This window comes from Nansenia antarctica (assembly GCF_963989245.1).
Source record: "Nansenia antarctica genome assembly, chromosome: 4".
NCBI classification, from domain to species: domain Eukaryota; kingdom Metazoa; phylum Chordata; class Actinopteri; order Argentiniformes; family Microstomatidae; genus Nansenia; species Nansenia antarctica.
In genome coordinates, this window is record NC_137689.1 from 71,264,716 (window position 1) to 71,335,879 (window position 71,164).

Below are 71,164 nucleotides of genomic sequence, written 5' to 3' on the forward strand. Positions count from 1 at the left end.
GGGTGGAGTGGGTAGACAAGGTTTCAAAGTGAGTTGGTATATAGGATTTTCAGTCAGTCAATCAATATAATATATACACATATACAATATAATCAAATGAGTGTGAATTTCCGACTTTGACATTGCTCGTTAATGCAGACATCAGACATGTAGTGTTGGTTCCAAGACATCTGACCAGATATGTTCTTGTGATATAGGGATAAACAGTGTTGTGTAAGTGCAGTTAGCCCCTATTGAAGTAGTTTACTTATGTGTTATTATGTGGTTTGAAAAATAGGTTACTTTGCTCTATGGGGATTGTTACAAATGTAAGGCAGGGCAAGGTAAGACACGTTTATTTGTATAGCACATTTCATATAACAGGGGCAATTCAAAATGCTTCACATACATACATTCTTAAAAATACAGCAATATAGTAAGAAAATGAAAAATGACAATGAATAAAAAGCAAATATAAGATTTAAGTAAATAGATAAAACATCCAATAAGACAATTAGTTCATGGATAAAATACAATTGATAGAAGTGTTTGTGTTTTAATCATAAACTGCTGCAAAACATGACGGTTTTTTTTTTTTTACCTTAGATTTAAATATGTTTAGGGTTTGTAGTAGCAGCTCTTCAATGGTTAAAACCTACCCCGGAAGTACATCTGGAGATGTTTCTGGAGATGTTTTTGTGGAGGAACATTTGTACATTTGCCGCTTGTCTCTGAAGCACATCTGCCATGGAGGTTCCAGGGCCAGACAGCGACTGGAGAAGCCCCGCGTTCAGACAGAAAGTTGTCGCACAAATGTGAGACTTTGTATTATTATTATTATACTTTGTGGTATCGATGACTTAAGACTGCTCTCTTTTACAACAGCGATGACTTTGTCTAGCTAACGGGTTAGCATGGGAAACATGCTGGAGGCGGGTCGGTTTAATTGCTGGAGTGAAATAATAAAAAAAAAAAAACGCAAGTCACGGGATGTTGTGAAACACTTGGAAACACAAACGGTGTCCTGTTCATACATGTATTACGGGAACTAATTGGGGGAGTTTTAGATCAATGAAAACATTGATGAAAGTGACATTCACACACCTGCTACAACGTTTACATGCTTAATATCGCAGGGCACGTTATTGAACGTTTCTTTCCAGAGCTTAGTCAGGCCCCTGGAGGCCGTATTATTAATATTTATATATTACGTATTATAACCGTATTCATTATATTAATGGCCTTATTGTAACAACTGGAAGCTTAATAACACACAACGCTGTCTACTTGGAACTCTGTCTGTTTTTAGTTGAGTAACTGGCGTAGCTATCTAGCCCTTGTCTTACTGGGTCGTTTTAAGAGCTAAGAGCTAAGCTAGCCAGGGTTCTGGCCGACAGGGGGCAGTATTGACATTTAGTGTTTTTGTTATTATAAACAGATCCAGATTGTTGCTGAGAACTATACTATGTTTACATATTCTTCTGACACATGATTCTGACACGTATGCATGTTTATTATGATACTGCATTTCAGTTAGGCTATTTAATTTAAGAGTCTCTTGTTTTGCTTTTCAGTGAGGATGCGATGAGGAAGGCAGGGACTGCACACCAGAAGTCCAGCAATGACATGGAGAACCATGTTTATGTGAAGGCCAAATCTAGAGTGAGTGAACGTTTCCTCAAACTCCCCCCCCCCCCCGCTCTGATCACACATGGTTTTATAAATGTGGGGTTTTCCAAAGTTTCCCATTGCATGAAGTAGCCTAGCACTCCATAACTGTACATATCATATGTACCTGTCTTACTGTACTTGTCACTTCATAACTGTACATATCCTATGTACATATCTTACTGTATGGATCACTCCATAACTGTACATATCATATGTACCTGTCTTACTGTACTTATCTTACTGTATGGATCACTTCATAACTGTACATATATCCTATGTACCTGTCTTACTGTACGTATCACTCCATAACTGTACATATCCTATGTACTGATCAATCCATAATTAAGCAATATCACACGAGAGGGAGTGTGTTATACTGAATATCAGCACGGTTGTGATTCTGTGATTTCGGTCGTAGGTACGAGGCCGCAGGCCGAGTACCGAAGATAATCACAGCCGTGCTGATATTCAGTATAACAGCACGACCTCGAGTGTGATATTGCTTTTATACAACAGTTCTACAGCGCAATTTATTAGTTAACAGTAATAAGTGACAACAGATTATGATTTGTTTGTTTATTTAATCATTTATTTTGGCTCCGTCAACAAAAAATAGTTCCGCAACTGGACTGTTGCCTAGTAACCTGAACACAAACATCTGCAGGCTAGCTTCTTTGATATTAACGGTTATTTCGGAGTGATACCTATAGTTAAAAGTCCCAGTGCTGTTATACTGTATATCAGCACTCATGGAATGCCTCTTGTCCAATCAAATTACTTGGTCGGAACTAACTGTTGTATAACTGTACATATCATATGTAGGTCTACCTATCTTATTGTACTTATCACTCCATCACTGCACATAGCCTATTTTGTCTATATCATCATGTTTTGCACTATATCACTATTTGCACTTCTGGTTAGATGCAAAACTGCATTTCGTTGTCTGGTACTTGTACTCTGCAATGACAATAAAGTTGAATCTAATCTAATCTAATAAAGTCAAGTGTCAACGTTGCAGACACATTGAACAATGGCTGAAATCCCAGACAGACACTACTCATAGACCGTACGAGTAGCATTGTTTATAATCAGAAATACATTAGCAGTATGAAAGTGACCTCTCCTCTCACCTGTGAGCTGATGGCTTTCTTGTCTGTCCATCAACAGGAAGAGTATTTATCACTGGTTGCCAGGCTGATCATTCATTTTAGGGATATTCGTAAGTATCCTCCTTGTCCTAACAGTAACATGGCATATTATATTGTATATTATATAATATTATATAAAATGTTGACATTTTTGAGTTAGTAATTCATAAAATACAAAGGTTCCATCTCACAAAACGTAATGGAATGTAAAAACTTTGACGCTCAATATCTCTGAACTACCCTAAACGGAGATAGAACCTTATAATTCTAAGCTCACGATATTCATAATGTTCCTGTCCAACTATTCCTACAAAATGTAGAAAATAATAATAATCAGTAATGGACGTCTCCTATGTTCTGTTTTGCAGATAAGAAGGCGCAAGGAGGTCAAGGTGAGTTGTTGTTTTGTTGATGTTGTTGTTGTTGTTGTTGTTGATTTCACTGTTGTTCTCCGTAACCAGAACATTGAGAACGTGTTGTTCAGATTACATTTACATTTGACATTTTTGGCATTTAGCGACTTACAACAAATACATTTGACTAAGTAAGTGTATCATCTATCCACCAGTCATAGCAGGAAAAAGTAATCTCTGCTCAGACCTGGGGCCATTGGCAGTCATTGTGCTAGAAGATTTCTTTATTTTAGTTTTTAAGATGATCTTTCTATTAGTACTTATTACATGCACATTCAATTGTGTAATTGTGTTTGTTTGTTTGTTTGTTGTTTACCTTCTGCCAGATCCCATGAACGCACTGTCTAACCTGACAGGGGTCCCAGGGGGCATCGGGATGGGACCCCGCCCGACAGGTGCACCCATGGGTGGCATCGGGGCCATGGGGCAGATGCAGATGGGTCAGCAGCACCCCATGGCTGGAGTCGGTGGAAACCCTCAGGCCCGTGAGTTTGTTTTTCTGGAAGTCGATGCAGCAATTTCACGGGGGGGAATTTAAACTTGAGGATATTTCAACTTGAGGAGTGGGTTTTCCATCTCAACTCGGTTACACAAACACCCACCCACCTTGTCTTTGATGTACTCTTAATAAGATAGATAGACAGACAGACAGATAGATAGATAGGTACTTTATTGATCCCAGAGGGGAAATTAAGGCTTTAAGCGTTAGATTCTAGGGCTCCCCCCCTCCAAGTACCATCCCGTCCACACGTCCGCAGCTGTCGGATGTGCTACTGTTCTGTGCTCACCTCCACTCTTGTGTTGTAGGAGGGTCTTTGCAAATGCAACAGATCGCCCAGCAACAGGCGCAGCAGCAGGCGCAGCAGCAAGCGCAACAGCAACAGTCCATTCAGTTCCAGCAGTTCCAGGCACAGCAACAACAACAACAACAACAGCAACAAACAGCCATGCAGCAACAGCAACAACAGCAGCAACAACAACAACAACAACAACAAACAGCCATGCAGCAACAGCAACAACAACAACAACAGCAACAGCAGCAGCAGCAGCAGAATGCCATGCAGCAGCAGACACAAGCCATCCAACAGCAGTTTCAGGTCCAACAGCAGCTGAAACTGCAGCAGCAGCTACAGCAGCAACACCATCAGAACCAGCAGCTTCAGCAACAACACCAAAGCCAACAGCAGCAGCAACAACAACAGCAGGCCCAGAACCAGCAACAACAGAACCAGGTATTGGATCAGACCTGGGGAGGATGCTAAAATGTTACCATGATGGTACATTTGTGTACCTCATAATCTGATGAGAAACAAATACAGGAAATAATAATTTTTAAAAAGTATACAAGTGTACAGACAGCATCACATAGATATTTACAACCCCCCCCCCCTCTCTTCATACAGTGGGGGAAATAAGTAATCAGTAACTGTCATTCCACTTTATTGCACCTTTTTCTATGGATTGAAGTGTTACAATTTATTAACGGTGTAGTTTTATCGTCTGGTCTGAATTTCATGATGTGAACAACAGCTGCAGTGGAAATATGTTGAATGAAGTGAAGATATTATCAAAGCGTTACGTGCCTCCTGTCGATCACCCGTCGCATCGCGTACCGCTTTAATAACATCTTCACTCCACGATCGTCTAGTCTGGTCTGGCGCCTGCCTGTGCTGTCCGTCGTTCTTCCCGCACACCGATAAAACATATCCAGGATATCCAGCAGCGTCGTCGGGCTCGCGCAAACAAACCCGGCGAATCTTTCACTTGCTCCAGGCAAGCGGGCAAGCGTTAATGTCGAACCCTGAATACTTATCTCCCCCCCCGCGGTCTCTCTCTGTGCTGTCTCCTCAGATGCACCCGTCACGGCTCACCCAGCAGCAGCAGATAGTGCAGCTTCAGCTCCAGCAGCAGCACGTGCAGGCCCAGGCCCAGGCCCAAGCCCAGGCCCAGGCCCAGGCCCAGTCCATCCAGCACATGACCCTGCAGCAGCAGCAGCAAGTCCAGCAGGCCCCAGGGCCCCAGGGCCCGGCCCAGCTGCCCCCCCACGCCCAGCAGCAGCAGCAGGCGCAGCAGGCGCAGCAGCAGCAGCAGGGGGGCATGGTGTCGCAGCCCCAGGGCATGGTGCCCCTCAGCCAGCAGCAGCAGGCGCAGCAGCAGCAGCAGCTCAAGATCCAGATGCAGGTAGGAGCAGCGCTGTGTGTGTGTGTGTGTGTGTGTGTGTGTGTGTGTGTGTGTGTGCGCGTGTGTGTGTGTGTGTGTGTGTGTGTGCGCGTGCGTGTGTGTGTGTGTGTGTTTTTGTGTTTAGGTTAGTTTAGACTGGCTGTCCCCCACCCAATGCTGTTAGTTACCCGTGTGCCATTTATTTCTGGATATCCTGATATCCAGGAACACCATGTTTACACACCCCTCTGCTTCGCTTGCTTGCTTCCCTACGTGTGTGTCTGTGCATGTGTGTGGTTGTGTCTGTGTCTGCGCGCGTGTGTGTGTCTGTGTGTGTATCTGCGTGTGCGCGTGTGTGCGTGTGTGTCTGTGTGTGTGTCTGCCTGCATATGTGTGTGTGTGTGTGTGTGTGTGTGTGTGTGTGTGGCCACGCCAGGCTAGAGCATTGCAGCAGCAGCAGCAGCAAGCCCAGCAGGCCCAGCAGCAGCAGGCAGCAGCCGCAGCGGCGCAGCAACAGCAAGCCCAGCAGGCAGCAGCGCAGCAGCAGGCCCAGCAGGCAGCCGCAGCGCAGGCCCAGCTAGCTGGGTCAGTACCGGGCCAGGTAAGAGAACCCACAGCCCTGCCGTGTGTGTGGGGAACCGGACCCAGACCGGACCAGACCAGACAGCCAACGGTCAGGACTTGGCTCTGGCCACACTAGGCCCGGAGTGTGAAGGCATGCTTGCAGAATGGCGGGTTGACTCTGGGTTGATGGTGCTGGGTTGATCGGTCCGTTCGTTCGTTCCGGACTCGCAAGCGCCGTGTTTTGTTGGCAGCTGCTGACTTGCGGATGGAAGGAGGGATGGTTTAGAAAGACAACTTCTCTTCCCTTCTCTTCTCTTCCCTCCTCTTCCCTTCCCTTCTCTTCTCTCCTCTCCTCTTCTCTCCTCTCCTCTCCTCTCCTCTCCTCTCCTCTCCTCTCCTCTCCTCTCCTCATCTTCTCTTCCCTTCCCTCCTCCTCTCTGTTACTGTACCTTGAGCTTTCTCTGTACCCAGGTAGCAGTGCTTGTTAGCATTGCATAGAGAAATGCAGTAGACCCTCGCTGTTTGCCGGGCTCATACAGTGACGTCATCCCGCTGGACCCAGGGAAGCTGTCGCGTAAATGAATGCAGTTTTCATACGCGGTGCTTTAACGCAAGCTTCAGATTTTTCTCCTACTGTTCTGTTTGGCGTGGGTGTGTCGGCTTGGTGTCACTCTTTGTCTCTGTCGCTCAAACAAGGGATGGAGAGTTTGGATGCGTTTGTTTTTCACCTTAACACTCCCGGACCCTCTTGTCTCTCCACCAAACTAGTTCACCGAGTCCACCTCCTCACTGTTACCTCCTCACCCTATCACTGTTACCCCCCCCCCAGTTGGAACTCCTTGGAAGCTGTATCACAGAGGATGTCTCTACCTCAGAGCTTCTACTATAGAGTGTCTTGCCCCCCCCCACCCCCGCCATGCATGTGTGTTCAGGCAGCCGATATTTTTTGCAAACGCATGCCTGCTATGTTCTTGACACGCATACCAGTATCCCTCCCTAGATACACCAGTATCCCTCCCTCCCTAGATGTGGCTGGCATCATTCTCCAGACACACCTCCTTTGTGCCAAACTGTATATTTGAGGTATACTACCTACTACCTATTAATGACCAGACAACTATGTTTCCAGTAAGAAGTTATGGCTTGTCAAAAGCAGCAGAAGAGCACCACCCACCCATAACTTCAGCTAGATGCACAAACAAACCACTACCCATAACTGCACAAACAAGGTTTTCCAGCACACAGCTTTTGTGTTTGATGCTACAGTGCTGTGTGTTGGTCCGCTGTACTTCACACAACATGTACTCACAACTGGGACAGGTTGTAACAACATGGACTCACCTCTGGGGAGGATGTAACAACACGTACTCACCACAGGGGGGCAGGTTGCTTAGGATTCAAAGCTTCCCCCAGACAGCCTGATTCAAAGCTGAAGTCTGATCGCCCCAATACTACCTCTGATCAATACTACCTCTGATCAATACTACCTCTGATCAATACTACCTCAGAGATCAGTTGAAGTAGTTGAATCACCGGCCAGCTTCGAGGGTTCCATCACGATCATGTTGTCGCATTCATCCCTGCATGGTGCAGCCAGTGACCTGAGGAGGAGGAGGAGAGAGCATGCACCCACTGTCTGCAGCAGGCCTCATCACTGTTGTCATGGCAACCATAAGCTCACATGCTGCCACGCTCTAAACCCGACGATAGGGTCACATGCTTGGCAACGCTGGCCCCGGCTGTGTGTGTGTGTGTGTCTCTCACACCGGTGCTAAACATGCGATTGTGTGTGTCTGACTGTGTGTGTGTGTGTGTGTGTGTGTGATGGTGTGTGTGTCTGATGGTGTGTGTGTCTGACGTGTGTGTGTGTCTGACGTGTGTGTGTGTCTGACTGTGTGTGTGTGTGTGTGTCTCTCACACCGGTGATAAACATGCGATTGTGTGTGTCTGACTGTGTGTGTGTGTCTGACGGTGTGTGTGTGTGTCTGACACTGTGTGTGTCTGACTGTGTGTGTCTGACGCTGTATATGCGTGTCTGACCGTATGTGTGTCTGACTGCGTGTGTGTTTCTGACCGCGTGTGTGTGTCGTCAGATCGTGTGTGTGTGTGTGTGTGTGTGTGTCAGACCGTGTGTGTTTGTGTACCTTTTTTTTCTTGTTGTTGCTGTGCGTGCTGCACTGCATGCGCCTCCCATCGCCGCTGCTGCTGCTGCATTTGTTGTTTTGCCCGTGACATGTGTGTTGTCCCCTCTGTCCTCCTCCAAGATGATGATGCGCCCCGGGATGCAAATGCCACCGCGGCTGCCCCGCGCCGCCCCGAACCCCGCCCCGAACCCCGCCCTACCTCCAAACCCCGCTGCCATGGGAGGACAGCAGATGCCACAGGTACTTACCCCAGGGTAGATGGACTACTCACCTGACCGCCCCCCCCCCCTAACCCTGACCCTAACTCCCCCCCCCCCCCATGGGCTATGGTGATAACCGCCTGACCCCCCCCCTGACCTTAACCCTAACCCCGACCCCCTATGGTGATGATAACCACCTGTCCTATGGTTCTTGCCTCCTTATATCAATCAATCAAACTTTATTTATTTATATATATATTACATAGCACAACTCATGCATTGAATGCAACTCCCAAGTGCTGAACAGGAAAACGGTAGTAAATAAAATACAATACAATACAATACAATAAAACAATTTAGGAGATAAGAAATAAGATAAGATGAATACAACACAATACCCCAACCCCACCCCCTCTGGATCTCCTCCCCACTCTACCCCCCCCACACACACCCTCCCTCTAGTGTAATTAGATGGTAGCTCCAGCGTTACTTTATGCTGAGAGCAGGTTGACGTGGAGTCAAAGAATGCCAGCTGAGCCTTGGACATCTAGGCTGCTGTGTTTGGTGTCCAAGGAAGGAGGATGTTGATGTTGAACTGTGTTGCTTAAGTGTGATCAGGTCACCTGGTCAGTAGCCAGCCAGTTGTGTAATATGGTAAGTATCAAAACAAAAGAGTTGTATTGTATTTCCTTCCTGTTTCCCCCCCAGTAGGTTGTCATTCACACCCTGGATGGCGTAGAGGCGGGAGGAGGATATTGTGATGTCATAAAGCAGGGTGTCATATTACGCTCCTCAGGCCAGGTGACACAGCTCCCAACCCTCTCCTGTGATTGGCTCGTCTGGTGTAAAACCCTTCGGTTCTCTGTCGCCCCCCCTCCCCCCCAGGTCCAACAGCACCCCATGATGTCATCGCCCTCTCCGGTCCAGGTCCAGACGCCCCAGTCCATGCCCCCCCCTCCCCAGCCCCAGCCCTCGCCACAGCCCCCCAACTCCTCCCAGCCCAACTCCGTCAGGTAGGGACACAAGACAAAAGGACACAAGTGGCTCTTTTTTGCGTCTAGGTTGTATCTGATCTTTTTGCTTATCAAACTAGGTAAATACCACATAAAAGACTTGGCACTCTAGGTGAATTCTTTGGAAGTTAAGTGAGTTACAGGGTTCCCACAAGTCCTTGAAATCCTTTAAAGTTTGTGAATTTGAGAAAAATAAATCAAGGTCTTAAATGTTTTTGAAAATAGACATGGGTCATTGAAAGTGCTTGAATTCCCCTCTCTCTCTGTCTAAAAAGAAATAAGATATATTCATTTTTTTTTTACTTCAACTAGTTCTGTCTCAAACTATGTCGTGTTGGGTCTTTGAATTTAAGTCAACTGAGTCTTGAATTTGATGTTTCAGAAGGTGTGGGAACCCTGGAGTTAGTTAAAGTGTGTGTGTGTGTGTGTGTGTGTGTGTGTGTGTGTGTGTAATTGTTCGGTGTGGTTTCAGCTCTGGTCCCACGCCCTCGCCGGGGAGCTTCCAGCCCAGCCCGTCCCCCCAGCCCTCCCAGAGCCCGGCCACGGCACGCACCCCCCAGAACTACGGCGTCCCCTCCCCCGGACCCCTCAACACCCCAGGTACTGGCTGCCCTCCTCTGATTGGACGCTGAGAGCTGCGTGTGTCCCATCACGTCTCTGCTTACTGTGTGTGTGTCCTATCACGTCTCTGCTTACTGTGTGTGTGTCCTATCACGTCTCTGCTTACTGTCTGTGTGGTGTTTCACGGTCCATAGGCTCTGAGTTCTGATCAGGTGTGAAACCCACTTAGCTTCACATTCCTCTGCGTGCCCTGTCTCTCTGCAGGGTTAGTGAGTGAGTGAGTGAGTGTGTGTGTGTGTGTGTGTGTGTGTGCGTGCGTGCGTGCGTACGTACACGTGCGTGCGCCAGGTCAGTGACTGCGTGCCCTGTCTCTCTGCAGGGTGAGTGTGTGTGCGTGCGTGCGTGCGCGTGCATACACGCGCGTGCGCCAGGTCAGTGACGGCGTGCCCTGTCTCCCTGCAGGTAACCCCAGCTCGGTGATGAGTCCGGCGGGGGCGTCCCAGCTGGAGGACCAGCAGTACATGGAGAAGCTGAAGCAGCTGTCCAAGTACATCGAGCCGCTCCGCAGGATGATCAACAAGATAGACAAGAACGAAGGTCCGTGTCTCAGGGCTCCCGCGCTGGTCTTAAAAAGGCGTAAAGTCTTAAATCCAGCAATCCAATTTTCAAGGCCTAAAAAGGCCCCGAATGTCTGTTATTAGGTCCGAAAATGAGGTGCTGCTAGGTCTTAAAACGGAGATCCTGCAAGGAAATCAGTCCGATCACATCTACATTTACGTGGAAATGAATCAAGCTGGAACCCCAGAAATGCCAATTCGCTCCCTTTTTTTGTCTGTATGGCAGTGAAGTCCCTAATTTCATCACCTCGAGGATGACAAAAAGCTACCATATGGTGTCGCGAATCGGTCTAAAATTCTATTCAAAGAGGTCTAAAAAAAGGTCTAAAAAGGTCTTCCATTTGACTTGTTGAAACCTGTAGGAACCCTGGTATGTGTTGACGTGTTGTTGTACTGACGGTGTTTCACACATCGACCAGGCTGTGGCGGGCCGCCATAGTCTAATCATTTCTCCCACCGTAGTCTTAATTTGTCTTACCGTAGTCTCATAACGAACCAAAAGTATTTTTAGCGCGTTTTACAGCGCTGCTCGCGCTGTTGGGGGAAATGTTCGTTTGAGCAGGTTCGCGGAAATTACATTTCAAAATTATTTTTAATACGCGGTTCCACCCCGCCGCAGTCTCAGAACATTTCTGTGGGGAAACACTGATGTCTGCGCCTCTCACCACCTCCCCTTACTGACCCACTCTGCCATTTCCTTTCTCTTTCCTCTCACTAAAGACACTTCCTGTGTTTCCACAGATAGGAAGAAAGACCTGAGTAAGATGAAGAGTCTGCTCAACATCCTCACAGACCCCAACACCAGGTAAAGTCAAAACCAGACACACAGCGCTCTTCTGCTAAAGAGCGCTGTGTGACGACGTGTTTTTCCCCAAAAAATATCGCCTGTATTCCTGACGTTCGTGTTGATCGGGGCGGACGCACTTTTTACGGTCACACCAAATTACCAAAACGGGTCACGTGGTTTTAGTGTTGCGCAGCGCTCTTTAGTGAAAGCAAATTGTGTGTGTGTGCATGCGTTTGTTTCTCCAAGTGTGTTCAGGTGTCCGTGTAGTCCTTAGCAACGGTAGTTCAATTCCCTCTGGTCTCCTGGGCGTGTAGGTGTCCCCTCAGGACGTTACAGAAGTGTGAGATCGCCCTGGAGAAGCTGAAGAACGACATGGCCGTGGTAAGATGACCTCCCAGGCTCCTACAGGGCTGGAATAAGAATCATAAGAATAATAATAATAATAATAATAATAGTAGTAATAATAATAGTAATAATAGTAGTAATAATAATAAATAATTATGTTCACTTCTCAATGTTTTTCTAGTGGCAAATGTATGTAGATCACCCATTGAAAGTAATTTAAGTGAAATCTGTGTGTGTGTGTGTGTGTCTGTGTGTGTGTCTGTCTGTCTGTCTGTCTGTGTGTCTGTGTGTGTGTCCCAGCCGACCCCCCCGCCCCCCCCCGTGCCCTGCACCAAGCAGCAGTACCTGTGCCAGCCTCTGCTGGACGCGGTCATGGCCAACATCCGCTCGCCCGTCTTCAACCACTCCCTCTACCGCACCTTCGCCCCCGCCATGACTGCCATCCACGGGCCGCCCATCACGTACGTGCTGCCTCACACCACCACCATACCATACCTCACCACGCTACACCTCACCACCACCACCACACCACCACCACCACCTCACCACCACCACACCTCAGCCCACTACCACCACCACCTCACCACACCACACCACCACCACCACCTCACCACACCACACCTTACCACCACCTCACCACACCACACCTTACCACCACCTCACCTCACCACACCACACCTTACCACACCACACCTTACCACCACCACCACACCACACCTTACCACACCACACCTTACCACCACCACACCACACCACACCACCACAGCACCACCTCACCATACCACCACTGTTATGTATGTAGACAATAACATCGCTAATTCCCGATCAAGAATGGAGGCAGAGACGGCGAAACACTTTGATTATCCGTAGTAGCTTTACTGAACACATCGCAGGTATACAGGCATCAACACTTCCGCATTTACCTATCCGCTTTTTATCACTCCAACTACGGTGGTCCACATAGCTCAAAATTACACTTCAATACATAACATATTTCCTCCCCCCTTAAATGATAATGTCCACATTAGCATCATACACATTAAATGTCAACTAGGGAGAGATGGTAGACAGGGTTAGCACCAGGCGCTCAGGAGGTTTCCTGTCTCTTGGGGGATAGCGCCTCAGCACCGGAGAAGGGCTGGGTTCCAGCTCGGTCACAGGGCATTCGATCACCGAGGGGTCTGGAGGTGCTGGCTCTACTGCAGGCGGCGAAGGTGTGGCCGCTGCAGGTACCGGCATGCTCAGGTGTGGTGTCAGCTCGTCCGTGAACGTGAATCCTGATGCCCCGGATGTGGGGCTGGTCACTCCTAGCTCTCTAGGCAACAACTGGTCCACGTGCCTACGCCATGTCTGATTGTCTTTGGTGTGAACATGATAGGAAACAGGTCCAGTCTTCCGGAGGACCGTGGCAGGGGTCCATTTCTCCTTAGTAGTGTAGTTGCGTGCGAGGACAGAGTCTCCAACATCAAACTGTCTGTCTTTAGACCGCTTAGCTCGCTGATTTACTTGTTCCTGCTGTTTCTCATGGACTGATGTTTCCGTTGAGGTAGGTCGCAGCAGATCAAGACGTGTCCGAAGCTGCCTCTTCATTAGAAGGTAAGCTGGCGAGGTCCCAGTCGTTGCATGAGGGGTATTACGATACTTGAATAGAAAAGTATCAAGGCGTTGCTTCAAGGGAGCCTCACTCTTGGATGCTTTGAGGGCATGTTTTACAGTTTGCACCATTCTCTCCGCCAATCCGTTGCTGGATGGATGGTATGGATTTGAAAGGATGTGCTTAATTCCATTGTTCTGTAGGAAGTCCTCCATCTCTGTTGATACAAAAGATGGCCCATTATCAGTGACGATCTGCTCAGGGAGTCCAAATCGACCAAACATCTCCCTCAATATCTGAATGGTCTTCCCCGAGGTGATGGTGGACATGACAGCCACCTCAGGCCACTTTGAGTGTGCGTCCACGGCCACCAGCAGCATAGCTCCATCAACTGGTCCTGCAAAATCCAGATGAACTCGTTGCCAGGGACACGCTGGCCAGTCCCAAGGATGCAGCGGAGCCAGGCTTGGTGTGTTTCTGATGACTTGACATGATGGGCATGATCTGGCTTTAGATTCAATGTCATAGTCTAGCCCAGGCCACCAGAAGTAACTGCGTGCAAGCTCTTTCATCCTGACGATGCCACAATGGCCTGAGTGTAGCTCTCTCAGGACTGGTTCTCTCAGCTTTGTCGGGATTATGACCCGCATGCCCCAGAGCAAGCATCCAGCCGTCACCGTCAACTCCTTCCCCCGCGAAAGGTAAGGCTGAAGATCCGGTGGTGCGTCAGGAACCTGTGACAGATCCCCTCTCATGACGCGGTCAAACACCCTGGAGAGGATGGGGTCCCCCTTTGTTTCCTTCCTGACACGGTGAGCAGTCACCGGGGCACTCTCCACCATGTCAAAGTAGAAAATGGTTTGCTCCTTGCTCTTAGGGTGATCAGGAAGTGGAAGGCGTGACAAAGCATCCGCATTGGCGTGTGCCCCTGACCTCCGGTACTTAATTTCATAGTTGTGAGCACTGAGGAGCAGTGCCCAGCGCTGCATGCGGCTTGCTGCCAGGGTCGGTATCCCTGCATACGGACCCAAGATGGATGTCAAAGGACGATGGTCGGTCAGCAGGGTGAACCTCCTTCCGAACAGGTAAGTGTGGAACTTTTTAATTCCAAAGATAATGCTTAATGCTTCTTTCTCTATCTGTGGATAGTTCCTTTCTGCTGTGCTCAGCGTACGTGACGCAAACGCGATGGGTTTGTCTTCTCCAGTCGGTGTGATATGGGACACCACGGCGCCCACTCCATATGGCGATGCGTCACATGCGAGTTGGAGAGGCAAGGACGGGTCGAAGTGTGTTAACACCCTCTTGTCGGTCAATGCTGCTTTGGCTATGTTAAACGCTGCGTCACATTCTTTTGACCATGACCATGTTTTGCCCACCCTCAGTAGTTCGTGCAACGGCTTTAGCCGCGTAGACAGCTGTGGAATAAACTTGCCATAATAGTTTAGAAGCCCAAGAAAAGATCTCAACTGGCTCACATTCTCGGGAGCAGGAGCCTCTGAAATGGCGGTCACTTTAGAGGGCGCTGTGTGGAGCCCGTCTGCATCGATGACATGGCCCAGGTATTCCACTGCTGCCTTGAAGAAGTCGCATTTTTCCTGGCGAACACGTAAGCCATATTCTTCAAGTCTTCCCAGAGTTTTATCCAGGTTCAGCAGATGTTCTTCATCATCCTTTCCAGTCACCAAGATATCATCCAGATAGCATTGCACACCAGAGAGACCACTCAGGACCTGATCCATGGCCCTCTGGAACACTGCCGGGGCGGAGGTGATGCCAAACGGCAGACGGTGATATCTAAAGAGACCCTTGTGGGTGGTGATGGTGAGGAGCTCCTGTGACTCTTTTTCAACATGCATCTGTAGGTAGGCCTGGTTCAGATCGATTTTACTGAATTTCTTACCACCAGCCAACCCAGCAAACAGGTCCTCAATCACTGGAAGAGGGTATTGTTCAACAGTCAGCACCGGGTTAACAGTTACCTTGAAGTCACCACACAGGCGAACTGATCCATCTCTCTTGATTACCGGGACCACGGGGGTGGCCCAGTCGCTGTATGGTACTGGCTCAATGACCCCAATCTTCACCAGCCTCTGTATATCAGCGTCGACCTTTGGCCTGAGTGCATAGGGAACAGTCCTGGCTTTCATAAAGCGTGGTTTGGAATCAGGTTTGACCTGCAGCTTGACTGTGATGCCTTTCATGCTCCCCAGCTCGTCTTTAAACACAGCTGCATGTCGCTTTAACACTGCTGATATGCCGGTGGTATCTTCTGATACTGCATTCACCTTTCTCCAGTTCAGACGCATCACCTCCAGCCATGGTCTGCCCATCAGTGCTGGATAGTCCCCTCTGACCACATAGATCGGAAGCCTGACTTTTTGTCCATTTAATTCAACTAGGACCTTAGCCCTCCCAACCATGGGGACGGTTTCACCTGTGTATGTTTTTAGAATGAGCTTTGCCTGAGTCAATGGCATATGGTTCAGTTTTTTCTTGAACAGTGTCTCTGACATTAGTGATACAGCGGCTCCAGTATCGATTTCCATCGTAATGGGATGTCCTTCCAATAACGGGGTGACACTATAGGCTGCCGAGCCTCCTTTTACAGTTAACACCTTTATTGGTAACTCCTCTTCTGAGTCTGTTCCACTGCTGCTTGTCTGTCCCTGCTTAACACTGTGCAGTTTCTTCTTTGACCGCCAGTTGTCTGTGTTTGCCTTGTCTGACTTTTTCCTATCTTTAAAGGTGTCCTTTGTTGACTTCTCTCTCTTAGCTCTACAAACCCGCTCAATGTGTCCCCTCTTGTCACAGTGATGGCATAGGAGCTCCCTCGCCCAGCATTCTGATGACAGGTGATCACGTTTCCCACAACGATAACATTCCAGGGTACCCCCTCTCTGTCTATCATGTGTGGCTGCTACCCCATGCACTCTTGAGGCAGCCCCTAGCTGCAGTGCTTCCCTGGCAGCTAGCTCCATTGATATTGCAATATCCACAGCTGTCTTAAATGTGAGGTGCTCCTCTGTGAGCAGGCGCTTCTGTATTGCCTCACTCCTTAATCCACACACAAGTCTGTCACGCAGAGTGTCACACAGTGATGTGCCAAACTGACAATGTTCAGTCAATTTCCTCAGTATTGCTACATATTGAGTAATGGATTCACCTTCCTCTTGATTCCTCTTGTGGAACCTGAACCGCTCTGCAATCACCAAAGGCTTTGGGCAAAAATGTCCATTTAACGTTGTCACAATGTCCGTGTAAGAATAGGCACCTGGCTTGTTTGGTTGGAGTAAGTCCCTTAGCAAGCCAAACGTTTTAGCTCCTATTATACTGAGGAAGGTTGCCACCACCTTGTCATTTTTAATGTCATTAGCAATAACAAAAAACTCAAACCGTTCAGTGTAAGCATTCCAAGTCTCTAAAGTGTCATCAAACTGTCCAAATGCTCCAGTCATCGGCATTTTCCCACTTTAAGTAAGTCCGTTTCACTTACTTGTGTACTCTCCTCCAATATGCGCTGTGTGAGTTTCTCTTTTCCCGAACTTCACAGCACGCACACCGCCCTGGTCATGACTCCCGCCGGTGATAATTTGTAATCCAGGGGGAAACAAAACCGCCGCACAAGTTCGTCGATTCTCGTCGCCAATTGTTTTGTTATGTATGTAGACAATAACATCGCTAATTCCCGATCAAGAATGGAGGCAGAGACGGCGAAACACTTTGATTATCCGTAGTAGCTTTACTGAACACATCGCAGGTATACAGGCATCAACACTTCCGCATTTACCTATCCGCTTTTTATCACTCCAACTACGGTGGTCCACATAGCTCAAAATTACACTTCAATACATAACAACCACCACTACACCATGCCACACCACCACCACCACCACCACTACACCTGTTATGGCCCAGGACCTTCCACTTCACAGCTGTTCATGTTTGGTGTCTGTTTGTGGGGGCAATAGAAACTGTCTGTCTAAACACACGTTATTGCTTTTCTAAAATTAACTTCATACAGCCCGACCACCACCAATGTTCTCTCCCTCTCTCCTCTCTCTCTCCCTCTCTCTTCTCCACAGGGGACCTACAGTCGCCGCCCGGAAGAGGAAGTTCGAAGAGGACGACCGGCAGACCATCCCCAACATCCTGCAGGGCGAGGTGGCCCGCCTCAACGCCAAGTTCCTGGTCAACCTGGACCCCACCTGCTGCAGCAACAACGGCACCGTGCACCTCATCTGTAAACTGGGTGAGCTCCAGGGGTGGGGAGGTGTGTACGTTGTGTGTGTGTCTGTTGTGTGTGTACGTTTTTTTGTGTGTGTGTGTGTGTGTGTCCATCTGACTGTCTGTCTGTCTGTCTGTGCGTGCGTGTTCCCGTGTCCGTCCACTGTAGAGATGACCAACTTGACGTCTGTGTCACAGTCATGTTCAACCTGATTAACCTGACTAAACTTCAACGTCAACGATAAAGGAAGTACAGGGACACTGTGTCTTGCGTGTTGGAGCCGGCGCTGACAGGTGTGTGATGTGGTGTCTAACCCTAACCCTGCCCCCGTCCTCCAGATGACAAGAACCTCCCCAGCGTGCCGCCCCTGCAGCTCAGCATCCCCGCAGACTACCCCGACCAGAGCCCCCAGTGGGCCGATGACGGAAACCAGTACGGTAAGGCCCCGTCCCAACACTAAATACAGACCCCCGCCCGGCCCCGTCCCAACACTAAATACAGACCCCCGCCCGGCCCCGTCCCAACACTAAATAAAAGAGCCCCCGGTCTTGGTTGTCCAACATTTTTAAAAATGTAAATAAAAAATAAAGTCGACAGCCTCAATTGCCCCTGGCCCTACCATAGTCAAATGTGTTTGTTGTAAGTCGCTTTGGATAAAGGCGTCTGCTAAATGCCAAAAAGGTAAATGTAATGTAGTTAATGCATGTATTTGGTTTCTCTCTCTCTCTCTCTCTCTCCAGGGGCCAACCCATTCCTCCGGAACGTCCACAGGAACATGACGTCCAAGCTGCTGCAGCTCCCAGACAAGCACTCCGTCACTGCGCTGCTGAACACCTGGGCACAGAGCGTCAGGCAGGCCTGTCTGTCTGCGGCCTAGAGGCCTGTCTGTCTGCGCCCTAAAGGCCTGTCTGTCTGCGGCCTAGAGGAGGAACTCACCTGGCCTCTCTCCTTTTACACCCACCTTGCAACTCCCACCTTATCATCAGGACTGTAGCCTCACTGCAGCCTGCAGAAGGACCTTTCACCTCTAAACCAACCTGGCAACTTATCACCAGAAACGTGTGCAAACTGGAAGTGGGAATGGGGAACGGGATATTTCTCCTCGGGGACACCGGCGCTCTGCTGCCACTAGGGGGCGCTGTGGGGACATTTATGAACTTATGAACTGATCGACATGAGGACCGCATCTCATGGGAACTCGGGGGTACAGTGGGATGAGTCGTAAGGAAAGAAAATGTGTAATCTGCTATAAATTAACACTTTGCTGTGTACAACTTGGAAGTGTGTATATATACTCTTGAGGGAAATATGTCTTTTTTTTGTTATCATGAATAAATAATTTTCTGTTTCCCTGTGTCGCGATGAACCAGACATAACCCCATCATTCGATAAGTAGGTTCATCAATGATGGCCCACCAGCATATGTAAATGTCTTGAGATTTATTGTCATATCAACTTGAAGTCTTACAGCCTTTCTCAAGTGTTAGAAACTCATGTCCACTCCTCTCCTCGGTCCTCCAGTCGCTTCTCAAGAAGCATCGGGGAGGGGGGGGGGGGGGGGGATATCTAAGGGGAGGAATTAAGTGATCTCCTCCAATGTGTTTTGAGTCGGAAGTAAGTTGAGGAAGCGATGAATTGAGTTTCTAACAATTGAGAAAGAGCCCTTAGTTGACCACACTCAGAGCCAATCCCAAGGTCGAGTCTGGAGTTTCCCTGAGCGGTGGTTCTGTGTGTCCCTCTCAGTGCACCGTCCTCCTCAGCCGGCTCCTCTGGACGGCCTGGGTCCTCCTCTGCCTCTCCGCGACGCTGGAGCTCAGGCTCTGTTTGAGGGCCGGGAGGACCACCCTCTCTGCCTCCGTGGCCTGGGAACCGTACCTGGAGAGAGAGAGAGAGAGAGAGAGGGGAACCACCTCTCAACACAAACGGCCAGAGTCCTTCCTAGTTCACATAACGGCCGCGTTCGTAAATTCGCTCTGAGAGCGCCGGAGCGTCCACGTGACTGCCTCTTGTCCGATCAAATGACTTGGTTCCATTATGACGTTGAACCCAGTGTGCGCTCCGGCGAATTTACGAACGCGGCCAATGTATGCCAATTACTAGTCCATTTTCTTCATATTATATATGCCAGTTAGCTGACACTTTATCTAAAGCAGATTACACTGCAGGGAGTGCATAGATTTTTCAGTGTACGCGCCGGTGGTCCCAGCAGGAACCGAACCCACAACCTAAGCATTGTTAGCACTGTGCTCTACCGACTGAGCCCGTGTCTCTCGTGTGTACGGTCGTGAGCTTAGAATGATATGGTTCTGTCTCCGTTTAGGGCAGTTCAGAGATCAAAGTTCAACGTTTTTACATTCCATTATGTTTTGTGAGATGGAACCTTTGTATTTTATTAATTACTAACTAAAAATGTCAACATTTTTTAAATAACACCACACAGGCATTAATAAACACCTAATGGATCAGATTATGTAAAAAACTCAATTTTGACCAAAAATTGAGATAGAACCTTATAATTCTTTTTTTATTTTATTTTTTTATTTGTTTTTCAGATTTTATCCCTTTTTCACCCAATTTGGTATCCAATTGAACCCAACCTAGCATCCAATTATCCCCTGCCTATTGCGTAGGATCCGCCGCACGACCCCGTGGCCGGCAGCCCCAGAGGAGACCGCCAGGCAGACTAGCTGACTGGCTCCTCGAGCCCAGCACCGTTATTCCGGCACCCTGGGGGCGCTGTTGCGCGACGGATCCTTGTCCGGAAATAGTCCTATACCGCCCTCTGGAGCGGCCGCTCAATATGCCGCTCCCTGTGAGCCCCGGCCATATCCGGGTCTGGCGAGACCGGGATTCGATCCCAGTCCCCGGTGGGCAGCTTGCACTAGTGGCTAGTGCTTAGACCGCTACGCCACCGCGGGGCACTGAACCTTATAATTCTAACGTCACGCGGTATCAGAGGCACACTGTGGATGTACTGTAGCAGGGCTTTCTTACCTTCTCTTAGGCAGCGGTTGGACGGCTAGTCGGGGCAACCTGCCTTCTTCTGCTGCTCTGCTGGGAGGGAAAGAAGGTTGTTTCTCACCGGTTGAGTCAGTTTCTTAGAGATATCTTAGAGAAAAAACATCTTAGAGATGTTTAAAAAAATGTTTAGGGTATTTCTGCTTTATATAGAGACAGTAGAGATCGACAGGAAGGGTGGGTGGGTGAGAGGAGGGATGACACAACGCAAGATATGTCGAGGGTGGTAATAGAACCAGGAACCTTGCAGTCATGTAGAATGAGCATTAATGTTCTAACATCACTAAGCTGCTTTCTCAGAGTTATGGATATGCCATACTAAAGGGCTATGGCTAGGTGTCGTCTTGTACCTGGTGCCATCAGAGAGGTAGGCCTTTGTCAGGATGTAGTTCTCTGGGGTTATCTTCTTGTTGAGCACGATGTCTCTGAGGACGGCCTTCACACGGAGGATCTACGTGACAGACAACCGCAGCGCCGTTAGGATGTAGTAAGCATCACGCTGAAATACACTTTTTATTTTCAAATTTTTTGCTTTGAGTTCATGAGAAAGCGCTATGGAAATAACATGTATTATTATTTATTATTTAGTATGTATTATTATTATTATGATTGAAAGTGTTCCGGGGGGACGGGGACGTTTGACCTCTGACCTCCTGTGACTGCATGCTGTTGGCGTTGTAGAGCTGGCGTATGATGACCTCACACTCGTGCAGGGTGGGGGCGCGGGGGCGGTGGGAGGCGCTGCTGTGGATCCGCAGGGGCTGCAGAGAGGTGATGAGCCCCCCCCTCTGCTCTGACTCAGGCTCTTGCCTGGGGGGTCCGGAGGTGTCGGGGCAGTGTCCCATGCTGGAGGGAGGGGGCAGGGTCAGACAGGGAGAGGTTTCAACAGGGAGGACAGACACAACACGCTTATGGAAAGAGGATCATCCCTTACTCAGAAGATGATATGTCAAGGTGGTGTTGGTAGTCTGACTCAGTGACCATAGCAACAGATTCAGTGACCATAGCGACGGTCAGAGTAGAGACGTTGCTAGACGTCAGACTCAGGGGATGATTGACAGTATGGTATCTCTTCAGGTTACACCTTAACTGCTCCTCCTGAGACATCTACTACCCCCCAGCACTGCGTCTCCTGAGACACCTGCTTTCCCCCTTTACTGTGTCCCCTGTGACTTCTACTGCCCCACTTGTAGTGTTTCTCTGTTCTCCAGTGTCTATATATTTAAAACATTTAAAATTAAAAAATTATAAAACATGTTAGGCTACCTTTTTCCTTCTATCACTGATACTGCCAATGGCCTCGGGCCTGAGCTAGATTACTCTTCCTGCTACGACTGGTGGATTGATGATTCACTTGCTTAGTCAAATGTATTGATTGTAAGTCGCTTTGGAATAAGGCGTCTGCTAAATGCCAAAAATGTAAATGCCTCACCTGAGCCCTGTGTCGTGACCTGGGCATGTGTCCAGTAGAGGCTGCTCCAGGTAGAAGCCTCTCTGTGTCAGGGCCTCCCTGCCCTGGGTCAGCGGTCTGGTGCCTCTCCGGCCCGACCCTGGAGAGGGAAAGACTGCGGGCGTGCAATCTGAGAGAGAGAGAGAGAGAGAGCAGAGCCATGGTGCAAAACAAAAATACTTCACCAGATATCTGACAGAGCTGTTGTTTGCAACAGAGGTTTGTTTTGAAAAGTCCACCTAAAATGTCCCCCCCAAAAATGAGCCACTGAAGTTTGTGCCGTAAAAACGACCCAAGGCAGTGGCATCGTGTGTCGTAACGTAACACGGCGTTGTCAACGACGGAGGAAGCCTACCTTTTCTACAGGACTTGGGAGGATCCATGATGAGCTGGTACTGCAGTTCTGTAAGTGTAACATCAAAGTGGAAGTCAAATCTCAAATTGTATTTGTCACGTACATCGCGTATAGCTGTAAGTAAGAAAAAAGTGACAATAGTGTCAGATGTACAAGGAGCAGTGTCTTCTGTTCTGGGGGGCGGGGGGGGTCAAAAGGTTGTTCATGGCAGCTGATAAGCTCTTGTAACATGGTCCCTTGGCTGAACAGGCTTGGCAAGCAGGTGGAGTGATTGTTCCCCCACTGCTCTGACAGAGGGGAGCCACGTGACTCTGCCTAGCGTGATGGAGAACTCTCTCTTGGCGGGAGGTAGGATGTGGCGGTGAGACAGAGAGGCTGTTGTCTGCACGGTAAAGTGATACTTCCCTCCACAACCCCCCCACTGTGAAACACTCACCACCATCACCATCCATCCATTCATCTTCCTCTTTTAATAACTTTTCGTTGCTATGCAACCACTAGGCCTATAATAGTGTCACCTCTACCTCTCCAGACACCACTGTGATTGTGTTTGACCATGAGAAAACATGAAACATGTATGAGGAAATTCTGATTAAAATAAACATTTAACCCAATACAAATGAATAGAGCAGCTGCTTTATTTGAATGTGTGCTGCTGTTGCAAGTGTGAAACCTGCTACTGGCTTTTACTGGAGAGAGAGAGAGAGAGAGAGGCAATAGCTGATGGTATTGCATGAGTAGTTGAAAGAAAAAATATAGGCTACACTTGCAAGGCATATTCGAGATTGAACGTAGTACAGTTAGTTAGTACAGTTATGATGAGTGACAGACAGAGTTAGATAATACAACATTTCAACATGAGAGATGGAGTCTTTTGCATGACAACAACTTCAGATGTTATTAATAAGGACAGGTTTTAAGAAGCCTAAAACTCACCTTTATTTCCTCGTTTGAGGTGGTCTATTTCACCGTGAAGTTTCTGAAGGGTGTCCTTGTGTTGCTGCTGCAGGAATTGAATATTCTTCTGGAGGGAGGCGACGACGCGGGTGTCCATGTCGCTGTGAGACGGAGCCTCCCTCCTGTCCCCACGGGGAGGACCACCAGCCTCCCTCCTGTCCCCATGGGGAGGACCACCAGCCTCCCTCCTGTCCCCACGGGGTGGACCACCAGCCTCCCTCCTGTCCCCACGGGGTGGACCACCAGCCTCTCTCCTGTCCCCACGGGGTGGACCACCAGCCTCCCTCCTGTCCCCACGGGGTGGACCACCAGCCTCTCTCCTGTCCCCACGGGGTGGACCGGCCAAGGGCTGTATGAATGAATGAATGGTCTTTATTGTCATTAATACAGTACAGGTACCAAACAACGACATTTAGGAGGGGGGGCTCCCCTGGTGCTAGGAAAAAAATACTAAAAAAGAGCTGGTTTACATAAATAAAGGCTATATACACTATCCACTATACTATTCCTACTATACAAATAAAACACTGTGCTGTACTCTATGCTATGCTATAAATATCTATACCTGTAACAGGTGGTCGGCCGGCGGTGGGACAGGTCGTTGGACGCAGGCCGACCTGTCGAGGCATCCCACCCGGGACCAGTGGGGCAGATGTCGGACAGGGGGGAAGGAGAAGTCATCGCCGGACATCGCTTTGGTCTAACTAACTAACTAACTAACTAACTAACTGTTTAGCTCGCTGCTAACAACAACAATACACCTGCCGTCCCATGAATGAGCTCGAGTCCCGGACCCTCACCTGTACTAATGTTCACACGGGTGCGTGTGTGTTGTTAACTCTAACATACAACCTTCTGCGACCATTTAAATCACTGAAAAGGTTCAACGGAACCAGACGGTAATCGACTCCCGCGGCGGTTTATTTATTCGCAGGTTATTTCCTGTGCCGCCTCCTCCTCGCATACAACGTTGCCGTGACAACCAGGACTGGTTCCTGCTGTGACCATATTTGGCGTTTTACGGTACATGGAACTAGACCGGAGTCAGATAATAACACTCTTGCTTTATTTCATTTCAGTGAGATGAAACGTGTGTGCGTGTGTTAGAAGTGAGATGAAACATGTCAAAACGTTTATGAGGAGATTATAATGAGATGGAGAATTATTTATTCAGTTACTTTAGATTTAGTGTTTTATTGATGAGAAAGCCAATAACACCTGTACATAAAAATGGTTTATTGGACATCATCATGGTCACTATCCTGTTATTACGCCATTGAAAAAAACATTCAATATCATTTCTGAATTTGAAATTAATGGACTGTGGTGCTTCAAATCAACCAATCCACCCATACGTCAGTAAAGCTGCCTATAAAAATACAATGTAGCACAACATCCGAACCGCAATGCACTTGCATTTATTTACAAGATTAAGAACGAACACATTTTTTTTTTAAATCACAAGAGACTGCAAAAAGCATGACGCAAAAGTCACAAAAAAAAAAAAAATCATCCATTTCATTCCCGCCTGCTACTGGGACTTCAGTTTATCTCCAAACAGGGTCATGAAGAGTCCGTAGAAAAGGCCTCCGAGGAGGACAAGCAGCGTGCTGGAGACGGGGCCGAAGGAGAACAGCGCCCCCAGCAGGTACAGCAGCAGAAGCATCAGCAAGGTTCTGTAGCTAGCGAGCGTGCGTAAGCTAAGCCGCGGTTGTACGTTCCTCTCTACCGTCCGCCGGGTCGACGGGCTCCTCCTCCGGCTGTCGGGGGCGGGGCTTGCGAGGTAGTGGCGCCCCAGACGCCCCAGGAGGTCCGGCCGCGAGCACAGCGCGTCCATGTGACCCCCGAACTGTGGAGGGGAGAGATTTTTTTTTTTAATGAATCCTTTATTTAACCTGAGTAGTCATATGGACCTATCGCTAAGCCACACCCCAAAATAGAAATTGTCCAATCATATCATAGCAAAAGTCACGACAGGCAGGGGTAGTGGTGGTCTAGTGGATAGTGAGTTGGACTTGTGATCGGAAGGTTGTGAGTTCAAATCCCACCTGAAACCACACCACCTGAAACCACACCACTACTAGTGTGCCCTTGAGTAAGGCACTTAGCCCTCAGTTACTCCAGGGGGAATGTCCCTGTAATTCATAATTGTAAATCGCTTTGGATTAAATGCGTCTGCTAAATGGCAAAATTAAATTATTAATTCTTAAAACTCGGCCAAACAACTCGCTAATATCTGATGGTGAAAAGCTTCTAGACTAAATATTCTTGTCATCTTTAAAAAACATGTCTATTACTTGCTGTGGTAAATCAGAAATTTGCCAACTCCCGCCATTGTAAGTAATTGAATGTAATTTAGTCACGGTTGGTCAGTCAGTCACTGTCAGTGAAGCGTTGTTTGTTTGTCCGAGTTTTCAAAGGGGGCGTGGCTTAGCGATACTAGGTCCATTGAGACAGTAGCCCTGGCCAAGAAAAGCAGCACAAAAAAAGGACACCACATACAGTATAAAAACATCCAATATACAACATAAAATAACAACAAACAAGCAACAGAAACAGTGAGCAGATACAGGCTATAAAAAGATAACCTAAGCACATTTTCGCTGATTAACTCATTCAGTGCCGAGGGAGAATTAAGTCGCCCAAATTGTCAACATTCTACAGTGCCACTTTGGGTGACTTTATGCTCCAACAATGCATAGATTACGATGCTTCATTTTGTGTCCTACTGAGACCACAGTATCTTTTTCAGAGGAGCCCTGCTTAAATGTACATTCAAATTACAAACGGATACAACACAACTGATTAATTACATATCAATTACAAAGTCTATTTACACAATATAATCAATAATGGATGGAGGGTGTCCATCGTGTACAGGCATCATGACTGGCTGCTAGGCTGTGAGAGGGAGGGACTGAACCCCTGACGGACACATCCCTTACCCTATCATTCATCAGAGAGGTGATCCTGAAGAGCAGTCGGACCAGGATGGCGCTCTCATAGCTCCTGATTGGCTGAAGCTCGGGGTCTCCCTGGTACTCGATCTCAAACCGGCGCTGGCCATTGATGATCTGTAAAGGAAGGACATGTGTTTTAGAGCACTCCCTCTACGATGACATGGTTGGGTTTGGTGTGAAGCTGGGCTTAACTAATTTAGTGCCAAAGGTGATTTTATTCACCCCCCCAAAAAAGTATTGTTGTTAGGTAAACACCACATAAAACACTTGGAACTCTAGGTGGTGAGGGTTCCGGAAATCTTTGTAAGTTGGTGAGTTAAAGGTTGAGGTTGTAGGTGTGGGTTAAGGGTTAAGGTTGTAGGTGTGGGGTTATAGGTCAAGGGTACCTGCATCCGGCCCACGTCTGTGAGGACGAGGCCGTTCTCCCCCTGGATGCAGTCTGGAAGCTGCCGTGAGTTCCCGTCGTCCTGGCCCGAGCCCAGGTTAGCTATCAGCTGGGACAGCTGCCCTGCGTTCACCTGCAGGAGACAGGGTGACAGGACGGCAAAACAGGCATTATTACGTTTCCCATCATATCAACTACAGTAATACATAGAAACCAACTAAACTACATAACACCCAACGTCGTCTGAGACATTGTTTTTTATTTTTTATTATTGTTGTTATGGTTGTGCTGCTGAACTGTCAAAGCACTTTGAACTACATAAAAAGAAATACAGTTATAAATAATAATAATAATTCATTATTATTTAAAAAGCACTTTTCAGGGACTCAAAAGACGTTGACAGTATGGGTAGACAAAAACACGGAAAGAACAAGCAACAGAAAACATGAGTACATAGAACACAGTATTAACGAATAAGTACAGGAAACAATTAACACAGCAATGTCAGTTATTATTATTATTATTATTATTATTATTATTATAAAGCTTAAGAGGTTAACAGAGCTCCATGTGGAGTTCACCCACTCGGAAGATCTGACACAGGTAGTCCAGCGCCCTGTCCAGGAACTCGTGGGTCTTCTTCACATACTCCCCGGTGTCGTCCACCTCTCCTCCGTTGAAGGTGTGGTTGAGGTCCGGCGAGCCCATCCCGAACCAGGACATGAACGAGTTGTTGGTCGTCACCTCGGCAGAGTGATCCGATATCCGCTTGGCCGTCTGCCGGGCCTGGGCGATGATCTGGATCAGCTTCAGAACCTGCACCACACACACAGGAGTGGGAGAGGTGAGCATGTACGCTACACAGAAGGAAGGTTTGTCAGGAAATGTCATCAGAGACTGACTGATGATGCAATCCAATAGCTCTGGGTCTAATGGTGGCATCAGAACAATGATTAAGGGGATGAGCCACACCTCTGAAACTGCTACAGCATTGTTCTCTGATTGAAACTGCCATTGTCAACCCATCCCCCAATGGCAAACCACCATGATTGACAAATCCCAGATACCCTTGCCTTGAATCCAAATAAAAACAGCCGCCCCCCCCCCCAGAACACCAGAACACCCCCTGCCCCCCCCAGAACACCAGAGCGCCCCCTGCCCCCCCCAGAACACCAGAACACCCCCTGCCCCCCACCAGAACACCAGAACGCCCCCTGCCCGCCACCAGAACACCAGAACGCCCCCTGCCTCCCCCAGAACACCAGAATGCCCCCTGCCCCCCCCAGAACACCAGAATGCCCCCTGCCCCCCCAGAACACCAGAATGCCCCCTGCCCCCCCCAGAACACCAGAACGCCCCCTGCCCCCCCCAGAACGCCCCCTGCCCCCCCCAGAACGCCAGAACGCCCCCTGCCCCCCCCAGAACGCCAGAACGCCCCCTGCCCCCCCCAGAACACCAGAATGCCCCCTGCCCCCCCCAGAACGCCCCCTGCCCCCCCCCTGCCCCCCCCCAGAACACCAGAACGCCCCCTGCCCCCCCCCCAGAACGCCCCCTGCCCCCCCCAGAACACCAGAACGCCCCCTGCCCCCCCCCAGAACACCAGAACACCCCCTGCCCCCCCCCAGAACACCAGAACGCCCCCTGCCCCCCCCAGAACACCAGAACGCCCCCTGCCCCCCCCAGAACACCAGAACGCCCCCTGCCCCCCCAGAACACCAGAATGCCCCCTGCCCCCCCAGAACACCAGAACGCCCCCTGCCCCCCCCAGAACACCAGAACGCCCCCTGCCCCCCCCAGAACACCAGAATGCCCCCTGCCCCCCCCAGAACACCCCCTGCCCCCCCAGAACACCCCCTGCCCCCCCCAGAACACCAGAACGCCCCCTGCCCCCCCAGAACACCAGAACGCCCCCTGCCCCCCCCAGAACACCAGAACGCCCCCTGCCCCCCCCAGAACCCCAGAACGCCCCCTGCCCCCCCCAGAACACCAGAACGCCCCCTGCCCCCCCCAGGACCCCAGAACGCCCCCTGCCCCCCCCAGAACACCAGAACGCCCCCTGCCCCCCCCAGGACCCCAGAACACCCCCTGCCCCCCCCCCAGAACACCCCCTGCCCCCCCCCCAGAACACCCCCTGCCCCCCCAGAACACCAGAACGCCCCCTGCCCCCCCAGAACACCAGAATGCCCCCTGCCCCCCCAGAACACCAGAACGCCCCCTGCCCCCCCCAGAACACCAGAACGCCCCCTGCCCCCCCCAGAACACCAGAATGCCCCCTGCCCCCCCCAGAACACCAGAACGCCCCCTGCCCCCCCCAGAACACCAGAACGCCCCCAGCCCCCCCCCCCAGAACACCCCATGCTCCCCCCAGAACACCCCCTCACCGTGCCCCTCAGCTCCGTGCCGAACATCTGTTTGTACTGGCAGTCCTGGCCCTCCAGGCCGTACACGTAGCTCTTCACGCGGAACACGGCGTCCGTCACCGCGGGTTGCCGCGACGACAGGAAGCTGCCCCCGTGAGCCGGCGTGAGGAACACGCGGTGCTGCCGGTGGTGGAGGACATGCTCCGGCTCCAGGAACAACTGTTCTCCTGGGGGAGGGAGGGAGGAAGGGGGGAGAGAGAGTGAGGGATGGAGAGCAAGAAGGAGAGTGATAGGGGGAGAGAGGGAAGGGGAGAGAGGGAAGGAGAGATAGAGATAGAGAGAGGGGGCGGGATGGAGAACAGGAGAGAGGGAGGGAGAAGGATAGGGGGAGGGAGGGAGAGATAGAGAGAGAGGGCGGGCGGGATGGAGAGAGAGGGGGGGAGAGAGAGAGGGAGAGGGATGGGGGGAGAGAGGGAGGGAGAGATGGAGATAGAGAGAGAGGGCGGGATGGAGAGCAGGAGGGAGGGAGGGAGAAGGATAGGGGGAGGGGGGGAGAGAGAGAGGGAGAGGGATGGGGGGAGAGAGGGAGGGAGAGATGGATATAGAGAGAGAGGGCGGGATGGAGAGCAGGAGGGAGGGAGGGAGAAGGATAGGGGGAGGGAGGGAGGGGAGGGAGAAGGATAGGGGGAGGGAGGGGAGGGAGAAGGATAGGGGGAGGGGAGGGAGAGATAGAGAGAGAGGGTGGGGGCAGGTAAAGACAAGTTGTTTAGTGTATTGCGATTGTAAAAGCACTCAAAATAAAATTGTATTTGATTTGACAAGGTCTCCAAGGCTGGGGAGAAGTCGCGGTACAAGCTATACCGTAACAGCACTACAGCATCACCCCTGCAATGTCGTTGGAAAGCTGAATTCACGAGTAACGGACAGAAAACCGTCATAATAGCTGGTCTTTGACCTGGAGTGGTTCTGTCCTCACCTTTCTGGATCATCTCTGCTAGGTTTGACTGAGCGAAGACCTTGGCCACCCTGAAGACCATTAGTGCATTTTTAACGTTGACCAGGTCTGTGCGCACCACTCTGTTCAGAAAGCCCTGGAAGAGCTTGGTGTACATGAGCAGGTTATCCTGGACGAACGAGGCCCTGAGAGAGAGAGAGAGAGATAGAGATAGAGATAGAGATAGAGATAGAGATAGAGATAGAGAAAGAGAAAGAGAAAGAGAGAGAAAAATAGAAAGAGAGATAGAATGAGAGAGAGAGACAGAAAGAGAGAAAGAGAGAAAGGGAGAAAAACGTTAAATGTAAGTATCAAGAGAAATTGACAGACACACATACACAGTTCTGTGGCCAAATTTTGAGTCAAATATTTTCAAAGGGAGCACTGGCGCCGTCTCCACACGTGACTAGCCTGCCCTGGGTCTAGGCCCCCAGGCTGCTCACCATTTCTCAGGCACCCCTCTGTTCTGGTCCGCCTGAGGGTTGGTCTTCTCTCCTGTGTACCTCCACGGCTGGATGTAGCTGAGCCAAGTCTCCAGCACCTGAACATTTTAAATACAAAAGAAAATGTAAAATGCGTAAAACTCTGTTGTTTCAAAGTTGTATTCTTGTCAAGTGAAAATTTTGTGAGAACAGTCTAGTCTATGTAGAGAAGACATCAGGGCATCCAAGATGGCCGCTGAGTGGGTAGGTAGAGGTTGTGACTGTCACCAACATGTCCGCCTGGCGGGTGTGAGGCCTACCGCTCTGAAGGAGGCGTCCAGAGGCCAGTGGCCGAAGCAGTGCTGGAGGAAGACGTAGAGCTTCTGCTGGACGAACCGCTGAACCACCACCCTGCAGGGACACACATACGGGGGGAGATGAACCAGAGCCTTACAAGAACCCTCTCCCAATATTCCCTGGTTTCAAAAGTATCATCAAAGAGTCATCAAAAGTGTGTAAGGCAGGTACAGGTAGGTCTGTCCCTCAGGTACAGTACAGGTAAGTCTGTCCCTCAGGTATAGTACAGGTGGGTCTGTCCCTCAGGTATCTTACAGGTATGGTCTGTCCCTCAGGACAAGTATAATACAGGTAAGGGCTGTTCCTGATATCGGCTCACCTCTTGAACTCCTCCAGGGGGCTGGCGTGGGAGTGGGGGGCGGAGGGCGAGGAGGAGGAGGAGGAGGCGGAGGAGGAGGAGACCAGCTCGGGCTTCAGGCTGCAGGAGAAGGCGTGGAGGTGCTTCACCAGGAGGCGCACCACCAGGACATGCTCCTCCGTCGGGCTGAATGGCTCCTGAAACAACAGCCAATCACGCAACGCTCCAAAAGCCAACAGCAGCCAATCACAACAAGAGCTCCACAGGCCAACAGCCAATCACAACAGAGCTCCGCAGCTAACTGATCACACAGCGGGCTTGGAACACTTCCCCCTTATCCCCCCCCCCCACCCCCAAACCATCGCTGCTGTTGTGACTGAACAAGCCAAACTTTAACGTCTCGTTTATACAGAAGTTGACATTAACATCCAGACACAGCCTTACACTGGTCAGTAATGGACAGAGACTGTAATATGACAGATGTGCTTGACATTTGGGAGACTTGGATGACGGAGGTGGTGTAAACTGTGAGTAGTGTTTTGCCTCGAGACGGAAAACATGTGAGATGACGACGACGAAACATGACACGACGTACAGTAACCATGACAACAACACCAGACACAGATAAAGCATGCGTTTAAAAGGAAAGAACAACACACAAACAAACACACAAACATACACACACTTTAAAAAAACAAAAAACAACAACAACACTCAAGGTTTAATTCTCCATTCAAGGATACTTCTCTACAGGTCGTAAATAGATTTTTTAGTAACGTCATATTCTCCAAACGCCTTCAAAACATGACAAACGGTTTCCAGGTTTTGCATCATGCCTTTCTCTCTCACATTGAGGATTTGCCTCCCTAAGCTACACTAGGACTTCGTTCAACTATCTATCAACACTGCTGAAACAACGAATGATGCTTTTTAGAGAAGAGAAGTACCCTTGACCTTCCCTTGACACATAGTAAGTCCTTATCAATGCTACTCTGGCCGGCCTGGGCTTTACCTCCAGCAGGCCCCACCGGGGGGGTGAATCAAAAGGTAAAAGTACTTGGTAGGTGTGGAGGGTCCCAGTGCCTGGAGGAGGGGGGCTCTGGCACGGCATGCTGGACATACTGAGGCGGTACTGCAGCAGGGCCAGCTGAACCACCAGGGGAGGAAGAGGAGGAGGAAGAGGAGTGACAACAACAGTGGGGGTGGGGGGGCGAAGGGGAGAGGGGGAGGAAAGAGAGGGGAAGAAAAGGAGGGAGGTGAACATGAGAATAGGAAAGGGAAGGAAGGAAGGAAGAAACAAAAGAAAAAGGGATAGGAGTGCAATCCCACAAAGGAAAGGTTGTAAAGACGGGAAGGAAAGAAAGAAAGAAAAGAAAAGAAGGAAGGGAAAAAAAAGGAGCAAAAAGAGAAAAAACAAAACAAAAAACAGACAAACAAAAGACATATTGACCACAGGAACACCACAATGCTGTGACAGCTAGGGGGCGCTGCAGTAGCCCTTCCCACACCCCCCAGACAGGACACATTCAACTGTTAATATCCTCTAGAGAGGAACACAAGACACAACACACTGTTAGGGGGTTGGTTAATAAGAGACTGGTTAAGAGACTGGTTAAGGGGTTGGTTAAGAGAGTTTAGGTGGAGGAGCTGAACTATCCATAGTAAAAGGATCTTTTCCACAAGTTTCAGAACAAAATATTAAGTGTTACAGGTTGTTGTTTTTCGAGGGGTGGGGGGAGAGGGTTACTGCATTGTTTAGGCTATACTATATGGACGGTTTCATCCTTAACTACAATCTAATAGAAGTGTGTATTGAATATGTATGGGGGGGGAAGCAGGAATCCTGCTAAACTTAAAGCGGGGTACACACATAAGGAATTTCAAAATCTTAACAGAAATCTTATCTGAGACAGACCCCACACATGAAGAAACAAAATCTTGGATTTGAACAGCCTTGATCGTGTTGTGTGTGCTGTGCGCGAATTTCCCCATTTCAGCACCCCACAGACATAAAGATTTTCGTTACGACAGACTCCAAACTCTCTAGTCTCGTTCCCCACGCTTCTTGATTGGCGAGCAGGGTTGCCAGATGGGAATGACATTTTCCACCCTAACCACAGTCTAAAACCGCTAATTTCACCAAACAATCTGGCAACCCTATGGTTTCTGGTCGGAAGTATTTAACGCATTTCACATTTACGATTGCCGGCCACGCCCATTTTCCGAGCAGGTTGCCGGGAGAGTTGATTGCACAATTGAAGAGAAGTCACTCTTAACACACCTCACACCACAGGATTTTGTTATAGGAAAATGTTAAGAGCCATCTGATAACCGGGCGTTTTCTGTTGTTTTCAGACATCCGAAAATCGTTATGTGTGTACCCCGCATTACTTAACTTAAAGAGATTTCCAGAACATTCCCCACCTAGAGTGGCAGGTGTTTTATGTGGTGTTTACCTAGCAACAACACTTTGATTGGCTACAGAATGAAGCATTAGAATCTATGCATTTATATTTATATATATATTTATTTATGTCATAGGGTCAGGGGTCATGGGGTCAGGAGGAGCAGGGTCAGGGGTCATGGCGGGGAAATGCAGACGGATGACGGAATGTCGATATCAACCGACGCGGAGAAACAGCAATCGACCAATCAGCTGGCTGAAGCCCGAGCAGCCAATCAATCGCAACCAGCAGCCAGTGACACGTGGCCAAGACAGGACGCGACAGAAAAAAAGTGGATGGACTCACAAACACAGATAGACAGCATGAGCAGATCAACGAGGAGGAGGAGGAAGCAAAAGCACTACTACCAGAAACACATGCCCAGTCAGTGCACGGCAGACACTACCTCTGCTCAGCCCAGATGCCAATCAATCAATCAATCAATCAATGAATCATGAATCAAAAGAGAAGCTGCCATTCCAGATAAAACTCCTGATGATTCCCATGTTGTTGGACTGCTTTGATGGTAACGTTGAACAGGACAACAGTCACAGCCTTGGCTGTGTCTCTGTGTGTGTGTGTGTGTGTGAGAGAGAGAGAGTGTGTGTGTGTGTGTGTGTGTGTGTGTGTGTGTGTGTGTGTGTGTGTGTGTGTGTGTGTGTGTGTGTGTGTGTGTGTGTGTGTGTGTGTGTGTGTATGAGTGTGTGTGTGTGTGTGTGCGTGTGTGTGTGTGTGTGTGTAGACAGATCCCTCCCGTCTGAGGTTCCACCTTACCCTGACACAAACCCATCAGGAGCCAGGGCTGAACACACCTCCTATACAGAACGCCCCAGTGTAGAGACACACTACAGTTGTATGGTGCAGGTGTGCAGGTGTGGAAGTGACTATAACAGTATGAAGTGTTGCCCCCCGCGAGCTAACAGCAGGACAATGTGAGCCATTCTGGCCCCCTAGTGGTGAAAAGGGGACAGATGGTATCATCGTCAATATGGGACATATGTGACGAACATGTATACCTCTGGCCCGTTGACCCGTTGACTATTTTCATCAGTGTGTGTGTGCGTGTGTGTGTGTGTGTTTCAGATAGAGTGAGTGTGAAGGGAGGCACACAGAGTGGGGCGGGGGGGATTGTGGTGATCAGAGTGCAGGCCCCGAGGAGGGAGAGGGGCGGTAGTGGGGGTGGGGGGGGTGTGATTAGCCGTATCAGCCGTGCGGTGCCACAGTGCAGGTTTTGGTGGGGGGGGGTGTCGGGTCGAGTCTGGTGGGGGGGGGGGGGGGGGTGGGTTGTACCATACTCTTACCTTCACCTGTGGGGACTGCAGCTTCTGGTACATCTCCAGGGAGTAGTGATGCAGCCAGATCTCCACAAACACCTGAGGGAGGGAGGGACACGGACACACACACGGACGCAGACACACACACACGCAGACACACAGACGCAGACACACAGACGCACACACACACACGCACACGCACGCACACACACGCACGCACACGCACGCGCGCACGCACACGCACACACACACACACAGACACACAGACACACAGACGCAGACACACAGACGCACACACACAGACACACAGACGCACACACACAGACACACACACGCACACAATCATTCCTGATACTTAAAACATCTGACCAGGGGGGTATTCCATCAATGTCGCTAAAGGAAAATCTAGGCTTCTTTTGATAAATAAATAAATCTCTCAAGAGGCGGGGGGGAGGGAGGGTGGGAGGAGCCTCACCTGTAGCAGCGTCTCTGACCTCCAGATCTCCTGGGCGGCGGGGTCGGCGTTAACGGATGGCTGGTGGGATATGTGGCGCTTCAGGAGGCTGGTGTTGTGGATGCCGTACCCTGAGAAGGGCGCGCTGGGAGACCTGGAGGACACACACACAAACAAACAAACAAACAAACAAACAATGTTTTAATTGCCAATAAATCAATCACTTTAAAGGGCTATGAGCCTTATTCAAGGGAACGCTGGTGGTGGTGTTCCCAGGTGGGATTTGAACTCATGACCTTCTGATCACCGGTACAACTCTACTATCCACTAGTCCACCACTACCACCCCCAAATATTTCAAGTGTGTTGCTGGCCCATACCTGGGGCTGGGAGCAGGCTGAGAGAGCTGGTCCATACCTGGGGGCAGGCTGAGAGAGCTGGTCTATACCTGGGGGCAGGCTGAGAGAGCTGGTCTATACCTGGGGGCAGGCTGAGAGAGTTGTTGGTCTATACCTGGGGGCAGGCTGAGAGAGCTGGTCTATACCTGGGGGCAGGCTGAGAGAGCTGGTCTATACCTGGGGGCAGGCTGAGAGAGCTGGTCCATACCTGGGGGCAGGCTGACAGAGCTGGTCTATACCTGGGGGCAGGCTGACAGAGCTGGTCTATACCTGGGGGCAGGCTGAGAGAGCTGGTCCATACCTGGGGGCAGGCTGAGAGAGCTGGTCTATACCTGGGGGCAGGCTGACAGAGCTGGTCTATACCTGGGGGCAGGCTGAGAGAGCTGGTCCATACCTGGGGGCAGGCTGAGAGAGCTGGTCTATACCTGGGGGCAGGCTGACAGAGCTAGTCTATACCTGGGAGCAGGCTGAGAGAGCTGGTCCATACCTGGGGGCAGGCTGAGAGAGCTGGTCTATACCTGGGGGCAGGCTGAGAGAGTTGTTGGTCTATACCTGGGGGCAGGCTGAGAGAGCTGGTCTATACCTGGGGGCAGGCTGACAGAGCTGGTCTATACCTGGGGGCAGGCTGAGAGAGCTGGTCTATACCTGGGGGCAGGCTGAGAGAGCTGGTCTATACCTGGGGGCAGGCTGAGAGAGCTGGTCTATACCTGGGGGCAGGCTGAGAGAGCTGGTCTATACCTGGGGGCAGGCTGAGAGAGCTGGTCTATACCTGGGGGCAGGCTGAGAGAGTTGTTGGTCTATACCTGGGGGCAGGCTGAGAGAGCTGGTCTATACCTGGGGGCAGGCTGAGAGAGTTGTTGGTCTATACCTGGGGGCAGGCTGAGAGAGCTGGTCTATACCTGGGAGCAGGCTGAGAGAGCTGGTCTATACCTGGGGGCAGGCTGAGAGAGCTGGTCTATACCTGGGGGCAGGCTGACAGAGCTGGTCTATACCTGGGGGCATGCTGACAGAGCTGGTCTATACCTGGGGGCAGGCTGACAGAGCTGGTCTATACCTGGGGGCAGGCTGAGAGAGCTGGTCTATACCTGGGGGCAGGCTGACAGAGCTGGTCTATACCTGGGAGCAGGCTGGGAGAGAGCTGGCACATACCTGGGAGCAGGCTGGGAGACGGAGCCTCTGGAGTCGGAGAAGGGAGAAGGAGGCACGCTGCCCTCTGTCGGGAGGAAGTACTTGAGGTAGGTGTCCACCAGTACGAAGTAGGCGCTGTCCGAGGAGCTGACGTGCTGGCCAGGCAGGTGGTTCTACGAGGAGGACATGGAGACGTCACGTCAAAGTCTGATCTAAAGCAGGGCATTACGTTGTATCCTGTACTGTGTATTGTGTAAATGACTATTGGATTGACTGATTTGATTGACCGATTTGATTTGAAAATGTGCTTACCTTTGGTGTGATGAGACTGGAGGCCAAATTAAACATGTAGAATTCAAACGGATCTGAGGAAGGGTTAAGGAACACCAGCGGCCTTTAAAACATATATATGTGAAGGGCTAGAACTAGTCTAAAACATCATGTGGAAGGTACAGAACTGGTCTCAAACTTTATGGGCCGGTTTCACAGACCAAGTCTTAAGCCTAGTCCCAGACTAAAAAGCATCTTCAATGGAGATTTCACACATAAAGTGTGATTTAGTCCAGGCCTTAAGGCCTTTGGAACCCGGCTCCATGAATGTGTGAAGGTCTAGAACTAGTCTAAAACACCACAAGGTTTAAGCCTAATCCCAGACTAAAAAGCATCTTCAATGGAGTTAGGTGAGTTAAGGATTAAGGAGAGAATGAGGTGTGAAGAGTTTAAACATGGAGGATACTGAGCGCCATGCTGAGGGTCAGCAAACCAGACAGAGGAAACTGCAGCTTGTTGTGAAAAAGCGGGCAATCCGGGAGGACGCCTTCCTGGATGGACGCCTTCACAGGACCCTGCGAGAGACAACAGAGCACCAGAGCTGCACATCAGCCCATGTTCTTCTGACCATGAATGAAGTTACTATCATCTTGTATCACCCTGTATGAAACTGAGCCGATAGTCAGGTTAAGAAACATAGTGTTGGTACTTACAGGTAGATAACTGACGGGTACTTCATACTTGTACTCCTCTGCTTGCAGCTTGTACACCAGCTTCATCATCGGCCCGCTGAAAAGCACACGAAAACACAAGACTTAACCAACCACATCACAGGTTACCTCGTTATATAGGACTCGACATGGTTATGACCGACAGCGACGGAATGGCATTGGGCACATAGATATGAAACATAAACCGTGTATATAAATGTCTAGAACGGGCGCTTAGGTGGTGTAATGGGTTAAGCGTCGACCATTTAACCGCAGGGTTCCGGGTTCGATTCCAGCCGCGGACATGTCCTGCTTGTCATCCCTTCTCTCTCTCACCCATCCTTCCTGTTATAATCTATACTGTCTCTATCAATAAAAAGAAAAATGCGAGTGGGACTGCCCCACTCTGAAACAATTACTTTAAAAAATATATATAATATAAATGTCCCGAAAATATATCTCTAGAGTTGGTTCACTTACAAATGTAGTTATTGTAAGTCGCTTTGGAAAAAAAAGCATCTGGTAAAAACCACTTAAATAAAATGAAATGAGAAAAGGGCCAGTAGCCTACCTGGGGTCCAGGAAGTCCATGGCGATGTTGTACTCGTTGCTGCGCGCCTGCAGAGACCGCAGGTTCCAGCCCACGATGACCCCATCCAGACTGCCGAACACACACTCCACCAGCCAGGGGAAGATCAGGTGCAGCTCCTGGGGAGAGAGACCAGGTACAGCAGGAGGCCTTCAGCTGTCAGCCACAACCACCACAGCCTCTCCTTTACTCCACTCATCATCCACACTGAAGTGGTCCTCATCCGACTGACATGGGGAAGAATCTCATGGGGGAGAATAGGTTGAGGTCAACTGATCCATATGTGGAGCTTTAGGCTGATGATGACATGGCTAATTGACTCGAAGATTGATTGATGGTTGTGACGTTATATACTGCTCTTTGACCTACTGAGAGTTCGCACACGCGCACACACGCACGCGCACTCACTCACTCACTCACTCACGTCTGGAGTACAACAGCTGTTCTCATCATGGGCCCTGTGTGTCCAGACATTGTGTCTTCTTGACATTGTCCCACTCATCCCTACCCTACCCCACAGCCATAGCAGCTGCCTTCATCACATTCCTCCACTCCCACACACACGAAAGAAGACAAGATCCAGAGAAAACAAACACACTGTCAATATATCGGTGTCCAGGGGTGGCGTACCTTAGCCGGGTAGTCATTGATCACCTTCACCAGCTCCTGGCAACGATGGAGAAAAGGCTTGGTGGTTACGTCCGCTTTCAGGTTAGCCTGTGAAAAAACAGAAGAAAAAAAATACTTCACACAACTGATAGCAAGGGAGAGTATACTATACTAATAATATTAAAACAGTTTAACTGTTTACCAACCAACAATGAAGTACATAGACACTATACTAAAGATATTGGTTTAGCTTTCAGCATGAAGACAAGCAGACATTTCCCTGACTAGGTGAGGAGTTAGAGACACGTTTAAGTCACTCTGAGTATGTACAGTTAAGTAAGTTTAACAACTGACCAGAAGGAAGCTGGGCTGTTGCAAGGTTGGGGCGGCCATAGAAGATTCTGGAGGAGACAGACTGTCACGATGATTCAGAATCCGCTTGACATCTGGGAGACGAACAAAAACAGAACCAGAGCCGGTCAGTGCTTCCTTTGACATTTCCAACAAGCAGATATTCATGGATGCATCTTCGCTAGCTACGTTACTAGCCAGCAGCAGCAGCAGTTAATACTGCTAACTAGTAGTAACTAACTAGTAGTAACTAACTAGTAGTGCACAAGTCTTCTCACTCACTGATATCCCTGCTTGCAGCCTCACACCAGAGCTAGCCACTAACATACTCTGAATAGCAAGGCGACGGACAGCTGACCAGGTTCAGTAGGTTGATAGCTGAATAGGTTCAGTAGGTTGATAGCTGACCAGGTTCAGTAGGTTGATAGCTGAATGGTTTCAGTAGGTTGATAGCTGACCAGGTTCAGTAGGTTGATAGCTGACCAGGTTCAGTAGGTTGATAGCTGACCAGGTTCAGTAGGTTGATAGCTGACTAGGTTCAGTAGGTTGATAGCTGACCAGGTCCAGTAGGTTGATAGCTGACCAGGTTCAGTAGGTTGATAGCTGACCAGGTCCAGTAGGTTGATAGCTGACCAGGTCCAGTAGGTTGATAGCTGACCAGGTTCAGTAGGTTGATAGCTGACCAGGTTCAGTAGGTTGATAGCTGACCAGGTTCAGTAGGTTGATAGCTGAATAGGTTCAGTAGGTTGATAGCTGACCAAGTTCAGTAGGTTGATAGCTGACCAGGTTCAGTAGGTTGATAGCTGAATAGGTCCAGTAGGTTGATAGCTGACCAAGTTCAGTAGGTTGATAGCTGACCAGGTTCAGTAGGTTGACAGCTGAATAGGTTCAGTAGGTTGATAGCTGACCAGGTCCAGTAGGTTGATAGCTGACCAGGTTCAGTAGGTTGATAGCTGACCAGGTTCAGTAGGTTGATAGCTGACCAGGTTCAGTAGGTTGATAGCTGACCAGGTTCAGTAGGTTGATAGCTGACCAGGTTCAGTAGGTTGATAGCTGAATAGGTTCAGTAGGTTGATAGCTGAATAGGTTCAGTAGGTTGATAGCTGACCAGGTTCAGTAGGTTGATAGCTGACAAGGTTCAGTAGGTTGATAGCTGACCAGGTTCAGTAGGTTGACAGCTGACCAGGTTCAGTAGGTTGATAGCTGAATAGGTTCAGTAGGTTGATAGCTGACCAGGTTCAGTAGGTTGATAGCTGACCAGGTTCAGTAGGTTGATAGCTGACCAGGTCCAGTAGGTTGATAGCTGACTAGGTTCAGTAGGTTGATAGCTGACTAGGTTCAGTAGGTTGATAGCTGAATAGGTTCAGTAGGTTGATAGCTGACTAGGTTCAGTAGGTTGATAGCTGACCAGGTTCAGTAGGTTGATAGCTGACCAGGTTCAGTAGGTTGATAGCTGAATAGGTTCAGTAGGTTGATAGCTGACTAGGTTCAGTAGGTTGATAGCTGAATAGGTTCAGTAGGTTGATAGCTGAATAGGTTCAGTAGGTTGATAGCTGAATGGTTTCAGTAGGTTGATAGCTGACCAGGTTCAGTAGGTTGATAGCTGACTAGGTTCAGTAGGTTGATAGCTGACTAGGTTCAGTAGGTTGATAGCTGACCAGGTTCAGTAGGTTGATAGCTGAATGGTTTCAGTAGGTTGATAGCTGACCAGGTTCAGTAGGTTGATAGCTGACCAGGTTCAGTAGGTTGATAGCTGACTAGGTTCAGTAGGTCGATAGCTGACTAGGTTCAGTAGGTTGATAGCTGACCAGGTTCAGTAGGTTGATAGCTGACCAGGTCCAGTAGGTTGATAGCTGACCAGGTTCAGTAGGTTGATAGCTGACCAGGTTCAGTAGGTTGATAGCTGACCAGGTCCAGTAGGTTGATAGCTGACCAGGTTCAGTAGGTTGATAGCTGAATAGGTTCAGTAGGTCGATAGCTGACCAGGTTCAGTAGGTTGATAGCTGGCCAGGTTCAGTAGGTCGATAGCTGACCAGGTCCAGTAGGTTGATAGCTGACCAGGTCCAGTAGGTTGATAGATATCTGAAAGAAGTTGCAGGCTAACAGCTAGCTCCTGCAGATGTCAGCTAGCTTAGCTCAGTGCTAACCAGTTAAGTTCACACAGTGACAGCTAACAAAAAGCTACACACGTAAAATGAAACATATGAAACATAAAAAGCAACATACCACTGGTAGTAAACGCGTTTTTACCTCCCACGAACTGGAAATAATGATTAGACTTTCATGTTCCAGTCTACCGCGTTTCCATCAGAGAGCTGTGAGCAACGTTACTGAGAGTGCGTTCGTAAACTTGCTGTGGAAAAGCTGGTCAGCACGGCATGGAATGCCTCTCGTCCAATCACATGACTCGGTCCCTTTGTGACGTTGAACGAGGTGTGCGCTCCGGCGCTCTTAGAGCAAGTTTACGAACGCACCCTCATTTGTAAAAGGGTTTCTTCAGTATAAAAGTCTTTATTATAACTTCAGTTTTTCACAAGTTCGACTAAAACTAATTATATTCAATATATCTCTGGAAATAAATATGTAATCCTGTCAATGAATATGACATTTATTCTAATGTCATAATTACTCTTTGGTGATAGAACATTTCCCAAGAATCGTAGACTGTACACAAATACTTCTCCAACATTGCAGCATCATCTTGACTTTAGTACCGATCTACTTGGCGGTTTTACCACAGTGAAAGTCCATCAACACTTTGGATGACACAGCTCATGTTTGAAACTCACTTGATCCACATTGTAGAAGTCCCTTCACTTTCCTCTCTGACCTATCGCTTTTACTTTGAAACCGCGAGATTTTAAAGGACATGTTTAAAGGAGCATTTGGCTGTTTCGCACGTAGTTTTGTTCATAAATCACTTATTTTGGTAAACTGGACACATTTTGGGAATATATGTGGTTACTTTCTCGCCTGAAAACATATTAAAACTTCATAAAATGACATGTTAACAGCCAACATTTCAGCTTTTAGCTAATGGAGTTTTAAAATTGTAAACGGTCGGCTGGTTTTCGCATACTTATTATTAATTTAGTAGGCAGTATGAAGTATATACTCATTGAGTATGCTAGTATGCAGTATGAAGTATATACTCATTGAGTATGCTAGTATGCAGTATGCTACACCCGGACGCGGACGCAGCGGGATATACTTGAAAGAATATCCCCACAGGGATCAAAATAGTCAAGTGAAATGATGTCATTTCCCTAAAAAGGAGAACTAGTGAACGGGGATACAGATAGCCTACAGTGCCCTCATGTGTCTCCGTGCGTGGGGAAATGTTTGTATCTGTGCAAGCACTGTTTGGTCGCTAGATGGCAATGCTACCAAGTTACAATAGTCTACAAAAAAACTTGGTCACATTATGTTCTCATGCAGGTTATTATCACAACTGTAATGTAACCGAAGCATTGCGTTTCTAAGTGCCTAAATTACAGTACTTAGGTACCTACAAAGGTAATCTGTAACTCTGTTGGTAGCCTTCAGAATGACCACTTTCTATATGGAATTGTCTTACTTCTACAGGAAAGGATGGCTCACACCCTCGTCAGACCCTCACTGCATCACACAATACTATACATCCTCATCTGTGTCAACATCAATATGACACATACCGGTATTCACTGTGGAATATGAAGATATTGATCCCAGAGAATAGAGATCTAGTGTCTAGTGACCACTCATAGACTTCAGAATTACCAGTTATACTGTATATGATTTGTTCTTTTTCCGCAGGAAAGGACACATATCCTCCTCAAACCCTTACTGAATGAAAAGATACACCCTTAAGGATATAATTATAACTCATTTTAAAATATATTTTCATTTTTTATATATCCCCCCCCCCCGCGACCCGCCATCTTGAATCTTGGACACCATAAGTCTAGTATGTCTTATGTCGTATGTCATAAGTCTACCAACAAATCCATCAACCAATCAGACCTCTGTCTGCCTTATGACATCATTAACACTCTTTTAACATGCACAAACCTTTTCGCCTGCTCACCTGGTGGCCTGCTGACCTGAGGATCTGTGGTCTTTGGCTATTTATTTCTCAACTGTTATGCACACAACCCCTCGCATCCTCTCACCCGTCCTTCACTTGAGCCCTTTTGTGTCTCCCCTTCAAAACCTCCTCCAATACTTTTCTGAGGACAAAGCGAGGGAAACAAAGAAGAGAAGACATGAGGAATCTTGTTCCGCTTCTCGCTTTGTTCCGAACAATTGAGAAAAAGGGTTTTATCCAGACATTTCATGTAATTAATTTGGACTCAGGTGTTTGTTTGGATGTTCCATAGCTGAAGTACGGGTTGAAATGAGGTTCAACATACTGTACCTTCAGAATTGCAATCTCGGAAGGAACCCAGATTCTCATCTCTCGAATTAGGAAGTAAAGTAAGTAAGAAGTGGGCACGGTATTTGTTAGCAAGTCCATATCCCTCATAACCTCACGCTGAACTTCCTCATCCGCCTGTGCTCTTGCTTACAAATGGATTGACTTATATAACGCCTTATTCCAAAGCACTTTACAATGACCCTCTCATTTACCCATTCATTCACACACACATTCACACACCAATGGCGGCAAGCTACCATGCAAGGCGCCGGCCCGCTCACTGGGAGTCATTTGGGGTTCAGTGTCTTGCCCAAGGACACTTCGACATGTGGCCAGCCGGGGCTCGAACCACCGATCTGCCAACCTTGCGATCATTAGACGGTGTTTCTACCTCCTGCGCCACCGCCGCATTATAGAACAACCCCAGCCAGTGTGTTTGATTTCTCTGGATCTTGTCTTCTTTCATGTGTGTGGGAGTGGAGGAATGTGATGAAGGCAGCTGCTATGGCTGTGGGGTATGGCAGGGATCAGAGGGACAATGTCAAGAAGACACAATGTCTGGACACACAGGGCCCGTGAGAACAGCTGTTGTACTCCAGACGTGTGTGTGTGTGTGTGTGTGTGTGTGTGTGTGTGCGTGTGTGTGCGTGCATGTGCCTGTGTGTGTGCCCGCGCCTGTGCCCACACATATCTGTCAGTAGGTCAAAGAGAAATGTATTACATCACAACCATCAATCAATCTTGGGGTCAATTAGCCGTGTCATCATCAGCCTAAAGCTCCACATATGGATCAGTTGACCTCAACCCATATTGCCCCATGAGATTCGAGCCCTTGTCCATCGGATGATGACCACTTCAGTGTGGAATGATGAGTGGAGTAAAGGAGAGGCTGTGCTGTGCTTTTCTGAGGACAAAGCGAGTGAAAGAAAGAGGAGAGGACATGAGGAAATATGTTCCGAACAATGTGTCATAGCTGTTGTACAGGTTGAAATGAAGTTCAACATACCTTCAAAATTGCAATCTCGGAACCCAGATTCTCATCTCTTTGAATTAGGAAGTAAGTAAGTAAGAAGTGGGCACGGTATTTGTTAGCAAGTCCATATCCCTCATAACCTCACGCTGAACTTCCTCATCCACCTGTGCTCTTGCTTACAAATGGATTGACTTATATAACGCCTTATTCCAAAGCACTTTACAATGAGCCTCTCATTTACCCATTCACACACACATTCACACACCAATGGCGGCAAGCTACCATGCAAGGCGCTGGCCCGCTCATTGGGAGCAATTTGGGGTTCAATGTCTTGCCCAAGGACACCTCCTGCGCCACAGCCGCTCCAAACAACAAACAAACAAACAAAATGGAGTTAGTTGAAGAAGTTTTAGATACCAGCATTTGAGCAGTGATCTATTTCAAAACAAAAATCAGGTTGAAACCCCTACCTCCATTTGAATGAATGAATGAATGAATGAATGAATGGTCTTTATTGTCATTGCTACAGTACAGGTACCAAACAACGAAATTTAGGAGGGGTGGCTCCCCTGGTGTTAGGAAAGAAAAAAAAAACACTTTTAAAAACATCACAAGAAGGGAAGGAGCTGGTTTACATAAATAAAGGCTATGTACACTATCCACTATACTATACTGTACAGATAGACGACTAGGGTTGTCATATTGCACAATAGTGTTATTTCACATTTATTTAAAGTGTCGCAGTTTGCAGGCTTGAAATGTACATATTTGTGCCTCAGCACTACACCTGATTTTTTTCAGTCCAGCAGCTGCCATCAATCCGTCCAGACTGTCCAGGGCCCAGAACCTAGGTCTTTGCTGTGTTCAGGGCCTGGACGGCCCTGTGGTAGAAGCTGTTCTTCAGTCTGTTTGTCCTTGCGGCCAAGGTCCTGAACCGCCTTTTCGAGGGCAGCCTGGTAAAGTGTTCGTACCCAGGGTGGGTCGGGTCCCTGGAGATCTTGGAGGCCTTCCTGAGACAGCGTGTGTTGTACAGCTCTTCCAGAGAGGGGAGGGGGGCGCCGGTGATCTTCTGTGCTGTTCTCACGACTCTCTGTAGCGCATTTCTCTCCGCTGTTGTGCAGCTGGAGAACCAGTTGCAGATGCCGTAGGTGAGGATGCTCTCCACTGCGCCGCGGTAGAAGGTCACCAGTATCTCCTGCATGCTGTGTTCCTTCCTGAGGACTCTCAGGGTGTATAGCCGCTGTTGTGCCTTCTTGATGGTGGCTTTTGTGTTGTCCTTCCAGGTCAGGTCATCCCGCATGTGCATCCCCAGGAATCGGAGGGTTGAGACTCTCTCCACGCTCTCTCCGTCGATGAGCAGGGGCTGGATCTTTTCCTCCTGAAGTCTACGATGATTTCCTGGGTCTTTGACTTGTTCAGCAGCAGGTTGTTAACCTTGCACAGCTTGCTCAGTTGCTCTACCTCATCCCTGTACGCCGCCTCGTCCCCCCCCGAGATGCATCCCACCACGGTGGTGTCGTCTGCAAACTTTACGATGGAGTTGCTGGGGTGGACGGGGGTGAAGTCGTAGGTGTAGAGGTTGTAGAGGATGGGGCTTAGCACGCAGCCCTGGGGGGACCCAGTGCTGAGTCTGAGGGCTGTGGAGGTGTGTGGGCCCACCCGCACCCTCTGGGGGCGGTCGGTCAGGAAGTCCTTGATCCATGCACATATAGAGTGTGATAGACCCAGGTCTAGTAGTTTGGTCACTAGCCTGTCTGGAAGGATGGTGTTGAAGGCGGAGCTGAAGTCCACAAAGAGCAGTCTCGCGTAGCTGTTTCCCCTCTCCAGGTGGGATAGAGTGGCGTGGAGAGTCGTCGCGATGGCGTCCTCTGTGGACCTGTGGGCTCTGTAGGCGAACTGGTATGGATCCAGGTTGGGCGGGAGGCGTGTGAGTATGTGGGCCCGGACTAGTTTCTCGAAGCACTTCATGATGATTGGTGTGAGTGCCACCGGGCGGTAGTCGTTTAGGCAGCTCACCGTGCTTTTCTTCGGGACTGGGATGATAGTTGAGGTTTTCAGGCAGGGTGGGATGGTGGTCTGGGACAGGGACTGGTTGAAGATGTTGGTGAAAACCCCGGCCAGCTGGTCGGCGCAGTCCCTCAGCACCCGTCCCAGGACGCCATCCGGCCCCGAGGCTTTCCTGGGGTCCACCGCCTTCAGCACGCGTCTCACTTCATGCTCTGTGAGGGTGAGGCTGCTGAGAGCTGGAGAGAGTGGTGTTTGTGTTGTGGTTACCTCCGTTCGTCCCTCGTCGAACCGGGCGTAGAAGGTGTTCAGCTTTCCCGCCAGCAGGGGGTCGTCCTCTGCGGCTGTGAGCCTGTTGGCTCTGAAGTTTGTCATCTGCTGAACCCCCTGCCACATCCGCCTGGAGTCGTTGCTCAGGAGGCATTCCTCAATCTTCTCTCTGTGGTCTGCCTTGGCCGCTTTGATTCCGCGCTTTAGGTTATCCCTGGTGGTGCTGTACAGCGGTGTGCTCTTCCCTGCGAAGAAGGCGTTGTCCCTCTCGTTGATCAGTTTTTGGACCTTCCCAGTCATCCATGGCTTCGTGTTGGGGTAGACCCGGACCCGTTTGTCCACGGTGACTGAGTTGGTGCAGTTCACTGTGTGGTTCAGAACCGACGACGTGTACTGTTCCAGGTCCTCATGCTCATATTCCTGCCATGGGGTGTCATTTAGGCAGATCTGCAGTGGAGCGGACCCTTCTGGCCAGGTTCTGACAGGTTCTTGAAGCTTTCTGTTCATCAGTAGAATCTGTGTCACTGGATGGAGATGGAGAGTCAATGGAGAGTCTGACTTAGTGAGACTGTCGACATTGTCCGGTACCGTAGGATCACAGTAGGTCCGTTAGGGACTTGACTGGGAGTCACATGTCTGGGGAAAGATAGTTAGATAGTGATAGATAGGTGAACCATGCTGTATGCAAGTGCAAAGACACTTTGTGTTTGTTTAGTGTGCATAGTAGGGGGTTTGGGAAGTAGACTATTTTGTGAGTGTTGTAGAGTGTGTGCGTGCATGTGTGTGTGTATGTGTGTGTGTGTTTTAATTTCACACTGACATGCCCCTCTCTTAATGGAGTATTAAATCCCTGTGGTAACAGCCCGACAACCTACACAGCGCACTACATCCTGTTTTGATTTAAGTGCACTGATCCCTCACAAATACCCTTGGAGTCCCCCTGTTCCGCCGGGAAATTAGGCAGCGTTTCAGAATGATTAATCAATGACTGATTAATAATTCTAACTTCATCACTTTGAGGCAGAGAACGTTATTGCATGCCTCTCCCGCCCGCCCAAGCGTTCAATAACCGTGCCTGCCTTTCTCTTATGGATGGCAGGCATATTATATATGATATTATCATCTGGAGTTGACGCGTTTTCACGAAGAAACCTCTCGTGGTTTTCATGGCCGAAAAACATCAACGTTTAACTATGGGTTTTTATTTCATTCAATTGTGACAACGTAGGCGGGTGTTATAGCGATGGTGTAATGGACCCTCTGGATTCCCCTTGAACATAGCAGGAATGTCAAAGGTATTGTTAATGTTCCTCTCGAAGCCCTAGCTGTGAATACAACCGTGCTATTAGGCCAGTCAGTGTCCATATTTTATTTCAAGGCCAACCACATCATTGTTGCTTTAGTGACCGGTTGAATAGAGAGGAAAAATGGATATCGACATCGTTCACTTCATCCGTGTTTGTCATTGTTCGTTTAGAAAGGTCAACAGCTACAGGTCACCATGTAAGCTAAGGCAGACTATATAACACGACTACAGGGCAAAAACAGGGCATGCACAGCATTGATTGATTGATTGATTGAAAACTTTATTAGAAGATTTGCAGAAGTAGGTACATGAAAGTACATATTACATACAAGGTCAACTAACAGGATAAAAACCCAAGAAAGCCACTGGCTTATTTCAATTGGGGTCCTTGATGCATACAACATTTAAGCACTGAATATCCCCCAAAAAGAGATCATCGGACCAAGTTGAATAAGATCCCGTATGTATCCCTCGGTCAAAATAATTGGTCTAAAAAATGTGCTGAGAAGCTAATACATTTTTATTTTATTTTATTTTTTCTAGTATTAAAATGCTGATCTCGTATTAAACCTGATTCGGAAAAGAAAAGGTTGAGTCGTAATACAGCACATAGGAAACCCAGCAAATAAAGAAGAAGAAGATTAATATTCCCCTGAGAGAACAACCGTACTCAACCCCCATAATGCTGCTAATGGCCAGAGGGCTCATAGATCATTGAGAACGTGAAGAGACCATGTTTATACACGCGCCTCTACGCTGGGAAGAGATCAGAGGGAACTGCTGTGCTGAGTAGATCAGTGGAAGCTAGTGGAGGCTGGGCGAGGCTGGTGGAGGGAGAAATCGGAGGACGGGCTCATTGTAATTAGTGTTGTTCCGATACCGATACTAGTATCGGCATGGCCACCGATACGCACAAAAATGCTGGTATCGGTATCGGCGAGTACTTTACAAAAACGTATATTATTATATATTTTTTTTACTTAAGTTTTACAAAAACTTTACGGGCCGGTTTCAGAGACAAGGCTTAAGCCTAGTCCTGGACTAAATCACACTTTCAATGTAAAATCTCCATTGAAGATGTTTTTTAGTCTAGGATTAGGCTTAAGCCTTGTCTGTGAAACCGGCCCTACGAGTTTTACAAAGGTTTTGAGCAGTGCCAGACTAAGTGGTAGCAATAATTTTACATCGAGGTGAGTATGCGGCTCAAAAAACATGTTTTTTTGTTTTGTTTTTTCAAACGCCGTGGTATCGGATCGGTACTCGGTATCGGCAAGTACTGCACGGTCAGGTATCGGTATCGGTATCGGGATCAAAAAATGGTATCGGAACAACACTAATTGTAATGCATGGAACGGAATGAGGAATGCTATCAGACACGGAACGGTGTCAATCACACGTGTCTGATACCATTCCTCATTCCGTTCCGTGCATTACAATGATCCTGTCCTCCGATTTCTCCCTGCAGCAGCCTCCGCTGGTGCTCTCCCTCCACCAGCCTCCCCTGGTGTGTACGGTAGGAACTAATGTGACACCTTGCCATTGTAATTGATTGGGCGTTCTGGTGTTGTGCTAGTGGATTGTTTGTGCCAATGGATTTATTTTTATTTTGTAGGGAGGATAATTCTTCGTCATTCGCCACCAATAACAGCTAACAAGATTTCTCTGAGTGCACTTATCTGGAGTTTTTTTTTTGTGGGTTTTTGTTTTATTGCAGAAAGTGCTATGGATCTCCAAAAACTAATGGACTTTTCAAAGCACGTTCTCTTAACAGTGGTAGGGTTCTGAGAAACCCCATTTGTCCTCTGAGTCGGGACATTCATAGCCTTGAATTAAACCAACGTGGTCAGCACTTTTTTTTTAATGATCATTGTTGAGTGGTACAGTAAGCCTGTTCAAGCGGTTCCAAATGTGTTTAAAACACATTTCTTATTAACAGAACTGAGAATCAAAGAGCCACCTTGCCCCCCCCCCCCTTCTTCACCCACACCTCCACCCCCCCCCCCCCCCCCCCCATAACTAGTTCATGAGTCAAACATCTTTCTTCTGAGTCTGGATATGATGAACATGAACAGAAATGCTAATTGCGGTTATGTAAGGCAACACTTGAATCTGCAATGAGAGCGGATGAAGAGAGCCTCCATGCATGTCTGGTATTCATGAATAATAGCAGCCCCCATCTGAGTGCGCTCATTTCCTTAGCCAGGCCTCAACCTCAGTCCCATAGACTCATTTTTCTCTAAAGATAATGAAAGGAGAGGGTTTACAATAGGACCTGGTGGTTGTCAAAGAGGAGACCTGACCATGTTTGACAAACTGAATGTAGATTTATGCTAATGGAGTGCACAGGTGGGGACTCCTTCATCCAATCAATGTCTAATACTGCATAATAATTATTGTGGCTTTTCGGCATCCCTCATCAGCATCGTCTGCACGACCTGTAATTATGATTCACTAAGAGATTCCCAAAATGCCACCTTTTTATTTTATTGTTGTGTTCAGAGACAGACAACAAAAACAACAACAACAACAACAACAACAACAATCGAGGGCAGAGCTTTCAGTGTGGCAGCTCCCACCCTCTGGAACTCTCTCCCCACATCGATCCGCAATGCCCCTACCCTGGACACTTTTAAATCAGGCTTCAAAACCCACCTGTTCTCTCAGGCCTTTGGCCTCTAGTCTAGTTTGTCACTCTCGTTGTCTTTGTTCTTTGTTTTTCCTCCTGTTCTGTCTGTCTGACTGTCTGTCTATGAAACCTGTTAAGCGTCCTTGGGTTTGAGAAAGGAGCTATATAAATCTAAGATATTATTATTATTATTATTATTATTAATCACGGTTCACTCTGACGACTGATTTCGTTCTCGTGATCCTGCGATGCAACGCGATGAAATCGAAAAGATTTCACATGATGACACAAAGCCCCCGACTCACAGGCGAGAACGAGCTACTCCTGTTCTGACTGTGTGTGTCAGATGATGATCTAACGCCAGAAAGTAGCTTAATTTGTTCCCTTGGCTTTCGTCTGTTTGAGTGTTTGAAAGCTGGAAGAACAAACAAGACACCCTGGGATGATCAAAGTCAAACGTTGTCTCCGGCACACATAACACGGCGATATTGCAATCTAAACCTTCTTTCTCTTTTTTTTCTCCTTCTTCTCTCCACCCTGTCTACTCCTCTCTCCGTACGTGGTTTTTTTCTTATTTTTTTCGAACTCCTCGTTGTTTTTCCTCGGGATTGAGGAGAGGACAAAATAAAGACGACCGCTGCAGTTCCCTCCCTATTGCCCCGGTGGCAAATTGGCCCTTTATCAAACGTGGGGCCTCATCTATCAGGGCAAAGACGGGTATTGAAATTGCTCCGCCGGCCACAAATCAGACCAATGGATCTGCTTTTTTTTCGGAGACAAGGCCGTCATCGCTCTAGTTGAGAGGCTGGAAGGGGAGGAGTCAGGCAGGAGGCTCCCTGGGTGATGGATGTGACCCTCCTTGACCTCCTCGTGACCGGGATCATCTGGAATGTGGCTGGCTATCTAAATGTCTAATGTCTCTCTCTGTCTCTGTCTGCCTCTCTCTCCCTCTCTCTCTCTCTCTCTCTCTCTCTCTCTCTCTCTCTCTCTCTCTCTCTCTCTCTCTATCTCTGTCTGCCTCTCTCTCTCACACCATCTCTCTCTCTCTATCTCTCTCTCTGACTGCCTCTCTCTCTGCCTCTCTCCCTCTCACCATCTCTCTCTGTCTGTCTATCTCTCTCACCATCTCTCTCTCTGTCTGTCTTCCTCTCTCTCTCTCTGTCTCTCTCTCTCCCTATTCTCTCACTACCTCTCTCTCTGTCTCTCTCTGACTATCTCTCTCATTGTCTCTCTCTCTCACCATCTCTCTCTCTATCTGTCTCTCTGTCTGTCTGCCTCTCTCTCTCTCTGTCTCTCTCTCTCTCTCTCTCTCTCTCTCTCTCTCTCTCTCTCATCATCTATCTCCACGTCTGTCTGTCTGTCTCTCTCTCCATTCATTTGTATTTTGTTAATCAATGCAAATGGGTAAACAGGAAGACCGTAACAAAGGACAAGGAACACACAGTGTGTGAATAGTCAACGCCACCAACCCCAGTCACGTTCTTCTGATTGATTGATGATCATGTTTGAGATCACATGATGATGCTTTTACGGAAAAAATTGTCAACCGTTCAGGCTTCTAAAAGCCGCAGTACCTCGACGACACGGTGGGGAGAGGACTATGTATTTTTCGGTGTGTTTACAGTATGTAAATTATCTTTCTCATTAACATTAGACCAGGTCCAACACCGGTCAAGAGGGCATGCGATGATTAGTTACCTGCCTGATCTGCATTGACACGTCCATCAGTCAAAAGACATGAAAACATAGCGGAGAAATGCCTATGACAGCGCTTCCCCGTGATCCCCCCTGAACCCTGATCTATCAGTCATCGGCGCCCCCGCTTGGCAGCTTTTCTCCCGCGTGCGTCCCCCCCACCCTCCCCCCCCCCCCCGCTGATCAATTCCCTGAGTTATGGCTGGCTACCAAAAGTCCATCCGCACTCCCAGTTCTCTTCTTAATTATGTTTTAACTACCGCGCTTTCATTTGATCCCATTCAATCGCAGTGGCAATTAACCCGCTGTGAGTTGATTAGTCCATTCAAATGCAATCGGAGAAACAGTGTTTTCTTTTTTTTACTGGATGTGCGTGTGTGTGCGTGTGTGTGTGTGTGTGTGCGTGTGTGTGTGTGTGTGTGTGTGTGTGTGTGTGTGCTCTACCGTAGAGGGTATACGGCGAAAAACAAGAACGTGTAAACCTTTCTCGACAGAATGATTACCATCAGTAAATGTGCTGGGGAGGACTAGATACACCCACGGATGCGGTGTTGTTTGTTAGTACGGATCAGAGTTCAGATCGCTTGGAACAATTACGTCGTCACATTACATTTCTGACATTTAGCGGATGCTTTTATCCAAAGCGACTTACAACAAGTACATTTGTCTAAAGTAAGTGAATCATCTATACATCAGCCGTCGTGAGAGAAAAAATGTATGGTAGGACCAGGGGCCGTTGGCAGTCCCGATGACCGTAGAGAAAAGACACCCGTTCATCTGAAGCCCACAGTCATGCGCAGTGATAGAGGTTCAGAAGATCCCCCTCCTTAATCCACTCATCCTAGCAGACCCTCCTGGTTCCACTGTAGGTCATCCTAGCTCCTCCTGGTTCCACTGTAGGTCATCCTAGCTCCTCCTGGTTCCACTGTAGGTCATCCTAGCTCCTCCTGGTTCCACTGTAGGTCATCCTAGCTCCTCCTGGTTCCACTGTAGGTCATCCTAGCTCCTCCTGGTTCTACTGGAGGTCATCCTAGCTCCTCCTGGTTCCACTGTAGGTCATCCTAGCTCCTCCTGGTTCCACTGTAGATCATCCTAGCTCCTCCTTCTTCTACTGTAGATCATCCTAGCTCCTCCTTCTTCTACTGGAGGTCATCCTAGCTCCTCCTGGTTCCACTGTAGGTCATCCTAGCTCCTCCTTCTTCCACTGTAGGTCATCCTAGCTCCTCCTGGTTCTACTGGAGGTCATCCTAGCTCCTCCTGGTTCTACTGGAGGTCATCCTAGCTCCTCCTTGTTCCACTGGAGGTCATCCTAGCTCCTCCTACTTCTACTGTAGGTCATCCTAGCTCCTCCTGGTTCCACTGTAGGTCATCATAATAATTTGCCATTTAGCAGATGTTTTTAATCCAAAGTGATTTACAATGAGAGATTACAGGGACGTTCTCCCTGGAGTAATTTTAAGTGCCTTACTCAAGGGCACACTAGTGGTGGTGTTCCCAGGTGGGATTTGAACTCATGACCTTCTGATCACCAGTCCAACTCACTATCCACTAGACTAGACCACCACTTCCCCATACTAGACCACCACTACCTCTATAGACCACCACTACCCCCATAGACCCCCACTACCCCTATAGACCACTACTACCCCTATAGACCACCACTACCCCTATAGACCACCACTACCCCTATAGACCACCACTACCCCTATAGACCACCACTACCTCCATAGACCACCACTACCCCTATAGACCACCACTACCCCTATAGACCACCACTACCCCTATAGACCCCCATACCCCACAGATCATCACCCACCACTACCCCATAGATCATCCTAGCAGACTCTGCCTAGCCTGCACTCACCATCAGGCCTCACCAAGGCCACAGCCTGCCCTTGGTACGGGTAAAAAGAAAAGAAAATAAGTGGAAGTTGGTGAAAAATGCTAATGAAAACGAAAAACGAAAAAAGCAATTTGGGAAAAACCCTATGCCCCGCTACCCTCCTCTCCCCTCCCTCCCGCCCTCCCTCCCTCCCTCCCTCCCTCCCCGGTAGCTCTGTATGGGTGAGGTGTTATCAGTCCCCCCAGGGAGGGGGGGTGAGAGCAACCTAGCCTTGTGCTGTGTTAGTGAAGGGAAGGCAAAGTCTGCCGGGAACCGTCTCCCACCTACACACAACGAACGCCTGTGGAAAGTTAAACAGGTCAGGACTCCAGCCGACCGATAAGAGAGAGGACTCATGAATTAAAGAGTGAAAGAGTGAAGAGGAAATATCACGTTTTCTTTTTTTTCTTCTTTTCCCCCATTCTGTCTGTTGGGATTACGAGCTGGTTTGCCAGCGAAATTACCTGGAGTGGCTTGCCCAGATAATGGACCTCCAAGAACAGGATTCGCTCCAGTAATTTTCCCCGGCCCGGGGAGGACAGGGTGGCATTGAAAAGGCGGAAACGCTTGTCACGGTGTCATGTGGGTTATGTAGGAAAGAGAAAGGTCGACATTATTGTAATAGATCATTAGTATTTCACTCTAATACTCTTTATTACATTACTGTTTTATGTCGTCGGCTTCTAATAAACTGTACATTTTACTCACGTCTCATACATACCCCGTGTGGACTACTGTATGATATCCTTGCCGGTGTGTTTTACATAATATTATTTAATCATTGTACAGAATTAGTGATCGGTTAAAGATAGCATGTTCAAACTGCAGAGCTCGCTTGCCTCCCTCTCTCGCCCCCCTCTCTCTCACCTCCCTCTCTCGCCTCCCTCTCTTGCCTCCCTCGCTCGCCTCCCTCTCTCTCACCTCCCTCTCTCTCCTCCCTCTCTTGCCTCCCTCGCTCGCCTCCCTCTCTCTCTCCTCCCTCTCTCCTCCCTCTCTCTCCTCCCTCTCTCTCTCCTCCCTCTCTCCTCCCTCTCTCTCCTCCCTCTCTCGCCTCCCTCTCTTGCCTCCCTCGCTTGCCTCCCTCTCTCTTGCCTCCCTCTCTCTCTCCTCCCTCTCTCTCTCCTCCCTCCCTCTCGCCTACCTCTCTCGCCTCCCTCTCTTTCCTCCCTCTCTCTCGCCTCCCTCCCTCTCTTGCCTCCCTCTCTCTCGCCTCCCTCCCTCTCTCTCGCCTCCCTCCCTCTCTCTCGCCTCCCTCTCTCTCGCCTCCCTCCCTCTCTTGCCTCCCTCTCTCTCGCCTCCCTCTCTCTCCTCCCTCTCTCTCTCTCCTCCCTCTCTCGCCTCCCTCTCTCTCGCCTTCCTCTCTCGCCTCCCTCTCTTGCCTCCCTCTCTCTCCCCCCTCTCTCACCTCCCTCTCTCTCGCCTCCCTCTCTCTCGCCTCCCTCTCTCTCACCTCCCTCTCTCTCACCTCCCTCTCTCTCACCTCCCTCTCTTGCCTCCCTCTCTCTCTCCTCACTCTCTCTCGCCTCCCTCCCTCTCTTGCCTCCCTCTCTCTCTCTCTCCTCCCTCTCTCTCGCCTCCCTCTCTCGCCTCCCTCTCTCTCTCTCTCCTCCCTCTCTCTCGCCTCCCTCTCTCGCCTCCCTCTCTCTCGCCTCCCTCTCTCGCCTCCCTCTCTCTCTCCTCCCTCTCTCTCTCCTCCCACTCTCTTGCCTCCCTCTCTCACCTCCCTCCCTCTCTCTCCTCCCTCTCTCTCTCTTCCCTCTCTCTTGCCTCCCTCTCTCACCTCCCTCCCTCTCTCACCTCCCTCCCTCTCTCGCCTCCCTCTCTCCTTTTTGAGGGGAAAAACTCTGTTTCCGTGTTCTGTTCTCCGAGGCCCTGATTGACGAGGCAGCTCTAATGGTGGAGAGCGAGGTTGAGACAGACAAGGCTGTATGTCTTCCCTCTCTAATGATTGGTTTAACTGAGTGCTGTAATGGGCCGCGGTGCCAAGGCCCGGTGATTTACTGGGCCTCTGCCCACTCCTAGGGGGAGGCTGCAGGGGGAACACACACACAGACACAGCCTCCATCCCTCTGCTGGCTGGGACCCATCCTCCAGCCCAGCAGCAGCCCAGAAGGGAGGATCACTCTTGTCTCCACTACTAGCTCTTCTGAACCCCCCCCAGTGTGGCCTTGCATACATATTGTAGCACAAAGCCCCACCTAAGGCACGCTCCCCCCCTGGTCACTGCATCATGTGACATGAGTGCGACGGATGAGTGTGTGTGTGTGTGTGGGGGGGTGACCATCGTCTGACCTTTCAGTGAGGATGGGGGGGGGGGGGGGGTTACCAGAGGTGCACCGACGCATGATGGTTCACAATCCATAAACAGAGAGATCTTCGATGCATGTCCCATGAGCCCCGGTTGAAAGGCATATCACGTCGAGGCATCAACCAAAAAGCTGGACAGAAAAATCCACGTACTATGTACACACCTGACTTTGTCGAAGGGACAAACGACCCCCGTGAGAGAGCGAGAAAGAAGGCAAAGCAACGTTTTTGGAACGCATGCGCTTTTTTCTTTTTCAAATCACATAATCCATAAACAACATCCATTCTGGCCACTTCCACACTTTTCCTGAAAGTCACCCTACAACCCCTACACCCCCACAACACCACCCCCCACCACGGGGGCCTTCAAATGGGCAAACAGAGTGACGAGGAGGACCCCCTGAGGGAGTAGCGTGGGTAAACAGCCTCGCTAATGGGGTCCTAATCGGCCCGAGGCGATCTGGAGAGAGCTGCCCCAGGCTGTGCCGGTCGGGCGCGGGGACGGAGAGGGGGCGGAGAGGGGACGCCGCGGCGGCTATTATTAGCGCTATCATTGATCAGACAGCTGGAGCGGCGGCGGCGGCGGCGACGGAGGAGGAGCGACATGATGGATCTGGTGGCTCTCCAACCTCGCCACGGCAACAGCAGCTGTCAGGGCCGAGGGGGAGGGGAGGGGAGGGGAGGGGAGAGTAGGGTGTGTGTGTAGGGGGTGAGGTGTGGGGTGTAAGGGCTGAGGTGGGGGGGGTGTAGGGGTTGAGTTGGGGGGGGGGGGTGTAGGAGGTGAGGTGGGGGGTGTAGGAGGTGAGGTGGGGGGGGTGTAGGGGGAGGGGAGTAGGGTGTGTGTGTAGGGGGTGAGGTGGGGGGGTGTAGGGGGAGGGGAGTAGGGTGTGTGTGTAGGGGGTGAGGTGGGGGGGGGGGTGTAGGAGGTGAGGCAGCTCGGCCATCATTGTTGATGTCTCTGTGTTTGTTTGTTGATGTTGTTGTTGTTGGTGTTGTTGTTGTCGTAGTGGTGGAGAGAATGAGTCACTACCTCTGAGGGTTATCCTGAGGGTTAGTCAAACCAGGCTCGACTATCCTGTGAATCTGACACATAAGCTACGATTTGCTGCGTTACCTTCTGACCTCTGCAGATGTTAACTTCTCCAACCCCCCCATCTCTCTTTCTCTCTGACGCCACAGTAGGGGTGAGGAGATGAAGAACTACTCCACTCAATCAATGGACACTTTTAGGCAGCTTATCCACTGATCCTGTCTCTTTCTCGGGTCCTTAGGAAGCGCTCTGTCACGGCCTCCCTCTCAGACGAGGACTGACAAGTGGAATGAAGGCTTGATGGGACGCTGCTCTGTTATCAGCAGGGCCGCTCCCTCTATCACACAAGCCCTCTCTCTCTCTCTATCACACAAGCCCTCTCTCTCTCTCTATCACACAAGCCCCCCCCTCTCTCTCTCTCTCCCTCTATCACACAAGCCCCCTTTCTCTCTCTCTCTATCACACAAACCCTCTCTCTCTCTCTCTATCACACAACCCCCCCCCTCTCTCTCTCTCTCTATCACACAAACCCTCTCTCTCTCTCTATCACACAACCCCCCCCCCCTCTCTCTCTCTCTATCACACAACCCCCCCCCCCCCTCTCTCTCTCTCTCTCTCTATCACACAAACCCTCTCTCTCTCTCTCTCTCTCTCTCTCTCTCTCTCACAAGCCCCCTCTCTCTCTCTTTCAATTTTTTTTCAATTTCAAAGGGCTTTATTGGCATGGGAAACATACATTTACATTGCCAAAGCATGTGAAGTGTGAAGATAAAAAACAAAAACAAAAAGAATGTAATGTACATACTAGAATAAGTAAATAAATTACATACTAGATTAAAAATCAAATAAATAGATTACAAATAGATTACATACTAGAATAAATCTTAGATCTTAGAAGAATAGATCTTTCTCTATCACACAAACCCTCTCTCTATCACACAAGCCCTCTCTCTCTCTCTCCATCACACAACCCCTCTCTCTCTCTCTCTCTTTCACACAAGCCCTCTCTCTCTCTCCCTCTATCACAAAAGCCCCCTCTCTCTCTCTCTCCCCCTCTATAACACAATCTCTCTCTCTCCCTCTATCACACAAGCCCTCACTCTATCACACAAGCCCCCCCCCCCCTCTCTCTCTCACACACACACACACACACACATTCCCAGTGTCTCTCCTCCTCAATGTCACCCTCAAACTTTCTCCATCACAACTGAAAAGAGCCTCTGAAGATGGAGGGCGAGAGAGTTTGTGTGTGTGTGTGTGTGTGTGTTATGAGTGTTATAATGTGTGTAAGAGTGTGTTTGTGTGTCCAAACATTCAAGGCTAGATATTAAAAAGGAGGGAAGATGAAGAGAAATCGATGGAGAACGAAATAGTAAATGGACTGAACTTATATAACGCCACTAATGACAAACAACTCGTGACATTAGAATTATAAGGTTCTATCTCCATTTTTGTCAAAATTGAGTTTTTAAATCAAATACAAAGGTTCCATCTCACAAAACATAATGGAATGTAAAATCTTTGACGCTCAATATCTCTGAACTGCCCTAAACGGAGATAGAACCTTATCATTCTAAGCTCATGAAGTGCCATATTGATTGATTGAAAACCTTTATTGTCCCCAATGGGGAAATTATGTTGTCAAACAGCTCAGTTAGGGCAGAAAACATTCAATACAGAAAACAGAAAACATTCAATAAAATACATAAAACAGTGCAGGCTCAATACGTAAAAAGTTCCAAAAGTTCCAGCTCCAGGTCTCCCCCACCCTGCAGGGCCTGGTTGTAGAGTCGGAGTGCAGCTGGAACAAAGGACTGTCCAAATCTTTTTGTACTTTGGCGGGGGAGAACAAATCTGTGGCTGAACTTGCTCCTCATCCCCGCCAGCTCGCAGTACATCGGGTGGGAGGGATTGACCAGCATGGCCGCCAGTTTTTTCCCCATCCTCTGTTCTGCCACCACCTCTAGGCTGTCCAGCCCGGTCCCCACCACAGAGCTGGCCTTCTTCACCAGTTTGTTTAGCACAGGAGGATATCTGCTGGGTGAAGTACAACAATGGGCAAACACAGCAACAGGATTTGTGAGATGTTGTGACAGTAAAAGGACGTCCAATGGAACACAACCACCGTAAAGACTAAATAGGTACCTGCACTATTTACTGTTACGTTTCGGAATAATGTTCTAAATGTAGAGTGGTGTTGGACCCATGTGCGGTGCGACTCAGAGGAATTGAGGTCGAGACATGAATAAAATAAAGTTCTCTTTACTGAGATGAGTACACTGAATATCCATAGGACCGTGATACAGAACCACAAAAAATAAAGGAGAGCAAGCAAGGCTCTGCGTAGCGAGTCGATAAATAATAACAATAACAAAACACTTGCGAGTAGCGAAAACAAAAGATGAGCAAACAAGGCTCCGTTTACTAATAGCAAACTTCACTTAAACACAAACAAATCAAAACACAAGTATCGTCAATAATACCTGGACGTAGCGACAGGTAAGGTAAAGTCCTCCAGGACCGAAAGGACAGGGACAAGTATCATGCACAATATTCTTTAGGGAAAGACAGGTTCACAAGACGCTAACAAGTACGAACAACTGACAAGGGAACAGGGAAATGGGACACCTAAATACACATACAAACACTCACAGGTGACAATAATCATGTAATTAGTCCAAAGCTGGAGTGATGCTGCTCTTCAACCAGCAGAGGCATCGGGGAGTTATTACTCGCTGACCCCCCTCGTAACAGTGCCCCCCCCCCGACGAACGGCACCAGAAGTTCACCCGGGTACCTCGGGATGGAGCCGGCGAAAGTCCGTAATGAGGCTCGGATCCAGTATATCCCAGCCGAGGCACCCAGGTACGCTCCTCAGGCCCATATCCCTCCCAGTCCACCAGAAATTGGAGACCCCTACCCACCTTCCGGCAGTCAATGATTCTGGTGACTGTGTAGGCCGGCTGTCCATCAATGAGACGGGGCGGGGGGGCGGGGCGGGGTGGGGGGAACCATGGGGGAATAAACCACAGGCTTGAGTAGGGAGACGTGGAACGTGGGATGGATTCGCATGGAAGGTGGGAGTTGTAGTCTATAGGTCACGGTATTGACCCGCCGAACCACTCTGAAAGGACCCACGAACCGTGGAGCCAGCTTCCGTGACTCTACCCGGAGGGGAAGATCACGGGTCGAGAGCCAGACCCTCTGGCCCGGGCGGAAGATCGGGGCTGGGCGGCGCCTGCGGTTAGCCTGGCGTTGGGATCTTTCCGAGGCTCGCATGAGCGCCGCCCTCATCCGCTTCCAGGTACGGCGACAGTGGCTGACATGGGCTTGAACCGAAGGAACTGCCGCTTCCTCCTCCTGCTCGGGGAATAGGGGGGGCTGATACCCGTATTGGCACTGGAACGGGGAGAGGCCAGTGGATGAGCAGAGGAGGGTGTTGTGAGCGTATTCAGCCCACGCCAGCTGCCGACTCCAAGTCGCCGGAGACGTAACACCTCAAAACGCCCTCCAGGTCCTGGTTGACGCGCTCCGTCTGCCATTAGATTGAGGATGGAATCCGGAGGACAGGCTGACGGAGGCGCCGAGGCTGGTGGGGAAGGCTCTCCAGAACCTGGAGGCGAATTGAGGTCCCCGGTCTGACACCATATCCAGCGGTAGTCCGTGCACTCGGAACACGTGCTGGACCATAAGTTCCGCCGTCTCTTGGGCCGAGGGGAGTTTGGGAAGGGGAATAAAGTGGGCTGCTTTAGAAAAACGGTCCACTACCACCAGTATGGTGGTGAACCCGTCAGATGGTGGGAGGGCCGATATAAAGTCCAGTGAAATATGGGACCAGGGGCGTTTGGGGATGGACAAGGGACGCAGGAGTCCCACCGGCCGTTGCCGGGAGGTCTTACTGCGTGCGCATAGAGGACAGGCTGCCACAAAGGCCCGCGTATCCCCCTCTGCTGTGGGCCACCAGAACCTCCTCCGAATGAAGTCCAATGTCCTGGTGGCCCCCGGATGGCTGGTGAGGGAGGACGCGTGTGCCCACTGCAGCAGCCGTGCGCACGCAGTCTTCGGCACGTACAGCCTACCCGGCGGACCCCCGCCCGGGTCGGGCTCCCGCCTCAACGCAGTCCTCACCACCCTGTCGATCCCCCAGGAAACGGGGGCGACGACCAGGCCAGTGGGGATGATGGACTCTGTACTCTCCACCAGGTCCACAGGATCGAACTGCCTAGACAGCGCGTCGGGCTTGATGTTTTTGGAGCCCGGCCTGTAGGAGATCGTAAACTGGAACTTGGTGAAGAATAGTGCCCACCTGGCCTGTCGAGAGTTCAGTCGCTTGGCCCCCTGGATGCATGCCAGGTTTTTGTGGTCCGTCCACACAAGGAAAGGGTGCACGGACCCCTCCATCCAGTGCCTCCACTCTTCCAGCGCGAGTTTAATCGCCAGCAGCTCCCGGTTACCCACTTCATAGTTCCGCTCCGCTGCGGACAGGCGACGGGAAAAAAAGGCACAGGGGTGAGTTTTACTGTCATTCGTACACCTTTGTGAGAGAACCGCCCCCACCGCCATGTCAGAAGCGTCCACCTCCACTACAAACGGTAGGGACGGGTCCGGGTGCACCAGGATGAGGGTTGAGGTGAAGCGCTGTTTTAAAGCAGTGAAAGCAGTCTCAGCCTCCGGGGACCAAGAAAAGGGGCGTAGGCTAGTCTGGGTGAGGGCTGTCAACGGGGCCGCTAAGGCACTAAACCCGCGAATGAACCTCCTATAAAAGTTGGCGAATCCTAAAAAGCGTTGCAAGTGCTTAAGAGAGGAGGGTCGTGGCCAGTCCAACACCGCACTGACCTTCCCGGGGTCCATGATTAAGTTCCCCTTGTCCACCACGAAGCCCAGAAAGGAGACAGTGTCGACATGAAACTCGCACTTCTTTACAGTAACATACAGTTTATGCCGGAGAAGGCGTTCGAGCACCTGCCATACGTGTATTCGGTGTTGGGCTAAGTCCTTGGAAAATGTTTAAATGTCATCGAGGTAGACGAACACCGAGTGGTCGAGGAGGTCCCGTAGGACATCATTAACTAAGGCTTGGAATACCGCTGGCGCGTTGGCCAGACCGAACGGCATTACTAAGTATTCATAATGGCCTCTGGGGGTGTTAAATGCCGTTTTCCACTCATCCCCCTCCCGGATCCTCACTAAGTTATACACATTCCGTAAGTCCAGTTTAGTGAAGACCCGGGCCCCCTGCAAGGATTCAAAGGCCGTCGTCATCAACGGAAGGGGATACCTGTTCTTTACCGTGACATTGTTTAACCCCCTGTAGTCAATACACGGCCGCTGCCCCCCCATCCTTCTTGGCCACGAAGAAAAACCCTGCACCCGCCGGGGAGGTGGACGGACGAATGTGGCCCGCGGCGAGTGCTTCCACAATGTACTCCTTCATGGCCAGGGTCTCAGGTCCAGAAAGGGAAAACAATCTCCCCCGAGAGGGCGTGGCGCCCGGCAGGAGATCAATGGTGCAGTCGTAAGACCTGTGAGGGGGTAGCTCCTTGGCCCGCTGTTTACTGAAAACCTCCCCCAGGTCCCAATAGACTTGGGGAACGCCCACTATAGCCGGAACCGCTGGAATGTCTGTGGAAGCGGCCGTCAGAGTGGAAAGGGGTCTAGGGGGTGGAGCTAGGGACTGGGACGAGACTGGAGATGGGGATGGGAATGAAGTAGGGAGGGTAGTGGCTGGAACTAAGGGAAGTGTGGTGATTCGCCCTGTGGACCAATTGATACAGGGATTACGGGATGTCAGCCATGGGTGCCCCAGGACGATAGGAGAGTCAGGGGCCTCAATAATAAAAAACTGACCCTGCTCCCACTGTTCCCCCTCTACTTGGAGTCAAATTGGTCCTGTGCACTGGGTGATGACTCCGGAACCCAGCGGCCGCCCATCCAAGGCGCGCACCGGGACCGGAACAGGGAGGTCTGTGAGCATTAAGCCCCCCTCATGGGCCAGGCCCGTGTCCATAAGGTTGCCCGCCGCCCCTGAGTCAACCAACGCCCACACCCGTCGTATGCTGCGTCCCCACTGCAGCGTTACCCAAAAAAAGGTCCGGTAATCGCCCACAGCTGAGGGTGGTTCACGGCCCACTAATGCCCCTCCCGACACTAGCGAGCCCTCCCGTTTCCCGGCTTGTCTGGGCAGGTGGCGAGCAGATGGCCACTCCGTCCGCAATAGAGACAGCGCCCCTCTCTCTGACGGCGATGTCTCTCTGTCTGAGAAAGGCGAGCCGCCCCCAATTGCATAGGCTCGTCGTAGTGTGGTGCCTCCATGAAGCTCCTAGCTGGCTCCACACCCGGCGTAGGGCGGAGAAGCGCACCCCTAGCCGACCCTCTCTCGCGGTCCCGCTCACGGCGTCTATTGTCCACCCGTAGAGAGAGGTCGACTAAGTCGTCCAACCGCTCAGGCAGCTCTCGGAAGGATAACTCGTCCTTCATGACCTCCGAGAGCCCCTGAGCGTACAGGACTACCACAGCACACTCCTCCCACCCGGTCTCTCTCGCCAAGGTGCGGAACTCCACTGCGTAGTCTGCTACCAGCCGATCGCCCTGTCTGCAGGCGGTGAGTCTCCTGCCTGCCTCGTAGCCCGAGAGCACCCTGGTAGTGTCAAACACCTTCCATAGTTCCGTGATGAAGAGCTGGGAGTTGAAGCACAGCGGTGTCTGTCTCTCCCACTCAGCCGTCGCCCAGGAGAGAGCACGTCCCGTCAGCAGGGTGGTGATGTAGGCTACCCGGGACTGCTCGGTGGGGAATGATGCTGGTTGTAGGCTAAAGAAGAGGCTGCACTGGACTACGAACTCCCTGCAACCATCTGGGCGTCTATCGTATCTCTCTGGGGGTGGCAGACGAGGCTCACGAAGTGCAGGGATGAGAGGGGCAGGAACTGGTGGAGGAGGTGGTGCTGCCGATGCGTCGGCTGCGGCGACGGTCTGCTCCGCGTCGTGGAAGTCCACCAGGCGTTTGACGGCAGTGGACATCTGGCGAACGGATTCAGTTAATTCCTGTAGAACCCGGTCATGCTGGGCGAGTTTGGCACCTTGATTAGCCAGCACCGACCGGATCTGAGCTGCCTCCGCTGGGTCCATGATGGTCAGTTGTTCTGTTAGGTTTCGGAATAATGTTCTAAATGTAGAGTGGTGTTGGACCCATGTGCGGTGCGACTCAGAGGAATTGAGGTCGAGACATGAATAAAATAAAGTTCTCTTTACTGAGATGAGTACACTGAATATCCATAGGACCGTGATACAGAACCACAAAAAATAAAGGAGTGCAAGCAAGGCTCTGCGTAGCAAGTCGATAAATAATAACAATAACAAAACACTTGCGAGTAGCGAAAACAAAAGATGAGCAAACAAGGCTCCGTTTACTAATAGCAAACTTCACTTAAACACAAACAAATCAAAACACAAGTATCGTCAATAATACCTGGACGTAGCGACAGGTAAGGTAAAGTCCTCCAGGACCGAAAGGACAGGGACAAGTATCATGCACAATATTCTTTAGGGAGAGACGAGGGTTCACAAGACGCTAACAAGTACGAACAACTGACAAGGGAACAGGGAAATGGGACACACCTAAATACACATACAAACACTCACAGGTGACAATAATCACGTAATTAGTCCAAGGCTGGAGTGATGCTGCTCTTCAACCAGCAGAGGCATCGGGGAGTGATCCTCGCTGACCCCCCTCGTAACAATTTACACCATGCAGATCTCTGTACATGATGTTTACACAGTTCTCATTTATTTCTATTCCTTTGTTTACCTGTATACTATACATATACACAGCTCTGTTTAATAATGTATTCATTCACACAAGCCCTCTCTCTCATACCCTCCGTAGCACCTTGTCAAGCCTGATCTTGTCAGATCTCAGAAGCTAAGCAGGGCTGGGCCTGATTAGTAACCTGGATGGGAGTCCAAAAACTGTGAAAGCCTGGTTGCCGTGGCACATATATGTGGCTTGGGGTTGGCATGTTCCCCCCATGTCCACTAGGGGTCTCCTTCACCCCACATGGAAAGACATGCCAAAGTGAACACCCGTCCCTGACCACGACGGTGAAGAACGCTACTTGGTCCCCGGGGCGCCGGGCGTCGGATATAGTGCATGTGCTTGTGTTTGTGTGTGTGTTCACCTAAAACTTGCATGTGTGTGATCAGAGTGTAAAACTGCCGTGTGTGGCCATTAAAAGACCATCAAGGTCCGATTTCTCTTCTCTTCTCTCTCTAGTCATACATTACATTATTCTTTTGGTTGTTTTTTATCTTCACACTTTCTTTGGTCAATGTAAACATACGGTATGTTTCCCAATACATACATATGCCAATAAAGCCCTTTAAATTGAAATTGAGAGATAGAACGCTGTCTTTCCACTACTGTGTTTAGTAGACAGCTGAAGGACGGGGCTGGAGAAATGTAATAATCATAATCAATAATTCTTAGACTAAGCTATGGATGCAAGAACTCGCCATCCGCGAGATGACAATTTTTTATCAAATTTAACATCTTTAAATTGTTGAATTTCATTGTTTACAAACACTGGAGTAAAGTTATATTGTCACTCCTGATGGAATAAGACAGTTGAACTAAGCTCATGAAACAATTTTGTTTCTTATTTACTCAGGTAGGTCAATTGAGAACCGGTTCTCGTTTGCAATGACAACCTGGCCAAGAGGCAAAACAGAGGCAAGTCATTACAACACAGTGTATACTACAATATAAAACATGACTAAAAAAACAAAGGTCAATTTAAAAACAACCTAACAAAATACAAATACAACCTTACAATATATACAGTATATAAAACAGTATATAAAAACAGCAGGGACCAGGGAACAAGTTATATTCTCAGACTATACATAATTCATTTAAAACATAACTTTTTAAATTTACCATTCCCACATTCCCTTGTGTACATGTATGTATACACTTGGTGTTGTAAAGTCTTTCTGAATCCGCCTTGGGACACTGTCCACCCTCCTCCAGACAACAGTATGTATCTGTTCCTGGACTGCAGCTGAAATCTGAGAGGAAATCAGATTTTTTTTTACCGAGAGTTAAAAAGTTGTCCAGGGTTAGTTTGGTAAATGATAGACGTTACAGTACACCCAACCTGAATGTTCGCTCTGCAAACTAGAGATTGGGATGTCGATGCTCCAGAACTTTCCAACCCTCAACAACTTCATCTCTTCAACTTTTGAACTTGTGCACTTTTGTTGACATCCGCGTATCCGTGCCAACACAAACAAAGCGTCCCGTCTCCCCTGCCTCGACGTACAGACCCCCCGCGTGGCTCGATGAAGACGGTTACTGAAAATAGCAAAGTACATTTGTTACCCGGAATTGTGCTTAGCAGGTGGTGAGTGCAGGGGGTTGGGGGTGGGGGGGGGGGGGCGGATGGAGTTGGGTGGGCTCTTGTCCATTAAACATTCATGACTGGAGACTCCTTGACACAGAGCAGAATCACTGCAGATGACAGAAATTAATTTCGGTAACAATAGTGTCAGTGGTACGACAGAGAGGAGCCGCGTGTCTCTCAGGATGTCTCTCAGCAGGGTGGCGCCGCTCACCAGGAAGACTCTCTCTCTCTCTCTCTCTTTCTGTCTCTCTCTTTCTTCTTCCTCTCTTCTCTTCTCTCTCTCTTTCTTCTTCCTCTCTTCTCTGTCTTCTCTCTGTCTTCTCCCTGTCTTTTCTCTCTCTTTCTTTTCTCTGTCTTCTCTCACCGAAGAAGATCACCGGCGCCCCCCTCCCCTCTCTGGAAGAGCTGTACAACACACGCTGTCTCAGGAAGGCCTCCAAGATCTCCAGGGACCCGACCCACCCTGGGTACGAACACTTTACCAGGCTGCTCTCGAAAAGGCGGTTCAGGACCCTGGCCGCAAGGACAAACAGACTGAAGAACAGCTTCTACCACAGGGCCGTCCAGGCCCTGAACACAGCAAAGACCTAAGTTCTGGGCCCTGGACAGTCTGGACGGATTGATGGCAGCTGCTGGACTGAAAAAATCAGGTGTAGTGCTGAGGCACAAACATGTACATTTCAAGCCTGCAAACTGCGACACTTTAAATAAATGTGGAATAATACTATTGTGCAATATGACAACCCTAGTCATCTGTCTGTACAGTATAGTACAGTGGATAGTGTACATAGCCTTTATTTATGTAAACCAGCTCCTCCCCTTCTTGTGATTTTTTTTTTAAAGTGTTTTTTTTCCCCTTTCCTAACACCAGGGGAGCCACCCCTCCTAAATTTCGTTGTTTGGTACCTGTACTGTAGCAATGACAATAAAGTCCATTCATTCATGCATTCATTCTCTGTCTCTTCTCTCTGTCTTCTCTCTCTTTCTTTTCTCTCTCTTCTCTCTGTCTCATCTCTCTCTGTCTTCTCTCTGTCTTTTCTTTGTCTTCCCTCTGTTCTCTCTCTTTTCTTTGTCTTCCCTCTGTTCTCTCTCTTTTCTCTCTGTCTTCTCTCTCTTCTCTGTCTTCTCCCTGTCTTTTCTCTCTCTCTCTTCTCTCTGTCTTCTCTCTCTTCTCCCTGTCTTCTCTCTCTCTCTCTCTCTCTCTCTCTCTCTCTCTCTCTCTCTCTCTTCTCTCTCTCTTCTTTCTGACACAGAGACAGACATTTAGACTGAACATCACTTAGATAAACCTCCAGGGTGTCTTGAATTAGGCTTAGCTACATTGCTATAGGACGAAAGTTAACGTAGACTGTTTATGTCCATGATGATGGTCATTCTAATGAGGTTTTCAGATGATTTGGATTGGTGCAAACATAATGTATGTAAGTTGTCTTTCCACCTCTTAATGTATTGAGGTGAACAACTCTGGAGCACTGGAGGGGTATACTTCTTCTAAACTTGACTGATTAAACACGCGATTAAAAACAAAACCTTTTATGAAAATAATGTCTTGAAAGACACAAACATCATTTGTATTCGGCGCACCTAAAAAACCCATTTAGATCCAGGCAGCTGATATTAAAAGCCTCAACAGAACCGCAACATCGAACTGAGCATAATGCCCCACCTCCGTACGGAATCAGTACGATCATAACAACGAAAGCGGAGCGTCCTGGTTTTAAGGACACGGTTTCGTTCACCCTCTAAAACCCCAGAGACTGAATGCAGTGCAGGGGCGGGGGAGAGGCCTAGATGAAAGGGCTGATTACATTTCCATTCCGTATCTGTTCTAAAGTCCTCCACTTCATTTCCCCCGCCGCTCGTCTCGTCAGTCGGAGGGATGCACCTCATAATGAAGCGCAGTCTTAATTACCTGAAACCCTCCAGAGCCAAATTAATCATAAGATACATACACTCAGCGCTACCCGCCGCAGCATCGCCCACGGAGGCTCGAGCAGCGGCGGCGGTGGCGGTGGCGGTAGCGAAACAATGTGGCGGATTGGCCACTTGTATTTGTCATGGTGACCATCCTCTCTCACACACACACACACACACACACCCACACACACACGCCTCTCACTCCTTGAGATGTGTTGGAACTGACAGTCAGAGAGGCTGGAGGAGAGAGACCTGGGAGACAGAGAGAGAGAGAGGGGGGGGGTGGGAGAGAGAAAGGGGAGAAAGAGGGAGATACACTCGACCACAAGAACAAAAGAGAGAGGAAACCGAATGTGAGGGACCCGAGTCGTCGGCGGTGGTACATGTGTCACAGGGCTCTCCTGACGCTCTCCGGAACTGACGGATATGGACGGTAGCATGTGCGTGAGGGGTAATTCATTTCCGTGACACACACGGCACTCTCACTCCCCCCCCCCCGCCCCCCCACTTCAGGAGTTTGATGGAAATGGAAATGCACTCCTCCATATCATGAGGCCTACTCTGGGCTCTGACTCCCCCAGGTCGTGTCTAAGTAAAGTACATGAATAAAGGATTTGAGATGGCTTTTTTCGATGTAAATAAACCTCTCAAGGGATATTTTTGCCCTGCACGGAAATTGAAACGGATTAGTCATCATGACAAAGTAATGCAGGCATGGGTCTGGATGTGATGAGAGAGCAGCACGGTAGAACGCAGCCTGCTGCAGCCTTTGTTAAGCCAACGCATATTGTGAAACTCCCAGCGTCACTCTGACATATTTATTTAACCTTTATTCATATTTTATACATCTCATTGAGATAACATCTGTTCTTCAAAAGAGACCTGTAACAACAGCAGCAGGGGGAACAAAGTTTCAGATTAAACTACTAACATGCACAGACATGACATTGAACAAACTATGGACATGGACGCACACACACACACACACACACACACACACACGCACACAGTACGTCAGTTCCACATAGAAACACAAACGGCATCACTAAAAAACGCTGTCCTCATCACAGGTACACACATCCGTGATATTTGCATCAACCAAGTGTTTATAAACTCCACCAAACTGACTCGATCCTCAAGTTATAAACCGATCTGGAGTGGATCTGCTGAGTAGCTCAAACTATCCCTACCACGACCTATTCATATTTTCCGTTAAAAGCAAGCGCGTGTGAGACTGTAAATGATGTTTATTTTCCCGACGTAAGATAAAGTTGCATCAATGACGCATCAAAGTTGCTGATCCTGATTTCCCTCCTCAGGGATCATTGGGAACGCAACCTACTAAACTCAATTTAAATCGAGACCGAACATGTTTCCTCTTCCTGTGAACCTGATTACACTTGTGTTCAAACCACAGATCTTATCCACCTCATTTTTCTGGTTTTCTGCTCGAAATGACATGCCCACAGTGAATATAGAATATCTCCACAATCACAAGGGCCTTCATAATGATATTGTTATCAAATGAAAGCTAACACCTGTGGGGTGGCTGTAGAAGTGTCAGAATCAAAATCTATGTTACTGTGTCAGAGCAAATAGAGCTCGAACATTATAAAACATCTCAAATTCAGTCTCCGCCTAAAAAAACAACAGCTTTTACAGTGAATATCACCTTGGAAACCTGATAACGAAGCCCAAATCATCTAGGAATCAGTACTCCAGGGTCTTATTAGTACTTGTGCCAAAGTCGATGCTAGTAATGTGAGCAAATGCAACTTTGTACCTGTTTTAGTACAGGTATGTTTAGGCGGACACCTATATGTTTAGGCCATTTGGAGATATGTTGGCACCATCTTTGACCTTTGACCTTTCTCATGTATCAGATTTCTTTCTTTTTTGGGGGGGGGGGGGGGGGGGGGGGATTTTGGGGGGTTGGCCGACCAATGGTATGGAAATTCGGCGTTGAAACCGGACATGACACATTCTCCAGTTGGAGAAAACTGGATGTGACTTAGGCCGTGTTTACCGTCTCTGGAAAAAAATGGTGGCATCGTATAGCATGCAAAGTTGTGAAAAAAATGTGATATCGATGAAGAGAATTGATCGAGGTAAACTCTTTATATCACTTCGGATGCCCATGGGGGTCCG

The 71,164-nt window shown here is 49.3% G+C and overlaps 3 protein-coding genes across 5 annotated transcripts; 1 reads left to right on the top strand and 2 right to left on the bottom strand.

Moving 5' to 3' along the window:
* Window positions 1-721: 721 nt before the first annotated feature.
* On the top strand, window positions 722-18,715 carry med15 (mediator complex subunit 15; the record flags this gene model as incomplete). Of its 2 annotated transcripts, XM_080528195.1 has the most annotated exons (18): window positions 722-794; window positions 1,554-1,641; window positions 2,821-2,872; window positions 3,170-3,193; window positions 3,541-3,699; window positions 4,022-4,446; window positions 5,066-5,395; window positions 5,811-5,975; window positions 8,203-8,322; window positions 9,168-9,295; window positions 9,768-9,895; window positions 10,319-10,453; window positions 11,215-11,278; window positions 11,575-11,641; window positions 11,906-12,066; window positions 17,285-17,451; window positions 17,766-17,864; window positions 18,168-18,715. In XM_080528195.1, the coding sequence occupies 18 exons, from the start codon at window positions 727-729 to the stop codon at window positions 18,302-18,304; spliced, it is 2,517 nt and encodes an 838-aa protein (XP_080384321.1). In that variant the 3' UTR covers window positions 18,305-18,715. The 2 variants fall into 2 exon arrangements, with proteins under 2 accessions (XP_080384321.1, XP_080384320.1); XM_080528194.1 differs by lacking the exon at window positions 5,811-5,975 and having other exon boundaries at window positions 727-794.
* A 451-nt stretch (window positions 18,716-19,166) lies between these two features.
* On the bottom strand, window positions 19,167-23,304 carry ccdc74b (coiled-coil domain containing 74B; the record flags this gene model as incomplete). The annotated part of the gene is made up of 6 exons (XM_080529680.1): window positions 19,167-19,302; window positions 20,796-20,896; window positions 21,096-21,291; window positions 21,878-21,995; window positions 22,251-22,298; window positions 23,187-23,304. 6 exons carry the CDS (start codon window positions 23,302-23,304, stop codon window positions 19,167-19,169), a joined length of 717 nt encoding a protein of 238 aa, XP_080385806.1.
* Window positions 23,305-24,374: 1,070 nt separating this feature from the next.
* smpd4 (sphingomyelin phosphodiesterase 4) lies at window positions 24,375-41,536 on the bottom strand. 2 transcript variants are annotated; one of them, XM_080528192.1, is made up of 20 exons: window positions 41,436-41,536; window positions 39,213-39,304; window positions 38,880-38,966; window positions 38,232-38,368; window positions 37,664-37,739; window positions 37,417-37,525; window positions 36,993-37,045; window positions 36,702-36,853; window positions 35,177-35,309; window positions 34,729-34,800; window positions 32,041-32,130; window positions 31,005-31,180; window positions 30,649-30,739; window positions 30,350-30,447; window positions 29,889-30,052; window positions 28,934-29,139; window positions 27,138-27,368; window positions 26,554-26,685; window positions 26,153-26,281; window positions 24,375-25,056 (listed from the first exon to the last, which is right to left on the bottom strand). In XM_080528192.1, exons 2-20 carry the CDS (start codon window positions 39,249-39,251, stop codon window positions 24,739-24,741), a joined length of 2,493 nt encoding a protein of 830 aa, XP_080384318.1. In that variant the 5' UTR covers window positions 39,252-39,304; window positions 41,436-41,536; the 3' UTR covers window positions 24,375-24,738. The 2 variants fall into 2 exon arrangements, with proteins under 2 accessions (XP_080384318.1, XP_080384319.1); XM_080528193.1 differs by lacking the exon at window positions 32,041-32,130.
* Window positions 41,537-71,164: the final 29,628 nt, after the last annotated feature.

Excerpts from the sequence above, each read along its gene's own strand:
- smpd4 (XM_080528192.1), bottom strand. The coding sequence starts at position 39,251 with ATGGCCGCCCCAACCTTGCAACAGCCCAGCTTCCTTCTG. Across the intron at positions 36,854-36,992 it reads CCAGTCTCATCACACCAAAG|AACCACCTGCCTGGCCAGCA; the intron begins GTAAGCACATTT and ends TCCTCCTCGTAG. Across the intron at positions 32,131-34,728 it reads TGCAGTCCCCACAGGTGAAG|CTGGCCCTGCTGCAGTACCG; the intron begins GTAAGAGTATGG and ends CTGGTGGTTCAG.